The 66,552-nt window shown below is 41.0% G+C and overlaps 1 long non-coding RNA gene and 1 pseudogene across 4 annotated transcripts; one reads left to right on the forward strand and one right to left on the reverse strand.

The window, feature by feature from the left end:
• The first annotated feature begins 7,827 nt into the window (after nucleotides 1–7,827).
• LOC146494872 (uncharacterized) lies at nucleotides 7,828–24,158 on the forward strand (annotated as a pseudogene). Its single transcript, XR_014871559.1, has 8 exons — nucleotides 7,828–8,625; nucleotides 19,689–19,906; nucleotides 21,020–21,689; nucleotides 21,892–21,946; nucleotides 22,012–22,103; nucleotides 22,891–23,001; nucleotides 23,593–23,869; nucleotides 23,946–24,158. The product of XR_014871559.1 is annotated as an uncharacterized LOC146494872 (transcript).
• A 3,563-nt stretch (nucleotides 24,159–27,721) lies between these two features.
• LOC146494873 (uncharacterized) lies at nucleotides 27,722–31,457 on the reverse strand. 3 transcript variants are annotated; one of them, XR_014871696.1, is made up of 8 exons: nucleotides 31,323–31,457; nucleotides 30,732–30,948; nucleotides 30,344–30,419; nucleotides 29,626–30,144; nucleotides 29,449–29,546; nucleotides 28,980–29,177; nucleotides 28,813–28,899; nucleotides 27,722–28,664 (listed from the first exon to the last, which is right to left on the reverse strand). It is a non-coding gene; the product is annotated as an uncharacterized LOC146494873 (long non-coding RNA). The 3 variants fall into 3 exon arrangements; XR_014871697.1 differs by having other exon boundaries at nucleotides 29,449–29,543; nucleotides 30,732–31,457; XR_014871695.1 differs by having other exon boundaries at nucleotides 30,732–31,457.
• Nucleotides 31,458–66,552: the final 35,095 nt, after the last annotated feature.

The following is a 66,552-nucleotide window of genomic DNA, read 5'->3' on the forward strand; positions in this document are numbered from 1 at the left end:
GTGGTAGTTGGGGGCTTGTAATACAAAGATTGTGGCATCAGAAAAATTATGCTTAAATTTAAATGAAACTTATAGCTTTATTTCAACTTTGTTAAAAAGAATGACACAAAGGCAGAGATATAACACATCCAAATTTGCAAGAAGTTTTATGTGAAATAGTCTGGAAATACTGCTCATCTCAAAAGCTAGTATTTAATCGGCTTAACCAAAAAACCAACACCTGATAAAGCTCCCCATTCAGAGGGAGTGACAATAATGTAAGCCATCACCTGCATTATGTGCAAAAACATGCTTCCATAAAACAAAGGCTTTTGTTAAATGCTCAAAAAGCTGGAATGCATGACTGTGACACAGTCGTTACAATTTTTGGTTTTGGTTTTCACAGACACAACTAAGCCACAGTCTGAGGCACACAGAGGTGCCCAGATTCTAAAGAGGCCAATAGTCAGGTGCAGCTCTCAGGCGCTGCTGCCTGATTAACTACTTAGTCATAATAATAAATTATTATAATAGTATAACGTGGTTATATTAGCAACATGTTTATGTGCAAATTTTATTACAACTATTATGCCATACGGTTATTAATTAAAAGCATATTAACAGACTAAGTAAAGCTACTTATACTACTGTGTATGTTAAAAGTTGAAATGTATTTTTTACAAGAAGATTATTGTCAGAAAATCAGGTCAAAGCTGTCAAATTAAGGTAATGCAAGATAATAAATACTTATTTATCACATATTTGGAAAATTATTTTCAGCTGAAGTAATAATAGCACTAGCAGGGCAATGCAGTGGTACAGTGGTTATCACTTTTGCAGCAAGAAGTTCCAAGGTTCAAACCCCAGCTGTGGTCTCTCTGCATAGGGCTTGCATATTGTCTCCATGTCTATCTGAGCCCACTTTGGATACCCTTCCTTTTTCTTTGCAGTCCAAACCATTTGTTAGTTTATTCCATTATCTAATATGAATAACAGTTTATTCAGCGCTGAGATCCAAAATTGGCCGTTGGTATCAAGATTTGCCGATGCTGCAACTGTCAGCCGCCTGGTAAAAGTGGCCAGTGCCGACCCTGGAAGAGTCACCTGATCAGCAAGCCAATCTGCCACAGCCTTACACTATTGCTCCAGAGCAATCTGCTGCTATTGTCAGGCGGCAAGCTTGTAATTTTGGTGGGTCAGCCTCTCTGTAAACATTTTGTTTGTACACAGGATACAAGGTGTGATGACCGTTTTTGTCATGCAAATCTGCAAGTGTCAGTCGGAGCCAGTTAAAGTTTACCTTCTTGTGCGTTAAAGTCTAAAATAATGTATTTGAAGTTTCTTTTGAAATATTTTGTTTCAGTCAGTGTGATTTAAGCACAGACAATGCGGCCAGTTTTACTTCCAGTTCCTGAAGATGCCAAGACTTTCAATGGGAGTGTCCACAATGGACAGAATGGGTAGTGCCTGAAAGAATGAGATTGCAGATACTAAGCAGTAGTGATGAGTTCGCGAACGAAATGGCTCTTAGAGCCGGGTCTTTGACGTGAACGACGCAAGCCGGCTCCTTATTGCGAGCCGTCACGTGGGTTTTTTTTTTTCTTTCTCTCACCCTCTCTCTCGCACTTTTTTCCGCTTCACTTCACACGCGAGCCTTGTGCTTTACGCTGGGCAGAGGGGGGAGGGGCGGTAGTTACACTCAGTAGCACAGGAACAGAGCCAGAGGGAGAGAGAGAGAAAGAGAGCCAGAGACAACAACGTCACATTAGAAAGGTATAGTAATCATCCACAACTATTTTCGGTTGCAGATGATAAAGGATTCAGAAAGTTTATTCATGCGGGCCCATATGACAGAGAATATGCATCTTCTTTTTGTTTTCATATTTTAATTTATATTTAATTGTGTTGTGGTTTGCAGTGTTTTGTGTTGTTTCACTTTAAATTTGTAAAAGGAAAAACCTGAAAATTTAAATAGTTAAAATTTGAAATGTGAATAGTTGATTTTTGTATTATATGATTTATTTATTACATTTTATGTGGAGTGAATAAATAAAAGTATATTTACGGTGGCCCCTAGAGACAAAGCACATACAAACTTCAAATCACGTACAAACACGTACAAACTCCGAAGCACGTAAAAACTCCGAAGCACGTAAAAACTCAAAACACGTACAAAAGACAACAGAACTGCTCCAGGATGCTGGGCGCAGTGTTGAGCTTTTGTTACCTAGTGGCTACACAAGCCAGCAAGTACCAACGACCGGATTTGGTGTGTGGTAGTAACAGGTAAATGAACTTTTTTTTTTTAATTATTTGAATATATATGAGTGCCTGTGTATAAATACACAAACAATACACACATGCTTTCAATTGTGTAATTTAAGTGATCTAGTAGCTCTGCTTTGGAAGTTCAGTTCATGCTAGAAATGTGTTTTGGAGTTTGTACGTGTTTTGTCTCTAGGGGCCACCGCATATATTTATATATAAACATATATAAATAAAACACCTTTTTTTACGTTAGTAATTCCTTTTGTGCATAATTTTATATTATTGTTAATAATAAATTAATTAAAGCAACAAAACAACCTGAAGAGCCGGTTTGGAGCCGAAGGAGCCGGCTCTTTTTAGTGAGCCGAACCGAAAGAGCCGGATCTCTAAAAAGAGCCGGAAATCCCATCACTACTAAGCAGGGAAAAAGAGTTTCCGTAAAAGGGTGGCTGGGCTCTCTCTTAGAGATAGGATGAGGAGCTATGCCATTTAAGAAGATCTTGGAATAGAGCTTCTGTTCCTCCACATCACAAGGAGCCAATTGAGGTGATCCAGGTATGTTCCAGGCACTTTTTGGAGAGATGTCTTGGCTGACTTAGAAACAACTCTGTGTCCCTCCAGATGAGCTGGAAGAGAGCCAGAGGGAAGGAAGTCTGGGCTTCTCTGCTTAGACAGCGTCACCTGCTACCTAAACAAGGATGAGTGATCGAAAATTGGATGTTTGGTTGTCACATTGTTATTTTAAAATTCCTACTATATTTTTCACTTTATGGCTGTGTGTGGTATAAAGCGGTATAAACCAACATCTGAAAACAAACTATTTTAAGTATCTCCTCAGTCTGATTGTGTATGTTTACCGTGTACCAGAGGTAGCAAGACAGACATCTTTACTTAAGATGAGATACGTTGTAAAAAGAAATTCAAGTAAAAGTTGAAAAAAGTATTCTGTTCATTTACTCTGTAAGTCAAGAAAGTTTTCTATACTGAGAAAAATCTTATTCAAAATAAGAAAGCTTTGAAGGGCATTTCTACCAGCTATTATTGTGCCAAGCTAACTTGACCTCATGCTATATTAGTATATTGCACACTGCTAGTATTAGTTATTAATTAAATTATTGCTCACAATAATATCAGCTTGATTTTAGTTGTCTAGTTGGTCAGCTAACCTGTGCTGCTGTTGTTACTGTAATGAACTATTCCCTACCTCTTTAGACCAGCTACTCCCACCTGTCATCTTCTCCCATCTGCTGCATCACCTTCTCCTCTGCTCACCTGCATCTACTCTCGTAATCAACCCCCTGAGTGTATTTCCCCTCAGCTCATTATATACTTACCAGATGTCACTGCTTGCTTGTATGGAACGCCAGGACTGCCATAATGAATTAATTAAATACACCATTAAATAATTAATTAAATGTGGCAATAATTAATTAAAATGGGAAATAATTAATTAAATAAATAGTTATGACACATGTAATTAATTAATTATTGACACATTTAATTAATTATTTATGTATTTCACATTTTAATTAATTATTGACACATTTAATTAATTATTGACACATTTAATTAATTATTTATTGACACATTTAATTAATTATTTATGTATTTCACATTTTAATTAATTATTGACACATTTAATTAATTATTTAATGATATATTTATTTATTTCATTTTGGCAGTCCTGGCGCCTGGCTCTCATCATGAAATAATTTTATCTGTCAACCTCACCCATCAAACTCAGGGGGCGGGGTTAACGCTGATCGACTCAAAACCATTGCTTTGGCCTGGTGGCCATTGTTTTTAGCACACAACAACCAGCATGTGGAAACTAACAGAACTGAACTTTGAAAAACCCTGTTTGTGTGTGTCACCAAATACAGTTTTAATATTTTTTTAGCCGAGAATGTAGTGGTTTAATCTTCATGTGTCTGGTCGGTTTCTCAAGATACAGCCTCTTTGCAAAAGTGCTTCGATGATTTCGGAGATGTCTGCCCAGTCTCACGGCAAAGCGTGGATAGACCCGCTCGCCTCGCAAGCAATCGAGCTGTTATTACCACCGACAAAGTGCAGGCCCCGGTACACAGCTAATAATCCCCGCTGACACGGACTTCTTTTACTGAGGTTATATTTATCAGGGTTTTATTTCCTGATGTTCTTATGTGTCCTACGTGTTTCAGTCGCCAATTCTGAATTATAACTAACATTAAAAACATGTTTAAGGAGGAGAGAGAGCAAATAAACTTGATTAACAGCTGATCTTTGGGTTTTTGTTCAGTCATCAGCGTGACCTGTGTATAAACGCATAAAAGAGATAACGTTGGTGTTTCCGTCATGTAGTAACTGCTGGCTTTAACTGTACAAAGGTTGTTCGAAACTATGACACACATACAGACGTCATGATGTTCGGCTAATATTTTTATTGTGAATATTAATCATGAGGGTAAACGGACCTGCACACCACGGAGCAAGATCAGCATGTCCACGATATCTTCAGCTCTCTGAGGTAACACAGCGTTTCCCAGCTGACTAATCTAACTGTCATCTACGAATAATTCACGGGTCATATCAATATGATTTTACAGAAAAGCATCCTTAATACTGACTATTCCAGAGACGTGAAAATCTACAGCATAAAGAACACAAAAATATAGCAGTCTAACGCAACACTGTAACAGAGATGAACCATCAGTTTGTCAAAGCGGAATGAAAGCGATTGGTTGAACAGGTGAACCTGTGCTTAGAAAACCTATTAAAAAACAGATGATATAATATTTCTGTCCAGGTTGCAGTCTGCATTATGAACATGTAGTTGGAAACTCTGCTCCTCTCGGTGGAAATGCGCCTTCTCCTTCCTCTTTGTATAAAAACATTTTAAAAGTCAGTTTAATCTCAAAATTTACTGTTAAATCCAAAACACACCAGATAAAGAATTTATTTTTTAGATTTGCTCAGTTGTAAATAAAACAGCGAAGTAAACGTGACCCGACAGACAAAACCTGAGTGAATTAAGTCCAGCGTTTAACCACTGAGAGCTAAAACTCAGGTGAGGTTTCAAAGCTGTGTGCCGGTGATTGGACATCAGCCGCTGATAAAGTGCTCTGTTGGGAAACAAGCTCCAGCAGCTCTGCGCTCGGGAAAAACTATATTTACTTATCTTGTGCAGAAAAATGTGCTGACGTTGCGTAATATCGAGCACCGGCTGCCCAGTTAAACTGTGACTATCACCAAGTAACGCGGGCGTGTTTCTTGAATTAGCAGCAGGTGTTAAACAGCTGACAGGTGAGGAGGAGGATGCATGCAGGTAAACTGAGGGCCTGTTGAGCTGATCGCTGGTTTCGTGAGAAAATTGTCAGCTCGTTCTTTATGTTACAGAAGCACAGAGACACAAGACCAGGTGGAAAGAGACGATCGTTCGGTGAAAATGAGAATTTGCGAATGCAACACGTGGAACACGGAGAGTGGAATATGTAAACAAACCGGTTAACGTAACCCCCTCGGTGCACTCTGCATGCTGACTGTTAGCAGAGCTACTGAAATCTCTGAAAACATCTGAGCACCTTTGCAAACATGTTCTATGTTGACAACCTGACCCGACATGTGAAGATTACAGCGCGACATTCGCGGCTAAAACACTGTTAAAAGTGTAGTTGATGACAGAAAAACGGGGTATTTTAAAACTACACCACCAACATTGCTGCCTGTGATTTGAAATGTATTCTGGGATACCTGGCTGCCCCAAGTCTACACAAGCAATCGATTATCTAGGATCGACCTGTTTTGACTTACTTTGCACGGCAACCAATCAAATGTTAGAGAAGCAGCATGGGCAGCGTTAACCCCGCCCCCTGAGTTTGATGGGTGAGGTTGACAGATAAAATTATTTCATGATGAGAGCCAGGCGCCAGGACTGCCAAAATGAAATAAATAAATATATCATTAAATAATTAATTAAATGTGTCAATAATTAATTAAAATGTGAAATACATAAATAATTAATTAAATGTGTCAATAAATAATTAATTAAATGTGTCAATAATTAATTAAATGTGTCAATAATTAATTAAAATGTGAAATACATAAATAATTAATTAAATGTGCCAATAATTAATTAATTACATGTGTCATAACTATTTAATTAATTAATTATTTCCCATTTTAATTAATTATTGCCACATTTAATTAATTATTTAATGGTGTATTTAATTAATTCATTATGGCAGTCCTGGCGTTCCATATGCTTGGTTTCTGCTTCTTTGGTCTTGAATTTACTCTGCCTTTTGCCTCAGCCTGTTCCTTATCTACATAATTTTCATGAACTTGAAAGCTCACTTTTTCTAGCCAACCTCTTGAGTTATGCTGTAGCGTCCCCTGAGCAGAACCCTGGATTTTTGAAAAATAGACAATAGAGAATACACTGATGATTTGTTATTACAGAGCTAACTGAGGAAGCTAAAGTCTTAATAATCACCCTGACTACTACCTGAAAAAGCAGTAACTTCTTCAGTCTCAGCTGACTGCAGGTTTCCACAATCTATCTAATCTGCAGGGGAAACCTGCAGTCAGCTGAGACTTATGAAGTCACTTGGATGAGTGACGAAACATTTCTCTCACAAAACGCTACGTCCAGATGAACAGAATCAACTTTTGGAGGTTAGAGAAGGAAGCAAGCTGTGGATGGCACAGACCAATAAACGACCAATGAGGAGCAATTCTGTGATAAGGATGATAGCAAGACTGTTGTTACAATTAAATTAAAGAATTGGAATTTATCCCCACCTGAGAATAAAGTTAGGCTTTAAGCTGAAAATGTCATCAGGACCTAGAAAATATGCCGTATCCTGACAAAGTTCACCAAACCATAGTGGTTGGTGACCACCTTAGAGGGTAAACAGGTTTACAAAGAAAACTGGAAGGAGGTATCCCAGAAAGACTGATTTTGAGTGGTGTGTACAGATACAGAAATGATTCTACCAGCAATTCATGGGATGCAGAGTCTAGAGAGTCAATAAATTTTACATGTTGTTAGGGGTGATTCACTTTAACAACTGTGATACAAGACAAGGCCATCAACAACAAGAGAAATTGGCAATGTTCAGAGTGATTTGGAACAGGTCTCTCTTGGAAATGAGATTTTTAATCTCGATAAATAAAGGACTAAAAACAAGCCACTCATCTATATCCCAAGTCCAAAAGTCACAGCGGATGAGCATCTGGTTGCTTTTCAAACAGAATAAACCAAGCAAGCAGTCTAAATATGGCATATGGCAAGTGCCAGGACAAGTTAAAGCTGGAAAATGCAGGTTTGGAAAACATGCAGATAGTGTTCCTGATAAGAACAAAGGAAGGTTTGTGGTTCTGGAGATGAAGCAAGTGTAATTTGGGAATAATTTCACTTGTACACAACATAATACCAGAAAAATATTCTGTTACTTTTAGAGTCCCTTAGGGAGAACAAAGGTGTTACTTTAAGTGATAGAAATTTTTTTAATTGTTTCAAAACAAATGCTCGTGGTAATTTTGACCCATAGTAGTCTGTAATAAACAGTATTTTATATTTAATCTGTTTATTTTTTATAATCAAAAAAATTCATTAATTATTTTCTAGAGCTCGACATCAAGACAAATAAGCTCAGATTAATGAGATTTACAGGCCATAAATGACAAATAATAATCTTCACAAGAATTTATTATGGCTATATCATAAAAAAAATCCTTATTACTACCTTTTAAAATTATCAATAATAATTCACTGTTAATAAACACTTAGAACAAAAAACTGCTTATTGTAAACTAGTCTGTGCATTCACAGCAGTGGTAGGAAACCTTGCCTGTGTGAGACTTTCCCCGTTTCCCATGCTCACTGGAAGTTCAGTCTTACGAAACTCCAACGACTCTGTTTTAACTCTCAGTTAGCTTAGAATAAATTGATTCTACTGCGCGAATGTATGTCACAGCATTCAGATGCTCCGCAGACAGAGCTCTGTCACCGTGCTTTGCTCGATGGAGCAGCAAACCATTTGTGTGCAGTGTTGCCAACTTAGCGACTTTGTCGCTATATTTAGCGAGTTTTCAGACCCCCTAGCGACTTTTTTTTCTAAAAAAAGTCGCTAAAAAAAGATGTGAAAGACATTACAAAAAACAATAATTGCTAAAAGAAATTTAATTTGTAGTTCTAAATAAATTCTAAATGCATTTAAGACGTTTTTTGCTCACTTTATGTCTCGTCCACAATGTTATTTCTCTCTCCAGCAGCATAGGTTACAATTACATTAGCATGACCAATTATGCAAATTAGGTGATGACGTCATTTAGCGACTTCTAGCGACTTTTAGGACAACCAATAGCGATTTTCCTTACTGAGGAGTTGGCAACACTGTTTGTGTGTAGGGATGGGTACCGGTATCTCTGTCATAAACGGTAGTAACCAGACCGAAAAGCAGCGCACATTTCGGTGCTTTATTTCGGTGGGTTTTTTTTCTTGAGCCGTGATACACTTTAGATTCTAGCCAATCATTTTACGTTTCCGAGGATAGTAGGCAGGCCCAGGTACGTACGTTCTTTTAGAGCAGAGCTACAGATTAAAAATGCCCAAGGCAAAGCGGTCAAAAGTCTGGCTGTACTTCACAGCAAAATATGCAAACTCAGCAGCCTGCAACAAGTGCTTTAAGCTGATACTGTGATACTGTGCAAAGGAGGTAACACCTCAAATCCGATGAAACACTTGGCGACGCATAGCGTTTTTTTAAAAGCCGAGAAATGCGCCGTATTTGTTAGCTTGCTGCGAGACCTCACACATCTACTGCGGGTGTGGTGCCTGTTATCGGACCCGGAGTTTGCAACATCCCCCAAGAACCCAAAGAGTAGAGTCCTGGCCCCTAGCCCTGCCAGTGTAGCAGAAATTATGACGGATGATGATGGCAGCAGCAGCCGTTCTTCTCTGTGTGAGTAGCTTAATGTTGTTTGTGTGTAATTTACGTTGAGTAGGCTAACCACGTTATTACATTAATGCATGTAAGGTGAACTAGCAAACATCATCATAGCTACATGCGGCTGTCTTCTTGTTTGATGGCAGATGCTCCCTTCTCCCTGGCCAATAAGGCTAAAATGACCAAAGAAAAAGTGGAAAACAGTTAAACATGAGAGGTTTTTGGATAAAGTATATGTTTTTTCCTTTGTTTAAGCACTGCTTCCAGCCAAAAATGATACCATATATGCCCCATAGCTGCAGAAAAGGCTAACATTGTTATCTTTTTACAAAAAAAACAGCTGAACATGAGAGGTTTTTGGACCAATTTTGTGTTCTCCATTCTTTAAGCACCGGTTTGAGCACCGTTTAAGCACCAGCACCGTTTCAAAAGTACCGGTTTGGCACCGGTATCGGATAAAACCTAAACGATACCCATCCCTATTCGTGTGTGATGCAAGCAACAGGAAATATTGGCTTTCAGAATGCTATGTTGCCATTGAGGCCGTGTAAGTGAAGGGCTCTTTATGCTGTTTTATTATTTCCCTGTTTTGAGATTGCCCCGTGATGTTTCAAAGACCAACAATGTTCTGTCTGTGTAGGAACTTAGGCAAATGTGGTTGGGCAGTTCTCAAGACTGTGTCAAGATCTCCCTTGAACTCTCACAGTCCCATAAAGCAAACATAAACCATCATTTCACTTGATTTTAACCACACTTGTGGATCTAAATGTATTTCAATAGATGGGGGTCAAATCTGATCCGCACAGCCTCAGGGTAAAAGCATTTGTAGCTCCTGTACAGTGGTTTAAATTTTAAAATGAATTTAAAAATATTTAGATATTTTGACATACTTTTGAAAAAGTTTTCATGCTAAAAGAATGATATTTACTGCTGTCAAAAAATATCAACAGATCAAATGTCACCTGAACAGCATGCAAGGGTTAAAACGTTATATTTTCTAAGAAAAACAATGTATGACTGTAAGAATACAAGAATACAACTGCATAGAATAGATTTTTGTGTTGTCCTGATTTACTGTCAAGTCTGTCTTCACAATGCTGCCAATAAAGCAGAAAACATGTAATATAAAATCTACATTTATTTCACTTATATTTGGTCAAACCTTTTTCATGATTTCTTTAGAGGACGCTGTCAAACTTGGATGCACATGTATGATGTCCATATTTAAGAGTATTATTACAGAACACTGTCTGTATTATTACAGGGTCTGCCTTACAATATAAAGGCGACTGTTGTTGTGATTTGGCACTGTATAAATAAACTGAATTGAACTGAACTGAGTTTTAATGTCCCGCTATCCCATGAAACATAAACAGCACTAGAGAGTGCCATAAAATATATTTGCAAACTCGGTCAATCAGTTTTTTTGTGGTTTGCATTTTGGGGGAGGTGTTTGAGGGTTTTTGTTTGTTTTTTTGTCAGCACTCTTGTCTTGTCTTGTTAGCAGCATCAGCATCCTGACTGGTTTAGGCGAACAATCAAATTATATGTCAGAGAATTAAAGAAGAAGGTTAATAACCAAAATCATGATTTCTTCGACTGGGATTTTAAGTCTTCTCAAACTGGCTTATGTAAAGAAAGCCTAGCACTAATTAACATTGGCATTTTACCACATAGTTCTGAAACTGTGTATGGGATAGCGGGAACTGTTAACTGTGTGATTGGCGAGGTGGTACACAAAACTTGCAGAAAATGGAGTGAAGGATAGAAGTAAAATAAAGAGTAACGTGGAAGCGTAAGAAACAAGCAAATGAAATAAACCAAGCACAGCAATCAGAACAATTTAAACCCATTGGGATGTCAGGTGTTTAGTGCTTTCTTGTTTGTGAAATGCAAAGGGGCTGAAATTTAGGATTCTTTTTTTATTTTTGGGGTAAAAGTATTGATATGACTGGAAAAAGGAAAGGAAAGAAAAGTACATAGATAGTGACAGCTACAAAGAGATGAAGAAGTGCTACAGAGACAGAGCAACTGCACAAAAGCACAAAAGACTAGAATAAAAGGAGGCAATGACTACAATGATTCAAGATAACTACAAAGGGATATGAAGAACACCATATCAAACATTAAAATCACAAGTGGGAAAGAAATCCACAACAAAAGACAAGCATAAAGGTCATGAAGTCATTTTTCTCTTCTGAGATCCTGAGTGTTTTCTTCAGCTGTGAAATAACTAAGAACACTTTCTCTTTCGATTCCTGTCTTCCTCCCTTGTTGAAGGGTTGGAATGCCAATAAGCAATAGTCCATTGTTTCATAACCTGACTGCAGCTTATGTACAAATGTTGTGCAGAAACTCAGACGAAATAAGTACTGCAGAAACTTCAGTGTGTTCTGAATCTGTTGCCAGACTTTCAAAATATCTGCTGAAAGACTTTGCTAGATGGGTCTAAAGCTCACCAAGAATGACAATGTCCTGAAATTAACCAATTAGCCATCAGCTGATTTTCTTTATTCAGCTCCTGTTCCTTCAATTCTTCTGCTGATCTGATTCTACAATGGAGAGCTCCCTGTTGCCATAGAAACCTTCTGTCTTCCATAATCATGTGGTTGTGTTCATGTTACTTTCCTCATACAAGCTGTATTTGCAGTGGAAACAGTTTCTCAGTGTGCTTTGTATGCTTACAGCAATACTGTGACAAAATGTTTTACTGTCAGCATTAAAGTCAGATCAAAGTCTCTGTGCTATCCTGTAGACTGACCTTTTCAAGTTTTCTGTCTTAAGTAAGTCTGTCTTCCTCTCTATCAAATATATGTATTAGGGTATGTATCTTCATGAAGAACCTAGATATCATATTCATCTTTACTGCTTTCCTGTGTGTAGAGAAGTGTGTACTTCCAAACCAACAATAAAATGAATGAAGCCCGCAATCCAGCTGGAACTGTTATGAAGTGAAAATAATAATAGTAGTTGGAGAGATCCTTGTCTTGTCTTTGATCCCAGACTGAAAGAATCAGCATTTCTTTTTTCTGACAGATTCTCTCTTCAGAAAAAGAAAAAACAGCAGGCTTAGCAATCTGTCTTCTCTTTTTTAATCCCATTCTGTCTTTTTCAAAAGCTACCAAGTGTTTGTCTATGACAATTTGTGAGACAAGTATATGAATATCTACATATGAAAAAAATTATTATAATTATATATGTTTATGTTGAGTATACTTTATAATGTTAAAGGACTTGATTTTTTTTGCTTGGTAGGTAATTGCAAATGTAGTGTTTGAGACAGAGCTCATGGGACTGTCAACTCTCAACCTGCTGTCAAAAACAAAAGAATAAAAGTTCACAAACAAGCAGACAACTTAAGAAGGTATTACTGAAAGTTAGCAGTGAAAGAAATAGCTCAAGTTGTTTATTTCACGAGATGCCAGCAGCCTCAGGATACATATATGACAATTACAATACAATGACAGTAAATAGTTATAACATCAAGAGTGATGTGTAATAATCATATTCAGTATATGTTATCTGTTTATAACTAAGAGAGGTAACGAGATCACAATGAATGAATATATATTATTGTCGCTATTATTGACCAGAACTATTTAGGAAGTCATCAAAATAAATAGGTAGAGAATAATGATAATAAATAAGTAAAAACTAGAACTTTGTGAGCTGATAAAAATGAATGCATTGTTTGTTGGTTTCTAAATCTAATAACTGGTTGTGCCACCCTTAGCAGCAAGAACTTCAATCTGCAAGTAATAACTGTGAATGAGTCTTTCACATCTCTCTGATTGGATTTTGGCCCACGTGTCTTTGCAGAATTGTTTTATTTTTACAGTCATGCCAAAACATGTCAATCGAATCAGTCTGAACTTTGACTAGGCCACTCCAAAAACTTTTTTATGTCAAACACATAAACACACAGATTTATACTGTACTGTATTCTATAAATGCTTTTTACTTCTCTCTCTCTCTCTCTCTCTCTCTCACTCACACACACACACACACACACACACACAGTAAATGTTAAAAAAAAATCTAAGTAAGAAAATAAAGAATGAAAATATATCTCAAACTTTTAATTAGTTCGTTAAAATCCATCAAAATGTCACATTCCCTGTTAGCTGATATCATATTTATGAATATACAAAGTAACTTGTAACTTCAGAATCCACAAGCCGAGTGTAGATACATGCCCCATATCATCAGTTTATTGACACCTGATACAAATGTATGAGTCAGCAAGCCTATGAAACATCCATCCATTCGCTTCCGCTTATCCTTTTCAGGGTCGCGGGGGGCGCTGGAGCCTATCCCAGCTGTCATAAAACATGAAAACTATGAAACATCATCAGCCAATTTGATGGTCAGGCTTTTTTTCTTAAAGTTACACTGTGTACAAACTCTTGATGTCTTTTATCGCAGCCTGCAGTCAACTCAGATTTGTTTACTTACCCTTCCCGATTCAAATACATAATCCTAATTACAGGGGCCGCTGTATTACAAACAATCCTAGCAGCCATTGTTGTTTATCCAGCTATGGTCACCTACCCGGACACGGGAGGGTTCCATGTGTAATAAATAATTGCAACAATATTGGGAATAAATAAGCATGTTTTTGCTCAAGAGGACTTCTTCTCAGATGATAAGTCATAGGTATGATCCTCCGTGTCTTCAGTCTGAAGGTGCAGACACAAATTAAAATTTGCCTCCACAGCATGTGAACTCCTACAAGTTCTTTTTTCTTTCGCCTTTAGTCTACAACATACGTGGGTGGTCGCCAGCCACATACATAAAACATGATTAAGCAGAACAGCCATGTCCATTTTGGCCACTTTATTCAAGATGGCGGGGCAACATAGCAGCTTCCAATAACCAGTGCCCGCTCCTGTGAGTTTTTAATACACAGGAGTGGAAGGTGAAGACATCAGTTTGTTGTAAGATATAATTAACTGACTGTACCTTTAAGTAGTTACTTGGTTAAAAAACTATCTTCATGTTAAAGTAGTGTGAAAGTGTTTGTCCCCTTCATAATTTCCTAGTGTTTTTTTTTAATTTGTCACACTTAAATTGTTCATATCGTCAAACTAATTTTAACATTAGACAAAGACAACCCAAGAAAATACAAAATTCAGTTTTTAATTGATGATTTCATTGATTAAGGGAGACAGGTTATCCAAACCTACCTACCTGGTCCTGTGTGAAAAAAATTGCCCCTCTTGTTAAATCGTGAATTACCTATGATTGGCCAATTTTTTGGAAGGCTGAGTTCAGTTTTACTAAACACACTCAGGCCTGATTACTGGCAGACCTGTTGAATCAAACAGTTAAATAGAACCTGTCTCACAAAGTGAAGCAGGCTAAAAAAAAAAAAAGAGCTTAAAAAGCAACACATCATGCCACGATCTAAAGAAAAACCTGAGAAACAAAATCGCTAATGTCTATCAGTCTGGACAGGGTTACAAAGTCATTTCTAAGGCTTTGGGACTGCAGTGAGCCACAGTCAGAGCCATTATATACAAATGGCAAACACCTGGAACAGTCGTGAAGCTTCCCAGGAGTGATTGGCCCACCAAAATTACTCAAAGAGCGCATCAATGACTCATCCAAGAGGTCACAGAAGACCCCAGAGCCACTAGTGATGGGATTTCCGGCTCTTTTTAGAGATCCGGCTCTTTCGGTTCGGCTCACTAAAAAGAGCCGGCTCTTTCGGCTCCGAACCGGCTCTTCAGGTTGTTTTGTTGCTTTAATTAATTTATTATTAACAATAATATAAAATTATGCACAAAAGGAATTACTAACGTAAAAAAAGTGGTTTTGTTTATATATGTTTATATATAAATATATGCGGTGGCCCCTAGAGACAAAACACATACAAACTCCAAAACACATTTCTAGCATGAACTGAACTTCCAAAGCAGAGCTACTAGATCACTTAAATTACACAATTGAAAGCATGTGTGTATTGTTTGTGTATTTATACACAGGCAATCATATATATTCAAATAATTTTAAAAAAAAGTTCATTTACCTGTTACTACCACACACCAAATCCGGTCGGTGGTACTTGCTGGCTTGTGTAGCCACTAGGTAACAAAAGCTCAACACTGCGCCCAGTATCCTGGAGCACTTCTGTTGTCTTTTGTACGTGTTTTGAGTTTTTACGTGCTTCTGAGTTTTTACGTGCTTCGGAGTTTGTACGTGTTTGTACGTGATTTGAAGTTTGTATGTGCTTTGTCTCTAGGGGCCACCGTAAATATACTTTTATTTATTCACTCCACATAAGATGTAATAAATAAATCATATAATACAAAAATCAACTATTCACATTTCATATTTTAACTATTTAAATTTTCAGCTTTTTCCTTTTACAAATTTAAAGTGAAACAACACAAAACACTGCAAACCACAACACAATTAAATATAAATTAAAATATGAAAACAAAAAGAAGATGCATATTCTCTGTCATATGGGCCCGCATGAATAAACTTTCTGAATCCTTTATCATCTGCAACCGAAAATAGTTGTGGATGATTACTATACCTTTCTAATGTGACGTTGTTGTCCCTGGCTCTCTTTCTCTCTCTCTCTCCCTCTGGCTCTGTTCCTGTGCTACTGAGTGTAACTACCGCCCCTCCCCCCTCTGCCCAGCGTAAAGCACAAGGGCGTGCGGATATGTGTCGCATATTAATTACATCGCAGGACACTAAGATGCATTGCTATGATGACAACCACGCACGTTAGATAGTACTGGATTGTAACGGAATACCTGTCAATCCGAGTTGAATCATGTCAATATGTGGCGACTCGATCCGAGTGGGTACTAATGGAAAAGGGGCTAAAGACTCGTCTCCCAAAACACCTGTGAATATACTCTGTGGACTCGTGAGACAGAAGTTGAACTTTGTGGAAAGTTTGAATCTCGTTACATGTGCCATAAAACTAACGCATGTTTTATGCATTCCAGAAAAGGCAGATCACACCAACAGTGAAATATGGTGGTAGTAGAGTGATGGTCTGGGGCTGCTTTGCTGTCTCAGGACCTAGCTGCTGTGGTAAGTGGAACCATGAATTCTGCTGCCTTCCAAAACATTCTGAAGGAGAATGTTCGACCATTTAAGAAAGACCAGAGAGTTTAATTTGTTCGAATTAATTTTTTTCTTTCCTCTTTTTGTGTCACTTGTGTGAGTTTGTATTAAAAAATTAAATCAGGGTAATCTGTAATAAAACATGCTGGGCCATCTGTTTGTGACCTCAAGCTGAAGCACACTTGGGTCTATCCCTGCACTCAAAAAAATGAAATTGGGTGGTTGTTAAATTTACAAAATTCAAACTTGTAATGTGAACAAAATAATTTCATGTTTCTGTGGTGAACATAATTAAATCATGTAGGATCTGCATGAAATCCAGCAACTTAATTTATTCTTGTTGAGATGACATGATACAATCTAGTAAGAGTGGTTAGTTGCCTGGATTCACAAAATTCACAAGATCACACAAGAGTTCAAACCACAGGAAAATCACTGGGGTTAGAAGAGACAGACAACCATACATACACTACGTATATGCCTCAGCTATTTATTGTGGTTTTTAAAATTCTATATAAAACCTTGTAATCATAGTTTCCCCATTTTTTTGAAGTCTAGACTGACAGCTCGGTGGCACAGTGGTTAGCACTGTTGCCTCGCAGCAAGAAGGTCTTGGGTTCAAATCTGCAATCTGGCCAAGTTTGCAGTGGGTTCTCTCTGGGTACTCTGGTTTCCTGCCACAGTTAAAGTCATGCAGTAATTAGGGTTAAGTTAATTGGTGTTTCTAAAATATCTGTGAACATGAGGGCAAATGGTTGTCTGGCTCTCTGTGATAGACTGGTGACCTGTCAGTATTGACTATGTGCACGTTAGCATATGCTACTTCCGGTGCGGAAACTCCTGTGGGGAGCTTTGTTTCCGGTGTCCTAGTCGCGCCTTGTTTACGGTCCAAAACAAGTTAAGCAAATGAATGAATCAAGCTGCGATTTACATTTCTATAGATGTCTCGGGCATTTACCCAATATATCTGTAAACGATGTTCATCAACTTGTCGATATTTTACCCCCGCGCCTCAGAGCAAAATAGAAAAGGGATTCAAATGTTATATTTCTCAGCTGTCCCTCGTTTATGCGGGTGTTATGTTCTAAAAATAACCAGCAATAGGTGAAATCAAGTTGCCAATTTTATTTTTTGACGGTGCAAAACGTTTCGTGGACACCGTGGACATACAGTACTGCTCTTCAGAGTCACACTGCTAGCGATCGATGCAGTGATTCTGTACTGTACAGGAGAGATGTCACGGAGGAGATCGTCTGCAGCGATCAGGACACAATGTGATGTAAAAAAAAGCATGCAAACTTGCACTGAAAAATCTGCGAAACAGCGAGGTGAAAGGTGAACCGCGTTATTAGCGAGGGACCACTGTAATTTTGAAGGTAAGTCACAACATACCCTTCGTAAATACTAATGTATAGAAACCCTTACCAGCAATCATTCATTTTTTGTGTGGCTTTTTTCACGGTTTGTTAACATGCTGTGTAGGTGTGTACTTGACTAACTGATATCGACATAACGGGGGAAACATCTGGTTTGACTATTCTTCACCTGTAGTTTGAATGCTGAACATTTGCCTGTTTAAATCATAAGACCAGTCACTATACAGAGATGTGCTTCTGAATGTGGACGATGTGTCTTCTGCTGCAGTGATGCAGTTCTGCTTGTGTTGAGTGATGTAAACAACAGATCGATCTAAACTCTTTAAACGTCAAAATTGATCATTAGATTTTTTATGACACAAGAGTGGTGAGTGTTCCCACCTTCTGCTCTTTGTAACTTAACGCGATCTTTCCGTTTTCGAGTTTTGGACATGATTTTGGAGTATATCTTCGCAGTAGCGATTGACCGCAAAGTAAAGCTACCGGAAATGTACAACCCCACATCCGGTCTCAAACCAGGAAGTTAGCATTTTCTCGTGCACAGGGTCAATTGAAACGGACAGAATCAACCCATCACTAAAACAGCAACCCCAAAAATCTTAATCACAGAAATGTTTTGCTTATTAATCTATCAGTATGTTGTGGGGATTAGAACTTCAGGGCCACAAAAGTTTTGTCCTACTCTTGGCTTAATTAATACTTACATACTCTGAAATCAGACTTAAAATCACTCCCTCTGTTCATTTTCCCCACATCATATCTCAGTGGCCTCAGGTTCTTCAGCGTCCTGAGACTCTGAGGTCAACTGACATAATTTCACCTGCTAAATACACAGAAAATCTTGTTAAAAGCCACACAGTTTGCACAACATTAATATTCCCATTAAGCCCTTTCTACACAGTTTATAACAATCTATCATCACTAAATTCTAAATTTTCATTCACAGCCAGACAGGAAGCTTCAGTTCTTATTTTTTGTTGCCACACATTCAACTAATTTGCATACTCTCTCCCCTCAGAATAAGTTGCCTTGACAAGAGAAATGCATATTTAAAACATTACCACATTATTAAAAAATGTGGTCCTTTTTCCTTTTCACAAAAATCACTCTATTGTCATGGAACTCCCTGAGTTATTCCTCAACTTCAAGCTTTAAGTATGTCATTCCTTCTCTCTTGATTGTTTCAGTCTTTTCTTCGAGGATTACACCCAGCATGGCAAATATGAAACTCAGTGTCCAGTGCTGTCCAGTGCTTTCACATCGTCATCTCCCTGTTCAACTTCCCAGCTTGTAATTCAGGGTGCATGTTCCATCAAGTGTTTTCTTACATGCTGCTGCTGGAGTCTTCAGTGTTATAGTTCGGTTGCACTGTCTTTTGCCTGCTGTTAATTCTTCAAGTCCACGGTGTTCTGTCTGTCTTCTGTCTTCATCAGGAGATTGACTGTCCTTTAAGCTTCTTCTCGGGATAAGGACAGAATGAGAGGTGAAGCTGTCAAATTTTAAGCCAAAGCCTGGCCTGTTTTCCATCCCAATTCTGTTAATCTATCATTTTGCCGTTGTACTCATGTTTTCAAGTTGAGAAGAGTCCACCTGTGTTAACACACTAAAACATTTAATTAATATCATTTTCATTACAATTTCTTAACAAATTCATCCTCTTCCTCTACCTAGATTTTTTAACACGTCTCTCTCTCTCTCTCTAGTTGCACACTCCACACATCAGCCAGTTTCCTTTTATGGGCATGCAAGCTTGTTCACTTCCTGCCAGACACACACACACAAATATACTAAGCTCTTTGTATGGAAGAAATATAGTATCATCAGAATTCAAGTATTTTTAGACATTGAATCTATAACACTGAATTTTTATCCTCCAAATTTCCCTGCAAAAATTCAACTGCAAAAGTGATGAACTTTTGACCCAAGCCAGAGCAATCAGCACCAGAGCGAGTCGAGCGGCTCTCAGCCAATTAAATTACGCTGCTTGATCACATGACACCGTTAGCCAGCCGTTAGCCAGTGTCTCCTAAAAGAGAGCTGTTTAAAGGTGAGTGATTAAGTTTTTCTCCTAAATAGAGATCATTACAGAATGCCTAGGCCTACTTAAAATCCCATTTATTTTCATTTTATTTTATCATCTACTCGAACTAAGGAAAACGTTTGACTAACTCAAAGACAATTTCCACGCCTCCCCTGCCTGTCTGCAGAGGCAGTTTTGAATTTAGGAGAGCTAAGATGGCAGCGGCAAACCCTGGCGGTTCTCCGGTAAGTATATTGTTTTTTATCTTCAAGTTTGTCTTTTGAAACGTTGATTTTATTTAAATCTGTTGCTCACGTAGGAAGTACACAGACGGGGTCTTTGCTCAACTCGTCTGAGGCATGTCTCACTAAGCGCTACATGCTAGCATCTTGCTAACCGAGCTACCCTTTACATGCTGTGCTTTAGAAAATAGGATACTCGTTAAAAAAAAAAAATACTCCGCAGATATTGATAGATAGACGAAGACTGCAAATATAATGTTGGAAACGAGAACGGCAGTTGGTGAAGGGGTAAAATACACCATGAATAAAGCCATAGAGTGAATGGCTGTCATGGTTGCAGAATGGCCTGATTTAATGACAAGAAAGGGGAAGAGTGAGGTGAAGTGAACCAAAGCCACAAAACACGGTCAGACAAGGCGGCAAAAGGGCAGTGACCTGTCCGTCAGTATGAAGTTGGTGTGTGCTTTGGTGAACAAAAACTCGAGACCGGTAGCAGGAAGATGGGAGACTCGTGTTTCACTGGAATAGTCGTGAATTAAAACATCCTTTGTTGGGGAAATTTAGGTGTAAATGCATCCATACAGGTGAGACAGAGGCAGACCAGACAGTGAAGAAAACAATGCAAACATTAGAAATATTAAAACTTGACAATATCAAATTTAATTTTCTGACCTTTTCATAAATGAAACACACTGCCAGGCAATCTGTTTTCATTTTTTTTTCATCCATTCAGAGCATTCCTTGGGAACACTGAACTCAAGAATCAGTTCCAGCTTTCTTCAGTAAGTTTTGGTTTGGCTTTGTTCTCAAAAACATTTAAATAAAAAAGATAAAATAAAAAATAAAGCTTTTTCTCTTGCGAGCTCAATTTTTAAATATACTGTGCTATTAAAACAAAAGATGTAAGAAAACCAGAAAATCAAAATACTGCAACAAATGGTATAAATTACAAAATAAACTTTTTTGAAAGAACCATAAGGAAATATGATAAAATAAACATTGGAATCTTATAGCCTAAGAATATTCATTTAACGTAACTAACATTGTGTTTTTAACTCACTTTTTGTTGTTGATTTAAAAATTACAAAAATAATTCTACTTTTTCCTCTCTGTTAGGATCTTCTCCTACATCATATTCTTCGGAGACTGCGTTCACGTTTAGAACATTGTCTTGAACATCTTCCCCTGGATCTGGACTTTTTAGATTTCATTTGCACCCAGGAACTAGTTTTTCTACAAGCTTTGTCCAGTCAAGTTGAGGTTTGCCCTGTCCTCTTAGATGCATTATGTAGTTTACATACTCTGATAAACAGAGAAAAGGATAAAATGAATCTACATAGTGCTGTCATTCAGTTTGAGTGGGGACCTACTGGCTAAGAATGGCTCTTTCCCCCTATCATCTTAACAGCCTTCTGGAACTGAACTTGTCCATCCCAGCCATTGCTAAAATTTTGGGAATGTCTAGAAGCACAATATTCCGACGCATGAATGAGTTTAATCTTTCAGTCAAAGCACTCTATAGCAGCCTGTCAGATGAAGAGTTGGACCAATGCATTACAGACATAAAATCCAGGCAGCCTCACGCTGGATACCGGATGGTGAAAGCACTTCTTCAGGCCAGAGGACACAGAGTCCAGTACCAAAGGGTTCGAAGTTCTATGCACCGTGTTGACACAGCTGGTGTTGTGTCAAGGATGGTTTCCTTGGGATGCATTGCTCGACGTGCTTATTCCGTCCCAGGACCACAGTCTCTAATGCATATTGACACAAATCACAAACTGATACGGTAAATTATTTGATCTTTTGAAGTGAAAGATATTCCTGAGAATTTTTTCAGCTGCAAATGTTCAGAACTGTATTTTGTTATCTTACTCGTTACTATACTTGCATCTGGACAGACATAAATTACATCTTGCATTGCTTACATTTAAACACTTCAAAGTGATAATTCAAAAATAGATAAAAAATATTTTGTTTTCCCCATTCAGCTATAACATTGTGATCTTTGGAGGTATTGATGGCTTTTCTCGTTAGGTAAGTTTAGTTTAGTAAGTAAATCAAATGCAATATTTACATGGAAGTTGCTCATTGTTCTTTTTCCTCTAAAGATTATGCATCTCGGTGCTGCTTCCAACAATCTGGCATCAACAACACTGGCATTCTTCCAAAAATCAGTCGAGAAGTTTGGTTTTCCTCTCAGGTAATAAGTGATGCATTTTATTCAGGGTTAGGTATTTTCTTACATACCTTTTGTAAGACTACCTTTGGATATTTCATTAAAAGTTGTTTAAGATGATTCTAACTTTCCTCAATATATATATATCTCTAATTTCAAATGTTTGTTATGGTGACTTGGGGATATTTAAGAATAAAAAAATTAATTCAACACCTTTACCAAGCAGTGCACTTATGTAATTGGATACAAGGGGTGAGATAGTAATATTTTCCCTCCTTGGTTGTAACTCCCTGACATTACAAGGGTAATCATTTTATGATGTCGGGTTCAGTGTTACACCATGATTTCAAATTCAATATCATCATCATCAATAAGAATTAGTATTATCATTTTAGAATTGTAGGTAACCACTTTTAAATGCCATAAACTACTTATTTGTTTAATTTGATGTAAATATTTTTGCAAAAATATTCTTAAAATTGTCTCTTTACACAGATCATAATGATACAAGATGGCACTTGCGTAATTTCCAACAAATTCAATAAATCTAAGTAATTATTGCTACCCTGTTAAATCCTGAAAAATGTTTTAACAGCTGTGTTAAATTAAACTTCATACTGACACATGCTGGAAAGTGCATTCATGAGACAATTTTTTTGATGCATTCCAGAGCAGTAGCAATGAAAGATTTTAAGGATTCTTTTACATTTTTTTTTTTTAAACTTTGCTTAAGGCATATGCTGTTCTTTATTATCAGATCTAAGTTTGTTTAAAGCTTTGAATGTTTTGGGGTACTTTTCTTTGTTTTCAGGGTTCGTGGAGACCACGGAGGGGAAAATGTGGAGGTTGCACAGCTGATGTTTACTGTTCGTGGCACAGGAAGAGGCAGTTTCATTTCAGGAAAGAGTGTGCACAATCAAAGGTTTGTTCTCATAAAATACTGTGAACCTCAAATGTTTCTGACATAAGATGGAAGGTGTTGCAGCTTTATTTCCATTATTTAAAAATACATTTAAAGGGTATAGTTTTATAAAAAAGTTTTATAGTAAAATGTCTTTAGAGAACAGTGCCCTATCCAGCAGGATATACTGTCTGATATGTGTCAGGTGTTGCTTCTTTTTTTTTGGCGATTTTTGTTGTTGTTTTTTCTTTCAATTTCCATTATTTACCCATCAAGGAAGAAAATGTTGGACAGGTCCTACAAACCCCAAAGAGCCTTCAGGAATGTGCCCTATTTTTTAGTTATTCACGCACCTTTTCCAGTCTGTTCCTTCCTTCCATGAATGTTCATTCTGTGTTAATGGTCTGGTTGTCATCTCATGTTGCCACTGATCATCAGAACCCTTTTGGCACCTTTTAAGTGATATGCCTGGGTCCTTCCTACATGCCCTGATAATGTATTATTACTGTTGTCATGCACACATTTCATGTAGGGTTAGAAACAAGCAGGGAATTTCTCATACACACCAAGAAAAGCCATACCTAATTAAATATTTTTTATATATTATTTCAGAATAGAGCGACTGTGGAGAGACCTCTGGGTGGCCGTTACATGCATTTACTACGATGTTCTTCACAACCTTGAGGAAGAGGGCCTTCTTGACATTTCAAATGCTGCACACCTCTTTTGCTGCCATTACGTCTTTCTTCCTCGACTGGAGGATGATTTGAATACATTTTGCAGTGGATGGGACAACCATCCACTGCGAACAGAAAACAACATGAGTCCCAACCAGCTGTGGCAGTTGGGTCACAGATATCACCCTGTTCCTGTTCCAGAAAACACACCGGTAAAGGTGCACATTTTTAGTACTCATTGATTCCTATATACAATTATTCTTTCCTAATTTTGCTTGTTCGTTGCAGGGCTTCCAGATTCCAGACATTGACTGGGAGGACAGTGGCCTATCTTGCCATAACCATTCAAGCATTGTTGTTCCGAACACTGACTGTCCATTGACAGAAGAACAAATGACAACTTTACAGGGCGTTGTTAATCCAAGAGCGGCATCCCAGTACTTTGGTGCGGACATCTACATTATGGCTGTTCAGTTTTGTCAAGTTTGTGAATCTTGTTGAATTTCATGGATTTCTGCACAATTTGGTCATGAAATGTAATCTGATCTTCATCACGGACATCTGTACAATCAGTCTGCTTAAACTAAACCAACTCAAAGAATTTTCATGGTGTTTTCATTAACATAATTGTGTATAAGCAGTTCTGATTATTGTTGTGACTTTGGTCATGAAATGGGATCTGATCTTCAAATTGTGCTGAAATCTATGAGATTCCACAGGGTTCACCAACTGTTTCAAACTATAAACTTCGCTATAAGTAACAATTTTTAGTAAAGCTTCGTAATGTAAATACTGAAGAATTAGGAGAGAGGGAACTATTAGAGGGAAAAATATTGATTCACTCAGAAAACTAAATGGAAACTGCTTGTCAGTTTGAATGTTATGTTGTAAAGCAATATTTGACTGAAGGCTGATGATAGGAATGTTTCAAAATTAAAACAGCACAGTAAGTCAATCTTGTCCTTTTATTTTGATCAAGATGCATGTAAGATGTCAGTGACAAGGTAAACTTTCAAGACAGTTTTAAAAACTACTTAAAGGGATTTTCAACTGAGAACTGAAGAAGAACCAATGTTGCCTGCACAGAGTAAATGGCATCAGAGAGGCCCAGTAGATGTGAACATTTATATTCCAAATCTTAAACAGAGACTTGTACACCACTACCTTGCATTATGGCAATGATTCACTTAAATGAGTCCAAACCCTGAGTGGCAGGTTTCAGAGCAGGCAATCAGGTCTTCCTTAAAAGTTAAATAGTCCTTGTAGTGGTATGGAATGTGCAAGGTCTCATAGCAGGTGGCAGCAGTTGGATGTCTGCCATCTACTAGCTCCACCGTGAGACTTTTTGGCACAATCTCCCATCCAGTCCAGAATTTTAGGAGATTTGTCAGCTCACTTGGTGTTGCTGTGAAGAAAAAGAAAGTGTATAGTTAAGCATTGAGCTTTGAAATAAATATGAGGTTTAACAACCTAGAAGAAATCCAAACAAAATATATTTTTAACATTGCAATAATATTGGTATTCCCCTCCTGCAAAATGGCAAACCTACCATTTAGAATAAAATGCCTCATGTAGCCTGTGATTCTGCATTTAGTTGGAAGAGGACAGTCATCTTCATCTTCAGGCCACACAATCCGCTGAAGAAGGACCTGTAACAGAACATAAAGTATACCCTTCAAAAATACTGCTGCACATTGTGAAACAAAATAATGTCTTGCTCAACATAACGTAACTGAAATAAAGTAGTAACAGTTGTCTCTCAGTTTAATTATTTGTAATTCATTTTTACTTGGCGACTCTTAGTTCTTAGCCCACTGTGCCCCTAATACCCGATTTTATTTTAGCATGTTTTTGGTTTTAATTCCAGGTACTATTGGGTTCAGGTCATGTTTATAGTTCTGAATTCTTCAGATTTCCATGGATTTTGTCTCTTCTTGTTTTGGGTAGTTCCCTTCCCTATAGCTGTATTTTATCTAATTAGTCACACCTGTTCTTAGCTCACTATCACCCACTTAGCCTTATGGTCCATGACTTGATTCCTTGAATAAATTTCTATAATAATCCATGTTTTGTGCTTTTTGTGTTCACTTGGATCCCCAAACCTCTACATAGTTTTGACTGTATTTTAAAAGAAGAAACTGTCTCAAACAAAAAATGAAAATAGAACAACATTAATGGCTAAATCTATAATTAGAAAATGTGTATTACCAAAGAATTACTAATGTATTTTAGTCATTATGTCTGTTTATTATATCTACATCTCTCTTCAGATCTACAAAATCGTTTCCTATATGTAAATCAGGCTTTTCGAGCGGTTTTATTTTTACAAGACTATAAAGAAAAACTGCAGTAAAGATGTATGGTCCACAAGTTGTGTCCACAAGAATATGCTCATTTTTAGTATTTGTGCATTTTATTTGTAAAAATGAATACAGGTTTTTTTTATGGTAAGTTTATTATTTGATACATAATTCTTGGTAAGTGCCAAATTAAAATTTCAATTTTTTCACTTTGTAGAATGACTCAAGTCTTCATAGTTTGCTTTGGACTACATTTTCTACAACACAGTAAAATGTTATTAATGAATACAGTATTTTAGGAGCACAAAAGGAGCACCTCAGGATTCACAGCAGCCAACTCTTGTGGAAAGAGTAAGGGCACCGTGTCAGGTCGCTGGGTCAGCAGGGTCCACATAGGGGTTTCTTTAAGTCCCCTTCTCAGCTGTTTTATTGACCTCGTCACTTTTCCAATGACCTAAGGAAAAAAGTTAACTAAACAGTAACACGGAAATATTTTACTTACTTTTCAATTCACTCACAGAATGGAGTAATAATTTCTCAAACAGCCATCTCCTGTTGTTCTCTGTCAAGGGGGGGAGGTCCCATGCATATGCCAGATCCTGAACACGTTTTCTCTCTTCATCCGACAGCTTGGATTGCCCTTCAAGCTGTAACCCATAAGACAGTAATTCAGACAGAAACAAGAACTATAAATTCCTAATTCCTCATACATAAATTTTTTTTAACAAAAGACAAGTTTAAAGTCTCAGACCATGTCTCAATGGCAGAGTTTTTGATCTAGAACAATTTTAAAGGATTAGTCTAGGTTAGACATGTCACTCACAAGGGGCAATGTATAAACGTTCCCTCATTTAAACATAAAAACCTACAAGCTGAATTGTCCCTCTCAGGTCTAGATCTGGACAGTCCTCGGGTGTAACTGTGGCAGTTTCAGGACTACCACCAAGTAGGACATGCACAACGGCTGGGCTACAGTGGGGCAAAAAAGTATTTAGTCAGCCACCGATTGTGCAAGTTCCCCCACTTAAAATGATGACAGAGGTCAGTAATTTGCACCAGAGGTACACTTCAACTGTGAGAGACAGAATGTGAAAAAAAAATCCATGAATTCACATGGTAGGATTTGTAAAGAATTTATTCGTAAATCAGGGTGGAAAATAAGTATTTGGTCAATAACAAAAATACACCTCAATACTTTGTAACATAACCTTTGTTGGCAATAACAGAGGTCAAACGTTTACTATAGGTCTTTACCAGGTTTGCACACACAGTAGCTGGTATTTTGGCCCATTCCTCCATGCAGATCTTCTCAAGAGCAGTGATGTTTTGGGGCTGTCGCCGAGCAACACGGACTTTCAACTCCCGCCACAGATTTTCTATGGGGTTGAGGTCTGGAGACTGGCTAGGCCACTCCAGGACTTTCAAATGCTTCTTACGGAGCAACTCCTTTGTTGCCCGGGCGGTGTGTTTTGGATCATTGTCATGTTGGAAGACCCAGCCTCGTTTCATCTTCAAAGTTCTCACTGATGGAAGGAGGTTTTGGCTCAAAATCTCACGATACTTGGCCCCATTCATTCTGTCCTTAACACGGATCAGTCGTCCTGTCCCCTTGGCAGAAAAAACAGCCCCATAGCATGATGTTTCCACCCTCATGCTTCACAGTAGGTATGGTGTTCTTGGGATGCAACTCAGTATTCTTCTTCCTCCAAACACGACGAGTTGAGTTTATACCAAAAAGTTCTACTTTGGTTTCATCTGACCACATGACATTCTCCCAATCCTCTGCTGTATCATCCATGTGCTCTCTGGCAAACTTCAGATGGGCCTGGACATGCACTGGCTTCAGCAGCGGAACACGTCTGGCACTGCGGGATTTGATTCCCTGCCGTTGTAGTGTGTTACTGATGGTGACCTTTGTTACTTTGGTCCCAGCTCTCTGCAGGTCATTCACCAGGTCCCCCCGTGTGGTTCTGGGATCTTTGCTCACCGTTCTCATGATCATTTTGACCCCACGGGATGAGATCTTGCGTGGAGTCCCAGATCGAGGGAGATTATCAGTGGTCTTGTATGTCTTCCATTTTCTGATGATTGCTCCCACAGTTGATTTTTTCACACCAAGCTGCTTGCCTATTGTAGATTCACTCTTCCCAGTCTGGTGCAGGTCTACAATTCTTTTCCTGGTGTCCTTCGAAAGCTCTTTGGTCTTGGCCATGGCGGAGTTTGGAGTCTGACTGGTTGAGGCTGTGGACAGGTGTCTTTTATACAGATGATGAGGTCAAACAGGTGCCATTCATACAGGTAACGAGTGGGGGACAGAAAAGCTTCTTACAGAAGACGTTACAGGTCTGTGAGAGCCAGGGATTTTCCTTGTTGAGGTGACCAAATACTTATTTTCCACCCTGATTTACGAATAAATTCTTTACAAATCCTACCATGTGAATTCATGGATTTTTTTTTCACATTCTGTCTCTCACAGTTGAAGTGTACCTCTGGTGCAAATTACTGACCTCTGTCATCATTTTAAGTGGGGGAACTTGCACAATCGGTGGCTGACTAAATACTTTTTTGCCCCACTGTAAGTCCAGATAGGCATGGGCCTCCATGAAGAAAGGAGTGTCCTACCATCCTCCCTGCCATAAGGAACATATCACTCTCCACAAGAAAGTGAGATGCTGATGGTATGTAAGTGGAGTAACATTAGCGTTTGCTATGAGATAAATGAAAAGAAAGGGAAAAAAAATTAAATTCCACACAATACAGAGGTTTTCACAAAATAAACAGACAATTAAGTTATGAAAAGTTATACAATATAATGATCATCAAACATAGGTATGGTCAACCAAAAACAAACTAACCAAAATTGATGCAAAAACCAGACATCAGCTTCTCCATGCATGTTGATAAGAAAAAACGTATTACTCCTTGTCCGATAGCTGTATCCCCTGTTAGATCACCAAAATAAAATAATGAATACAAATATTTATTTCAAGATATATTTATGTATCATTTTCAGCAAATTTACCCTCAAGCCTGCACTCCAAAGAACGTGCCCATTCAATTTTGGGTCTCTTGTAGAATGAGATGAGGGCCATGTCCTGATCAGCTACAGTTTGTCTGATGTCCATTGTGAGACGTAATGGGCTCTCCATTTCATGCATGTCCAAAGCATTCTTTGCACATTCATATATGGCCTTTGAAGAGTCCAAAACAGTTAACCAGCCTAAAAGAAAATAGAAGTGGTTAGAATTGGATTAGAATTCGATATAGTCTGTATATCAACTTCTATCTAGATACTATTATAAAAAGATTATGTTTTATCCTTTGAAGGATTGTCTAAAGTAGTTTGAATATGAGGCTATCAAAAATAAGAATGGATCCATTTGAATGGATACAAACTAATGGTTTGATTTCTGGGATTTGTTCACATTAGCTGTTGATTGTTACTAATCAACACCTTCCTTAAATAACCTGTGACTAAATGATTGACCTACCATCCCTGATTTCACAAGTAGTTCCAGATGGTCCTGGCATATCTGCTAGCCCTTCCTCAATTACTGTATCTTCATGCCCCTTTTCATTTCGTGAGCTACTATCAAAATATGTTGTTAAATTTCAGTCAAGGCTTAAATCCAATGACAATAAAAATTGAAATTTTTCTTGCTAAATACCTTTCTCCACATGAAGAAGCATGCAGCTCAATGAAGTCAGAGGGAAACATATCTGTGCAGACAGGACACTGCTGCAGTGGTGCTGTTGTGCAATAAATTTGAAAGGACAAAGTTTATTTTTATAACATTTAATTTTTCCTTCTAGCTAGCTCTTAACACTTTATGCTTTTGGGTAATATGTTAGTATGAAATTGTCAAAAAACCTACATTTCTTTTCTGTAGGTTCATCACCATCTAAATTCACCACAGTACTTTCACTGGGGGTTTCCAAAGGAGGACAGGATTTTAGGTGTTCTTACAGAAGTTGCAGTGGAACACCTATGCCACACTTCTGGCATTTTGCTTTTGGCATGCATCTGAAGGACTCATCGCTTAGTGGTACAGGGTCATTGCTAAGTTCCTCTTGAATAGGAGCAATATATACGTTTTTACCCCCACGACTGGCAACCTTTAGGATTGTCCCTGTATAGCCAATATCAGCTGGAGGAACCAGAGAGAGTTTTCGGCTTCCCCAACCACCTGTATAAAAGCAAATTGCAGCAGATTATTCTGATCATGAAATATATCCAATGCCTCAAGAAAAGTAAAAAAAAAAAAGTATCTTCAAAACTACTCAGAATTAGGAATTCACAACATGCGGTGAAACAGTCCTAAAAGTACTGATTAAACAGCAGCATCAGTTTCTAGTTTAATTACATAGTGCAGAATTCATACACACCCCCAGGTTTGAACAGCAGCCAGCCACCTGTTACCTCCTTCAGTTTGGGAAACAAATCATTCAGGGCATCCCTTAACTGAAAGCAATAATACAAATACAATCTCTGAGTCTAAAGAAATTACATATTTAACATTAATTATACCCCTGTATAAACTAAGAAACGGTAAAAGAACCATGCATTTACAGTGCAAACTGGATATAATAAAAAAAATCTTTTTCAATCCAAACTTTACAGTTCCATTTTCATGATTAATGATGAATATCCAATATTCATATTATTTTTTGTAAATGCCACCTGTGACTTGCAGTGATGGTCACCTTCAATAACACTTTTATTAAGCAAAAACTTCTCAGTTTTGATCAGTGAATAAAAAGAATAAGTTTATACCTCTTCATGTGTTGTGCTCTCATCAAGATGTGCTGTTCTTTGACCCATCCCTGCCTGTGTGTGGATATATTTTTCATGTTCTGTTGGGGTCTTCTCCATTTGTTTTGGGAGCAAATAAAATACCACTTCAAGAGGTTTAGGCTTCTTAGCAGGCACCAGAGATGTAGCAGGGAATCGCCTTTTTCCCTTTCCTCTTGAGAAAATACCAGGAAAAGACCTGTCACAAAGATTTTAACAAAATTATTTAAAAGCGACTATTATGAATTGCTTTTTTAGTTTGTTTATACAAAGTCAACACAGCACTAACACTGCAGTAAACACAGAAACATGGAAATATAATAATAATAATAATAATAACAATAATAATAGCACCCGAAAAACACAAACATTCAAAAATAAACCAAAACATCAGAACTCAAAATACTGGGTCGAACCGAGCCAGATCCTTGACAGACTCAGAACTACCAAAAGTATTTTTTTATGTGATTGACTGTTGTTGTAATTCAAGCCCTGAGTGTAGAGCAGGTAAGATATAAAGTTGCATCCTAAATTCCATGCTCATGCAGAGTGTTTAGTTTATGACTTTTTCACCTGGTCATTTCTTACTGAAGGGATGGTCTTTCAGGGTTGACCAAGCTGGTACCCTGGCCACCTTGACTCTGTTCTCTGCAAGAAGTTGCAAGAAACAAAATCATATTCTTTCATATACATATACACACACACACACATACATATATATATACATATACCTATATATACACATACGTGTGAAAATTCACGGTTCGGTTCAGTTCGATACTTTGGTGTCACGGTTCGATATTTTTTCGATACAAAAAAAAAAGTTCATGCCTTTTTAATTTGTCATTTATTAAATTTTCACGGCACATTCTGCACCATATCTCTGTGCGGTCATCATTTGTTTGAAGCCAGCTCACCTCCTGCAACCACTTTTCTGAGAATACGCGCCTCTTTTGTGGTTCGGACTCCTTCTGACATTTCTTTGGAGGCGGAGGTACATCACAGTAATTGCTTAAAGGAGCTTCTTCGATATCTTTAAGACTTCTAAACAAATGTCTGTCCTCCTCCAGAAAATCTTATGTACGCAAACACGCATTGCAACTTCTTATCTTGTGCACGTTTTTTATTTTGACAGCGAATGCGCACCTGCGGACCACTTATGTGCACCCCTGGTTATTTAGCTCGTCATATTGAGCCACAGAAATTCTTTTGTCCATGAAACCATAAAGCTGCTCTTTCTTTTTGCCTTATAGTCTGATTTGTCATAACTTTTCCGTTTTGTGGTAAGCTTTTCTTTGGCGGTCACTTCTTCACCCTGACCTGTCTTATTTGGCTCAGCAGAACTAAAATATATATCCTGCTGCTTTTACACAGGCACTCACATAACGCTCAGCGATTCTCTGCGCGATCAACCTCTCACATGTTTAAGCTTGCTGTGGGAGATTTCACTTGTCATGTTTGCATAGTAAGCTAATGATTGATAAGACGATGTCAGAGGAATTGGTGCACAAATTATCATCACTCACCGATCAGTACTGTCGCTCTCTATACACAGTTCACGCGATTGCAAAGTGAAAGCAAAGAACAAGCGCAAATTCAAACGCGATTTCAATATGTCACATTGACAGTGGCTCACCGATGCCAATGACATAATTACCCAGCTACATTTCTGAAAGAATGCAAAAGCATTGACATAGATTTTTCCTTCCTACGATAGGCCGACGGGCAGGGCAGAGAGATTTTGGTAGCCCGACTGGAAAAATCACTAGCGATTTTGCGAGCCCTGTATCTGGTTGAGGAATCACTCATCTTTGGAAAAGAGAGTTTATTACAGAGAAATGGCTCTTTCCAAAATAAAAGCTATACTATACGCTTCTTCTGGGCTATATTCTCAGCAGCATATTAAACATATCAGGTCCCCATAAGGAGAATCATGTGCTAACGGCTGTCTAAATGACTCGGGTAAAGTTTGTAGCATGCCTGCTTGTTGTTTTTCTCTGCTTCCACTTGTCTTTGCACTAGGATGATGTCAGCATAAATGTGCAGTCATATTTGTTGTGTTCCCACTAGTGCTGACAGCGTAAATCTCATTGAAATGACGTTAACGCCACAACACGGCAAATCTCCGTTAACGAGCTACCGCGGATCGCCCCGTGCGTGGGGCTGGACGGCCAACACGTTAACGAGCTAACTGCGCTAACACACTAGTTCCCACCCATGTAATTGAGCATTGCTGGCACATCCAACATACTGTTTTACTTTAGTCCATGACACGCTTACCTTCAGGGTCATACTTCACATGAAAACCAAAATAGTTCCAAACGCCAGATCTGAATGAGGGTGGGGGAGGTTCAATTTGCCATGTTGCAAGGAGAGCTTAACTTCTGTCTGCTAGCTTGCGCTGTGCTCAGTGAATCTGCGTTCGACTACTCCGCCTAGGCTGCACTGTCGAGCGCAGATCCACTGAGCGCTCAACACAGACAGCACCGTCAGAAGGAAAGTTGATAAAATAAATTAAAAATTTTGTATTGTTCGATACATATGCGTACCGAACCGAAAGCACTGTATCGAACGGTTCAATATCGATACGAGTATCGTTGCACCCCTAATATATATATATATATATATATATATATATATATATATATATATATATATATATATATATATATAACAATTTAGTTAAATGTAGCATCAACTTAAAAGTCTTGCTAAAGTACCTTGTATTCTGATTCATCACAGCAGCAACAGCAGCAGTTTGGTTGGATGATGCCAGTAACTGCAGCAAGTGTCTTGCTGACTGTATAATTTCATCTTGCATATTCTGAAACAAACACATAAAGACAGAAACAATTTATAAATTAACGTTCAATAAAATCTAAGAATTAATCATTTATTAGATAACAATATGAATATGTCTACCATAAAACTTGTGTGGAGCGAAGTTGCATTCAATCAAGATGGTCTGGCATGCTACAACTTTATAGGTGTTAAATTCTGGGTACAAGTGTCTGTGAAGGTTCTCAGTCATCCAGGTCATCGTAGTCTTGCAAAGAAAGGAGCTTGCAAAGAAAAGCGTCTGGACTTCTTTAAGTTACTTGAAGACGTTTCACCTCTCATCCGAGAAGCTTCTTCAGTTCTAAGGTCAAATGGTGGAAAGTCCCAGATATAAACCTAGTGGGAGAGTCCCCCCACAGAGGGACAAAAGGACCCCCTGATGATCCTCTAATCGCCTGAGCCAAGGTGTGGAACTGGGTGTGGGTCCCAATCAGCCAGAGATTCGGGTGAGTTCATTGTGAAACCTGGCCCCACCTTATCATGCGAATTCCTGAGGTCAGATGGCCCAGGGTGTGAGTGGGCGTTAAGGCGTCTGGGAAGGGATCTCAAAACTGGATTATAGATGGCAGAGAGTTCCTCATCACAGCCACAGAATCTGCCATACGGATTAATAAATTATCACAGACAGAAGCAGAGCAAATCAGGATGAAAGTCTCAGCCACCCTCTCCAGTGCCAAAGTCCCTCCGTCCAACCTCACAATACAGGAAAAGAAGGCCGTCGCTTCCCTGAGCAAAGACCACAACATCACTGTTTTACCAGCGGATAAGGGAAGATGCACCGTGGTCCTAAACACTACAGATTACCATACAAAGATCACTACTCTCCTCAGTGACAACAATACCTACGAAGCCTTAAAGCGAGACCCCACAAGCAGCTACAAAAAGAAAGTTATAGCTTGCCTTCAAGACTTGGAAAAGGACAAAATCATTGACCGCCTTACTTATCACCGCCTTTATCCAGGGGATGCCATACCCTGCATTTACGGACTTCCAAAATCCACAAGGAAGCTGTCCCACTCAGACCCATAGTCAGTAGCATAAACTCAGCCACTTATAACATTGCAAAACACCTTGCTACCATCCTTGCTCCTCTCGTGGGGAACACCCCACACCACATCAAGAACTCCACCGACTTCACTGACAAGGTCCAGAAACTTACCCTGGATCCAGATGAAACCATGGTGTCCTTTGATGTAGTCTCTCTCTTCACGTGCATACCCACCACGGAGGCAGTGGAGACTGTCAGAAAACAACTACAAGAAGACAACTCCTTGGAGGACAGGACCAACTTCACACCCGATCAGATTTGCACACTGTTAGACCTCTGCCTCACCACTACATATTTCAAATACAACGAAGGCTATTACAGACAAAAACATGGCTGTGCCATGGGCTCCCCCGTGTCACCTATTGTAGCCAACCTTTACATGGAGGAAGTGGAAAGGAAGGCTCTTGGCTCTTTCAAAGGAAGAGTACCCAGCCACTGGTACAGATATGTAGACGACACCTGGGTCAAAATCAAGACACAAGAAGTGGAATCCTTCACTGCGCACATCAACGCTGTGGATAAAAACATCAAGTTCACCAGGGAAGACACAAAGGACGACTGTTTGCCTTTCCTGGACTGCGCTGTGCACATTGAAGAGAATGGCAACCTCAACATCGAAGTTTACCGGAAGCCCACACACACGGACCAGTACCTCCTGTTTGACTCCCATCACCCTCTGGAACACAAACTTGGAGTAATTAGGACCCTACACCACCGGGCAGAACATCTTCCCTCTAAGCCTGAAGGGAAAAAGAAGGAACACACACATGTAAAGGAAGCACTCAAAACGTGCGGCTATCCTAAATGGGCGTTCTTAAAGTCAGCAAAGAGGCACAGAAAAGAAGATCAGACACCAGCGAGGGAGGATAAGAAGGACAGACGCAACAACATTGTCATCCCCTATGTAGCCGGTGTATCAGAGAAACTCAGGAGGGTTTTCTCCAAGCATGACATCCCGGTGTACTTCAGACCCAGCAACACACTCAGACAGAAGACAAAACGGGAAAACACAGACTTAACAATGTGGTGTATGCTGTACAGTGCAGCGAGGAATGCCCAGACCTCTACATTGGAGAGACCAAACAGCCACTTCACAAGCGCATGGCACAACACAGAAGAGCCACCTCCACAGGACAAGACTCAGCTGTCCATCTGCATCTTAAGGATAAAGGACACTCTTTCGAGGATGCCAATGTTCACATTTTGGACAGAGAGGACAGATGGTTTGAAAGAGGAGTGAAAGAAGCCATCTATGTTCACTGAGAGCGACCATCTTTGAACAGAGGCGGTGGTTTACGACACCAACTCTCTGCCATCTATAATCCAGTTTTGAGATCCCTTCCCAGACGCCTTAACGCCCACTCACACCCTGGGCCATCTGACCTCAGGAATTCGCATGATAAGGTGGGGCCAGGTTTCACAATGAACTCACCCGAATCTCTGGCTGATTGGGACCCACACCCAGTTCCACACCTTGGCTCAGGCGATTAGAGGATCATCAGGGGGTCCTTTTGTCCCTCTGTGGGGGGACACTCCCACCAGGTTTATATCTGGGACTCTCCACCATTTGACCTTAGAACTGAAGAAGCTTCTCGGATGAGAGGTGAAACGTCTTCAAGTAACTTAAAGAAGTCCAGACGCTTTTCTTTGCAAGCTCCTTTGACTCTGGGTACAAGTATACATACCCATCTTGTACATGTTTTTTTAAATATTATTATTATTATTATTATTATCATCCTACCCAATTACATGTTTCTTTTAATCAGAGTATGCTGTTTTAATGACTTTACAATATAATTTACATTGTGTTCCTTACATTTTCCCTAATTGTATGTTATATTAATCCTATATTTCCGTTTTAATATTTCTAATGTTTGCATTGTTTTCTTCACTGTCTGGTCTGCCTCTGTCTCACCTGTATGGATGCATTTACACCTAAATTTCCCCAACAAAGGATGTTTTAATTCACGACTATTCCAGTGAAACACGAGTCTCCCATCTTCCTGCTACCGGTCTCGAGTTTTTGTTCACCAAAGCACACACCAACTTCATACTGACGGACAGGTCACTGCCCTTTTGCCGCCTTGTCTGACCGTGTTTTGTGGCTTTGGTTCACTTCACCTCACTCTTCCCCTTTCTTGTCATTAAATCAGGCCATTCTGCAACCATGACAGCCATTCACTCTATGGCTTTATTCATGGTGTATTTTACCCCTTCACCAACTGCCGTTCTCGTTTCCAACATTATATTTGCAGTCTTCGTCTATCTATCAATATCTGCGGAGTATTTTTTTTTTTTAACGAGTATCCTATTTTCTAAAGCACAGCATGTAAAGGGTAGCTCGGTTAGCAAGATGCTAGCATGTAGCGCTTAGTGAGACACGCCTAGGGTTGCCAACCGTCCCTTAAAAAACGGAATCGTCCCGTATTTAGAAACAAAAGTACACGTCCCGTATTGAGCTGAAAAGGGACGCACTTTGTCCTGTAATACAGTGAGAATCAAAAGTAGTCTATAAGTTTTAATGTAATTAACGCTTTGTTTGAAAACATAATTCCCAGCCCCGCTCCTGCTTTGTGACCAATGAGCTGACAGCACACTTATGACAATTCGAGTATGACAATTCAGATTACCGCTCATCTCATTGGTTGAGGAAAGGTCGCTTGCGGAGAAAATACCGGTAGACAACAGATGACCACAACAAAAAGCATGGCCAACGGGGAAACAAACGCCGACACTGCGGTGCAAGTCTCAGACGACAGTACACCTGAAGCTGGGCAAACACTGTGCGATTGGCTCGCAGGGGTTATAAGTTCGTAGGTCACGATGCAGGGTCTCACACTATACCGCCCGATGCTCTGATGCGACCTGAGTGCTCACACCGTGCCTCCATAAAATGAAGGTTATAACAGAAAATCTGTCGCTCGCTCTCCCTCTCTGTCTTTCGCTCACACAGACACACACCACCATCAACTTTGCTAAATTGCTAATGAAAAACACTGATCAGGCAGCTGTGATTGAGCAGCAATGTAAATCCAACTATTTTCACGGTTGTTGTGGTCGTGATAATTTGGTGATGCCACATCGAAAAGGCTTGGATGAGCTTTCCAAAGTTCTACAAGTTGTGCCTCCATCGCTTGTGTCCAGATCACACGCTGCACAGCCGTGCTGCTCCGTCTTTTTCACCGACATTTACGTGTTTGCGCGTGAGCAGTGTGAGCAGCTGCGGTGACACCCTCACGAGCGATTGATGATCGGGAGCTGGTCGTGAGGTGTTAATCGCTTCTTGTTACCCCACGTATACTACACGATGCACGATGAAGGCCAAAATCGGGCCGATCACCAAATTGGTCGCACGACTCAAAAATCGTCTCAAAATGGGCCAAAAATCGCACAGTGTAAGCCCAGCATTAGACCAGCAATGTTTGTTCCTCTCAGAGAAAGAAAAAAGGCTGCAAAAGAACAGGGAAGAATGGGAAAAGGAAGAACATGAGGGGCGTGAAAGCTCGGGGAACCCTTAACCAATTTTTTGTCCACCAGGCCACGGCAGAAGCAGATATGGTATGTAAACACTGGTTTGTTTGTTTTTAAACCCTCTGGTTAAGGTTAAAATGGGCATGTGCAGTGAATATCAGCGCTATGTGTCCAGAAGTGTGATAATATAATTTATTTTGTGTAATAAACAACTGCAAGGATAGATGATTACAACAAATAGATGAGTAATACATAAAAGTAATACATAGATGAATAATGATGATGAGTTATGATGCGTAATCATGGGAACAAGTGGGTTTACAAACGGGAGCAAAAGCTGAAATAATGCCTCTACTGAAGCCAATTGCACTAAATGCACTAAATGTGCACTGTTACACGAATATTTTTCTTTCTATTGTTTTCTATTAATTTATATAATTTTAAGTTAAGCAGGACAGAGTTCTTTTAAAGAAAGATTTACTTTTATTCTCAAAAGTTAAGCATGACAATCTTCCGTTTAAGAAAGAGACGTGTTTTATTGTGTTAATGTTGTCATTTTGAGCTAAAAATAAATGGCTAAATGATTTTTGTTTCCCATGTGTTGATATCACAAAGAATACGCATCTACTTAAATCAAATTCAAGTCAAATGGTTAAAAAAATAATTTCACACACAAAAAAAGAGCTAAAAAATTCACCACACTGGGAAGGGTGAAGACAACTGGGTCGCCCGGCCCTGGCCACGAGGTGTCCCTTATTTATTTCTCAGGGAGTTGGCAATCCTAGACACGCCTCAGACCAGTTGAGCAAAGACCCCGTCTGTGTACTTTATACGTGAGCAACGGATTTAAATAAAATTAACGTTTCAAAAGACAAACTTGAAGATAAAAAACAATATACTTACCGGAGAACCGCCAGGGTTTGCCGCTGCCATCTTAGCGCTCCTAAATTCAAAACTGCCTCTGCAGACAGGCAGGGGAGGCGTGGAAATTGTCTTTGAGTTAGTCAAACGTTTTCCTTAGTTCGAGTAGATGATAAAATAAAATGAAAATAAATGGGATTTTAAGTAGGACTAGGCGTTCTGTAATGATCTCTATTTAGGAGAAAATCTTAATCACTCACCTTTAAACAGCTCTCTTTTAGGAGACACTGGCTAACGGCTGGCTAACGGTGTCATGTGATCAAGCAGCGTAATTTAATTGGCTGAGAGCCGCTCGACTCGCTCTGGTGCTGATTGCTCTGGCTTGGGTCAAAAGTTCATCACTTTTGCAGTTGAATTTTTGCAGGTGAATTTTTTGCAGGTGAATTTTTTGCAGGTGAATTTTTGCAGGGAAATTTGGAGGATAAAAATTCAGTGTTATAAATTCAATGTCTAAAAATACTTGAATTCTGATGATACTATATTTCTTCCATATCTTTGCATCTGCAAGCATTCACATCAAAATCTTCAGCATGCTTATCAAAACTCTTTTGGCACCAATCTTCAGCACAATTAACAGTTTTTCCCACACACATCACCATTCTTTCAGCTCAGTTTTGTAGCATCATTCACACAATACTTTCATCAGCATTTTGCACACTTCCCTGAACTTTGTCGTCTCACACACACACACACACACCCTTTCCTCTCAAAACACCTTTAATCATTCATCCAAATAACAATTTTACACTTCATTTATACATTCATACATTTATATACAGTGGGGCAAAAAAGTATTTAGTCAGCCACCGATTGTGCAAGTTCCCCCACTTAAAATGATGACAGAGGTCAGTAATTTGCACCAGAGGTACACTTCAACTGTGAGAGACAGAATGTGAAAAAAAAATCCATGAATTCACATGGTAGGATTTGTAAAGAATTTATTCGTAAATCAGGGTGGAAAATAAGTATTTGGTCAATAACAAAAATACAACTCAATACTTTGTAACATAACCTTTGTTGGCAATAACAGAGGTCAAACGTTTACTATAGGTCTTTACCAGGTTTGCACACACAGTAGCTGGTATTTTGGCCCATTCCTCCATGCAGATCTTCTCAAGAGCAGTGATGTTTTGGGGCTGTCGCCGAGCAACACGGACTTTCAACTCCCGCCACAGATTTTCTATGGGGTTGAGGTCTGGAGACTGGCTAGGCCACTCCAGGACTTTCAAATGCTTCTTACGGAGCAACTCCTTTGTTGCCCGGGCGGTGTGTTTTGGATCATTGTCATGTTGGAAGACCCAGCCTCGTTTCATCTTCAAAGTTCTCACTGATGGAAGGAGGTTTTGGCTCAAAATCTCACGATACTTGGCCCCATTCATTCTGTCCTTAACACGGATCAGTCGTCCTGTCCCCTTGGCAGAAAAACAGCCCCATAGCATGATGTTTCCACCCCCATGCTTCACAGTAGGTATGGTGTTCTTGGGATGCAACTCAGTATTCTTCTTCCTCCAAACACGACGAGTTGAGTTTATACCAAAAAGTTCTACTTTGGTTTCATCTGACCACATGACATTCTCCCAATCCTCTGCTGTATCATCCATGTGCTCTCTGGCAAACTTCAGACGGGCCTGGACATGCACTGGCTTCAGCAGCGGAACACGTCTGGCACTGCGGGATTTGATTCCCTGCCGTTGTAGTGTGTTACTGATGGTGACCTTTGTTACTTTGGTCCCAGCTCTCTGCAGGTCATTCACCAGGTCCCCCCGTGTGGTTCTGGGATCTTTGCTCACCGTTCTCATGATCATTTTGACCCCACGGGATGAGATCTTGCGTGGAGCCCCAGATCGAGGGAGATTATCAGTGGTCTTGTATGTCTTCCATTTTCTGATGATTGCTCCCACAGTTGATTTTTTCACACCAAGCTGCTTGCCTATTGTAGATTCACTCTTCCCAGTCTGGTGCAGGTCTACAATTCTTTTCCTGGTGTCCTTCGAAAGCTCTTTGGTCTTGGCCATGGCGGAGTTTGGAGTCTGACTGGTTGAGGCTGTGGACAGGTGTCTTTTATACAGATGATGAGGTCAAACAGGTGCCATTCATACAGGTAACAAGTGGGGGACAGAAAAGCTTCTTACAGAAGACGTTACAGGTCTGTGAGAGCCAGGGATTTTCCTTGTTTGAGGTGACCAAATACTTATTTTCCACCCTGATTTACGAATAAATTCTTTACAAATCCTACCATGTGAATTCATGGATTTTTTTTTCACATTCTGTCTCTCACAGTTGAAGTGTACCTCTGGTGCAAATTACTGACCTCTGTCATCATTTTAAGTGGGGGAACTTGCACAATCGGTGGCTGACTAAATACTTTTTTGCCCCACTGTATATAACAAAAGACTGCCACTGACTGCCAAGACAAATTATTTCCATTACCATATCACATCTTCTCTTCATCTTCAAAACCTTAGTACCGGTACACCTAACTTTTCGACTAATTTAAAAGCCTCTAAGCCGAGGTCTAACCTTGCTGGTCAGTCAACCCGCTTCGGGAACGCCCTCACCGATAGCGGTCAAATTTCTAGGCCCTAATTAATTTATAAGTGGTCCCCATGGGTTGACCGGAAACCCAACTCCTAGGCGCTTCCGAATCCCGTCTGCGCCTGAAGCTTTACTTAAGGTTTACCTGTCAATCACGTTCAAACAGGACCACCCGAGTCCAACTCTGTCGGTCAAATGGTGCAAGAAAAGTGGTACTTGACCACTGATTATTAACAACTGTCCCTACCTGTCGCGGGTATCACCCAAATTAAGCCTCTCGCCAGAGGAAATTGCTGCGCGTCCGCCGCAAGATGGAGTCATAACACTCAGAACATTTTGCACCCCTAAAAGTCCAACTTTCATCCTAAAATATTAAATACATTTAAAAGCACCACTGTGGGGATTCCACAGTTAAATTACCTGGTGCCCGAGTCCAACTCCGCTACTCAATACAGGTATAAATCCCTTAACCAAATATCCTAACCTAATATCTCTTTTTTTAGCTGACGTCACACTCAATAAACATAACACATCAACTTAAACACGTATCACATCAACTTAAAATGCACCCTAGCAAATTTTATCAATCAAATGTTTCCCAAAATCTTGCTTTTTATTTATCACAAATTACCCAAAATTACCATGGACATGTCACCTAAAATCTACTTAACCCTGATGCACCCGCCAGGGGGAGAGCGGCGGGGTCGGGGGATGCGGCTTCCCCGCGGAGGGAGGGAGGGAATGAGGAGGTTGGGGTCGCGAGATCCCCCGAGTGGATGGGGGGGGGGGGGGGGATTTGGAGAGAGAGAGAGAGATTGGTGGTCGAGAAACACCCCGGCGAAAGCACAGCGTGTCGTGTGGTGAGATGATAAGAGCGTGGATGGCGGGTACTAAGTGTGTCGGGGTTTGGTTACGGAGGCGGCATCCGGGCGCGTGCTGTACAACAACAACAACAACAACAACAACTCTGGCACCAAGGTGCCAACGTGAAAGAAGAAGAAGAAGAAGACAATGTCACGCACTAGACCGTGGGAGCCAAAGAGCACAAAGGTCGGTAGAGGTGGACCGCTTTCGCTGGTGGTGTCATCGGCGTCGTCCTCCTCCTCCTCCTCCTCCCACTCACCATCACCGTCGCCATCACCATCACCAGCGCGTTTGGTGTACGCGGGGTGGGCTACGGTCGCTCCGTTGTTGCTCCACGTTTCATTATCGAGGGCTAGGGGTCAAGGAAGACCAAGAGCAGCAGCAGCAGCAGCAGCAAGAGGAGAACTCGGAGGAGGAGCAGGAGGAAGAGGAGCAAGAGGCCGAGGGGGACGACGACTCGACAGCCCGAACGCTCGCAGACGAGGAGCGCTACTCGGAGGATCGGGAGGAAGAGACCGAGGAAGAGGAGCAAGAGGCCGAGGGGGACGACGACTCAACAGCCCAAACGCTCGCAGACGAGGAGCGCTACTCGGTGGATCGGGAGGACGAAAACGATGAGGTGGCGGACCAAGGGTACGTGGCCACAGAGGATCACGGTTACGAAATGCCGTTGCAACTTTGCCAGGACGGCAAAGGCCGAGAGGAGGACAAAGAAGCAGGCACTGAACCGGGGCAGGGTGTTTCGGAGCGTTGGCAAGACGACGCCAGCCGTGCTGCAGGTGGCGTTCATGATCTTGGGCGCAATCGCAGCCACGGCGCTGTCGGCGAAACTCGCGATGCAGATGTAGCCGATGATTATGACGAAGAAGAAGAAGAAGACTATGAAGAAGACGACGAAGACGACGAAGAAGACGACGAAGACCATGAAGAAGACGATGAACACTATGAAGACAAAGACTATGGAGAAGAAGAAGAAGAAGAAGACGACGACGACGAAGGCCCCACCGAAGAGGCCGTGGCGGCGGCGCGAGACGAGGCCTCCTCGTTCATGGCCTACTTCCCACCGGAGATAGAGGACTCGGTGATCGCCATGACCAACCTGGAAGCGGACAGGCGCAGGCCCGCCATCGACGGATGGAAGCCCATGGGCCGCGTCGAGTTCCGAGCCTACGTGGGGCTGCTCGTGCTCGCCGGCGTGTACAGGTCCCGGGGAGAGGCCTGCGAGAGCCTGTGGGACACCGAGAGCGGCAGGTCCGTGTTCAGAGCGGCGATGCCGCTCAAGACCTTTCGAGCGTACTCGAGGCGAGGGCGGTCACGACAAACTGGCCCCCATCAGAGCCGTGTGGGACGAGTGGTGCACGAGGTTGCCCGCCATGTACCGCCCGGGACCGGAGGTCACCGTCGACGACAGACTGGTGCCGTTCAGAGGTACGTGGTGCGTGCGTGTGCGTGCGTGTGTGTGCGCGTGTGTGTTCTCTCTGTCAAACCCACGTCTGTTTCTCTCCCTCTCCCTCTCTCACCATCAGGAAGGTGTCCGTTCAGGCAGTACATGCCCAGCAAACCGGCCAGGTACGGGATCAAGATATGGGTGGCGTGCGACGCGCGTTCCAGCTACGCGTGGAAGATGCAAGTCTACACCGGCAAGCCCGACAAGCGCGGCCCTCCCGAAAAGCACCTGGCCACTCGAGTGGTCGTGGACCTCACCGAGGGATTGACGCCGGGACGCAACGTCACGTGCGACAACTTTTTCACCTCGCGCGAGCTCGCCGACAGGCTCTATCGCGAAAGAGGCCACACCGTGCTGGGCACTCTGCGATCAAACAGGCCCGAGATCCCCAGAGAGCTGCGCTGCGTCAAGGGCAGGGCCGTGGGCTCCGTCGAATCCGTAGTACTCGGCGGCTCTGCGGGACGAGGACGAGGAGGAGGAAGAGGGCTCGACACGATCATCCTCTCCTACGTGGCCAAGAAGAACAAGAACGTGCTGCTCCTCACCACCGCTCCTCGTTACCACCACCGCTCCGACCCCGAACCCCGGCCTAGCCGCCGCAGTAGCGACGGTGGCGGCGGCAGCAGAAAACCTCCCTTGGTGCTGCATTACAACCGCACCAAGGGAGGCGTCGACAACCTGGACAAGGTCGTGAGCGTACAGCTGCAGGAGAAAGACCTGCAGGTGGCCCGTGGCCCTTTTCCACAACATGGTGGACGTGGCGGCCTACAACGCGTTCGTGCTGTGGAGGGAAATTCACCCCGACTGGATGGCGGGCAAGCTCAACAAGCGAAGGCTCTTCCTCGAGCAACTGGGCAAAGCGCTCGCGCGCCCCATGCTCGAAGCCAGGGCGTTAGCGCGAGGAGGAGGAGGAGGAAGAGGAGGAGGAAGAGGCAGAGCCGCGGCCCGAGGTACTGCCACCGAGGCCGACGAGGCTGACGCGGATGCTCGTACTATTCAATTCAATTCAATTTTATTTATATAGCGCCAGATCACAACAAAAGTCGCCTCAAGGCGCTTCATAGATACAGAGAAAAGCCCAACAATCATATGACCCCCTATGAGCAAGCACTTTGGCGACAGTGGGAAGGAAAAACTCCCTTTTAACAGGAAGAAACCTCCGGCAGAACCAGGCTCAGGGAGGGGCGGCCATCTGCTGCAACCGGTTGGGGTGAGAGAAGGAAGACAGGATAAAAGACATGCTGTGGAAGAGAGACAGAGGTTAATAACAGATATGATTCAATACAGAGAGGTATGTTAATACATAGTGAGCGAGAAAGGTGACTGGAAAGGAAAAACTCAATGCATCATGGGAATCCCCTGGCAGCCTACATCTATTGCAACATAACTAAGGGAGGATTCAGGGTCACCTGGTCCAGCCATAACTATATGCTTTAGCAAAAAGGAAAGTTTTAAGCCTAATCTTAAAAGTAGAGATAGTGTCTGTCTCCCGAATCCAAACTGGAAGCTGGTTCCACAGAAGAGGGGCCTGAAAACTGAAGGCTCTCCCTCCCATTCTACTTTTAAATACTCTAGGAACAACAAGTAGGCCTGCAGAGCGGGAGTGAAGTGCTCTAATAGGGTGATATTGTACTACAAGGTCATTAAGATAAGATGGGGCCTGATTATTTAAGACCTTGTATGTGAGGAGCAGGATTTTGAATTCAATTCTGGATTTAACAGGAAGCCAATGAAGGGAAGCCAAAACAGGAGAAATATGCTCTCTCTTTCTAGTCCCTGTCAGTACTCTTGCTGCAGCATTTTGGATTAGCTGAAGGGTTTTCAGTGAGTTTTTTGGACATCCTGATAATAATGAATTACAGTAGTCCAGCCTGGAAGTAATAAATGCATGAACTAGTTTTTCAGTGTCACTCTGAGACAGGATATTTCTAATTTTAGAGATGTTGCGCAAATGGAAGAACGCAGTCTTACATATTTGTTTAATATGTGCGTTGAAGGACATATCCTGGTCAAAAATGACTCCAAGGTTCCTCACAGTGTTACTGGAGGCCAAGGTAATGCCATCCAGAGTAAGAATCTGGTTAGATACCATATTTCTAAGCTTTTCAGCGCCGAGTACAATAACCTCAGTTTTATCTGAATTAAGAAGCAGAAAGTTAGTGGCCATCCAGGTCTTTATGTCTTTAAGACATTCCTGCAGTTTAACTAATTGGTGTGTGTTATCTGGCTTCATGGACAGATAGAGCTGGGTGTCATCTGCATAGCAGTGAAAATGTATGCTATGTCTTCTAATGATGCTGCCTAGGGGAAGCATGTATAATGTAAACAGAATTGGTCCTAGCACTGAACCCTGTGGAACTCCATAATTAACCTCAGTGTGTGAAGAGGACTCTCCATTTACATGCACAAATTGGAGTCTATTAGATAGATATGATACAAACCACTGCAGTGCAATACCTGTAATACCTACAGCATGTTCTAATCGCTCTAATAGGATATTATGGTCAACAGTATCGAATGCTGCACTAAGGTCAAGAAGGACAAGCACAGAGATGAGTCCACTGTCAGAGGCCATAAGAAGATCATTTGTAACTTTCACTAAAGCTGTTTCTGTGCTGTGATGAACTCTGAAACCTGACTGAAACTCTTCAAATAAACCATTCCTCTGCAGATGATCTGTTAGCTGTTTGACAACTATGTCAAGGATTTTTGATATGAAAGGAAGGTTGGAGATTGGCCTATAATTAGCTAAGACTGCTGGGTCTAGAGATGGCTTTTTGAGTAAAGGTTTAACTGCAGCCACCTTGAAGGCCTGTGGTACAAGGCACACTACACGTGCCGCCGCCTCTAATAATAACAATGCTACGCCACGCGACTCCTCTCCGGTCAAGAGGCGAAGGTGCCGCATGTGTCCCAGGAGCAAAGACGTCAAGACCAAGATCCTGTGCCACGAGTGCCGAGTGCACGTGTGCACCAACTGCGCCGTCACGTACTGTCCCAACTGCACCGCTTCTTCCCACACCGCCGCTCCCCAGACGCCACCGACGTCGTAATAACACAAGCGCCCCACGGGGGCCCTAGCGACCCCAACCCTATCATCATCATCATCATCATCACCATCATCCTCATCATCATCATAACACACATATGCCCGGAGGGGGTCCTAGCGACCCCCACCCTAATCACCATAACACACATATGCCCCGAGGGGGTCCTAGCAACCCCCACCCTATCATCATCATCATCATCATGATCATAACACACATATGCCCCGAGGGGGGTCCTAGCAACCCCCACCCTATCATCATCATCATCATCATCATAACACACATATGCCCCGAGGGGGTCCTAGCGACCCCCACCCTAATCATCATAACACACATATGCCCCGAGGGGGATCACCAAGACCCCCCCATCACCACTATCACCACCATCATCATCATCATCATCAATACCATCCTAATAACAACACACACGCCCCTCGGGGGGGTCACCACGACCCACGCCCCGAGAACAGGCGGGCGCACAAGGGTTAACAGATTTTATAATTTAGTTTAATTTCACCACCACTGAGCCAATTTAACGGTTACGATCATCAACTCGGCGGACAAATAATTTAGAATTCATCCAATATGCACAAATTTGCTTTGAACGGGCTTGTGCCTACCTTTAAATTTTTTAGGCCGGTCTGTTGTCCGCCTCATATCAGATCGTACCCTAAGGTCCGAATAAGTCCTCTCAGCCGCAAAAGAATCCGGGTCACTGGCACCAAGTATTAAACTGCCTGCCATCTATAATCCAGTTTTGAGATCCCATCCCAGACGCCTTAAAGCCCACTCACATCCTGGGCCATTTGACCTCAGGGAATCACGTGATAGGGTTGTGCTAGGTTTCACAATGGGTTCACCTGAAACCGTGGCTGATTGTGACCCACACCCGTTTTCACACCTTGGCTCGTGTGATTAGGTAAAGGATCAATAGGGGGTCCATGACCGTCTTGGGGACACATAGGGTTTAAAATCTGGGACTCTCCACCGATTGCTCTTAGAACTGAAGAAGTTTCTTGAATGAAAAGTCTTCAAGGAAATTTAAAGAAGTCCAGATGCTTCTCTTTCCAAGCTCCTTAGACCACGATGACCTGGATGACTGAGAACCTTCACAGACATACTGTAGTTGCATTGTTTTAAAACGTGAGCTTTAAAACGTGCTTCCGATGATTAGTGGTAATAAAACCTGAGAGTGGCCAACAGTGATCACTGACTTTCTTTAGGGGCTTGTTCAGATTAAATAGAACAAGATACAAAGCATTAAAACATGTTAAAAACACAACAGCCTTAATAAATGCAGAGTAGTTTGGACCTGGAAGCAGGGTTAATACTTCATCCCTTAACAACCGGAAGTGCTAACGGTACATGCATTAAGGCCTCTAAACAATTTTTTGGGCTGTCAAAACATGGTGATATGTTGGGCGTTTGAGAGAAAACTACAAGAAAAACAGCAATATTTGGAAAAGTATTGTATAAAATAGAACCTAATAATGAGAAAAGTCTGGGCTTTGGCTCTGCAGTGAGAAATGCCACTCCAAGCAATGCAGCAAAACACAAAAATGTCATGTGTGTTCATAAACAATCTCGAGAACCAGCATACACACATACACAGGCAATCTTTATTTCCTACAATGTTGTTTGCCTGAGATAGTCATGAGCCTCTTTTGTTTGCGAAACAGCAATCTCTCTTTGCTTGTCTGCCGATGTTATCTATCCAGATAAACACTTGAAATCTTCACTTCAGGTGGGTAAACAGAGAATTTGACCACGATGTGAAGACAGATGGAACTGATGATATGTTAGCAGTGATAATATTACACTCTCTAGATATTTATGATAAATTCATTTTTGCACTTTGCACTTGCCTTCTTTCTCTGCTGTAATTACATCATGGTCCTTTCTGTTATATGCTGTTCAGTAAAAAATTATCAAACTCAGGGACAGACTGGCTACTGGGAATGCCAGGAGCTTTCCAGGTAGGTTAAAGACTCATTTAGAAGGAGAAAGACAAAGCTGTGAGCAGCCCAAGCAAGTCAGCTACGGCGTGGTTCTGGTTATCCCTCTCTCATTTGTTTCCATTATCCTTCCCCAGCAGTGCCCTCAGCTTCAGTCACCTGTCTGGGTCCGTCAGTTACACCAGTCCCCTTACCATATCTTAGGTTTTCGGTGATTGTTTTATGTTCCTTAATAATCCAATTCAGTTTTATTTATATACACTCACACATACTGGGGATAATTTATCTGAATTAAATAATGTTTGCACCATCTGCCATTGTCTACTAGAAAGATGAACAAGTCTATGAGAAAGACGTCCAAGCTAGTGAAATAGTAATTTAAAATCATTAATTAAAATTAATGAGACAGAAGCTAAGCTCGTGGCAACATGGCAATTGCCTCAACGCTACCCGAAATTCAACCTCCCCCACCCTCATTCAGATCTGGTGTTTGGAACTATTTTTGTTTTCATGTGATGCATGACCCTGAAGGTAAGCACGTCATGGACAAAAGTAAAACAGTATGTCGAATGTGCCACGCAATGCTCAATTACATTGGTGGGAACTAGTGCATTAGCGCAGTTAGCTCGTTAACGTGTTGACGCCATCCAGCCCCACGCACGGGGTGATCCGCGGTAACTCATTAAGGGAGATTTGCCACGTTATGGCGTTAACGTCATTTCAGATTCAGATACAGCACTAGTGGGAACACAACGAATATGACTGCACATTTATGCCGACATCATCCTAGTGCAAAGACAAGTGTAAGCAGACAAAAACAACAAGCACGCATGCTACAAACTTTACCCGAGTAATTTAGATAGCCGTTAGCACATGATTCTCATTATGGGGACCTGACATGTTTAATATGCTGCTGAGAATATACCCCAGAAGAAGCGTATAGTATAGCTTTTATTTTGGAAAGAGCCATTTCTCTGTAATAAACTCTCTTTTCCAAAGATGAGTGATTTCTCGATCAGATATATTTTTTTATTACTTTCTTGTTTCAGCAACATTACATTTAAAAACTGTACTTTTGAGTTAAAATATATATTTATAATTTTAATAAATGACAAATTAAAAAGGCATGAACATTTTTTGTATCGAAAAAATATTGAACCGTGACACCAAAGTATCGAACCGAACCGTGAAATTTGTGTATCGTTGCACCCCTAATAAATATATAAAATAGCTGTATTCTATTATTACAGATGTGACAGTGTTCAATATATATTATATATTTGTTATATATTATATATATATTATTATATATATCATTGCAACATTTGCTCATTTAGAAGTAGCCACCCCTCCTACTCACCTTTTCACTGCTGTATGTCCCTCAATTTTATCTTCATATTAGACGTTGATGGTTTTGCAGGGAAGCTGTGGATGAGCACTGTTGACAGTCAGTTGGGTCTTCATGCCAGAACTGCCCCCTCAATTTCAAAAGCATTCTAGATTTCACACAGTCATACTCATCTTTTACACCCCATATACTCACATAAGCCAACAGATACTCCCAGTGTATTACTTAAGTGTAGAAGCCATTATACACCAAGCATGTGCGAAAAAACCACACAAAATTCCACATTTTCCAGATCTGAATCTCTCATGTAACATAACACTGAATGTGTCACGTTTTGTGGAAATTTTTCCCTCACAAAACAAGATTCAGTCAACATTAAGCAATTCTGAGGTGGTCCTGATGTTTCTAAACAGGAAGAAAAGGAGATTGTGGGTTTATCCACTCTCACAAGAAGGCAGCTGCAGGGAGAATTCCTTTGTTTGATCCAGGAGTTGAAGCTGTATCTCAACCACTTCCGCACATGTTTCAGGATGTCAGTGGGGCAGTTTGAACTCTTGTTGGCAGAGTTGGGACCTTGTTTGAGGAGATAGAGAAATAATTTCAGAGAGCTGATTGACCCAGTGCAGTGTCTAGCAGTGTAGTGTCTAGCAGTGTATCCGAGGTATTAATTTACTATTTCCATATCATTGTATATTCCATACCAGTGCAACTTTTGAGCTATGAGCTCATGTGTTGGTAAATGCAGTGATCTGATTGTCGCATCTGTTTATTCACATCTGAGAAATCTGAAAAATCAAGCTTGGTTCAAAAAAATAATGCTGTCCAGCTAAATTACGTGGCCGGTGTGAATGTCTGCATTAAGAACAAGTGAATCTGACCTGGTTGGCATTGTGGCTTCAGTGTGGTGAATTTCATGACAAAGTTACATACACAGACACACACACTCTCTCTCTCTCTCTCTCTCACACACACACACACACAGACACAAACAACACAGGGAAATTGCAGATTTATGTATTTGTGCATTTTCATATTTTGCTGTTCCAGGTGTTATATCTTTTCTTACAGGTGCACCTGTTCCTTTTTTTCCTGCCAGTCAGCTGACAACAATGCAATACCCTGGATACAAAGCAGTTACTTTTTGTGCATCCCTGTGTACTGACTGATTTCTTATTGAATAATATGTTGTTTTGGGAAAGGGTTAAGACCATTTCACACCATTAGCATTCTTTACAGTGTTTTTGTTTGCTGTGTCAAACCACCACATTTTCATTTTGTTAACTATAGCAGTAAAAAGTAATGCTTTTTGGAATCTGTATCATTTCTACGTTCTGTTTTACAGAATCTCATCGGCACAAAGAAATAACGACAACAGCAAGAACAAATATTAATCCTTCTCAAATTTCTGTCAGGACGTCATTCAGTCATTCTGCCACTTCTTTCTCTGATACTGTAATTTTAGAGCCAAACACTTCCACTTGCTGATTCAAGTCATCTGAGTGTGTGTTCCGTCAGCGTTCCAGCCTTCTTTTGAATCCAGCCTAATTTACCTTTACTTATTTTCGGACAAGAGTATCTGTGTAATCTTTAGTTTTCAACCTGTAATCATTATAAATTTAAACAGGGGTTCTATTAAGTGGGTTAAAGCTCATTTAGTGCTCCAGGAGAGTAGAAAAGTGTAGTATAAGAATCAGTCCATTTACCATTTCATTTATGTACCACACAATTTTTCACACCTGTGACACCCTGGGACACCTTGTGCCCAAATAACTATAAAATAACAGCCAAAATAACTACCAGGACAGTGTTACATAATTTTAATAAGAAAACAGGAGAGACTTTTTCTTCCCACCACCTCTGGTATTCATCCTAGCTCAGACACAGGAAAAACTAATGAATAATTTTAACCTCCTCTGCAATCCACTTTACATTCTAGTGCACCTTTTAAGATAAGAACTTATTGTGTACTTGTTCATTACTCTTAACCCCCCTATTGTGTTCACCCCTACCCCCCTTACTTCAGTGTTCTGGTCACAATTGACCGGTCTGTTTTAACTTTCTATGGTGGTCACTTTTGACCTGGAACACCACAGATGTAACAAAGTTGATTAAAACACACAAAATTCAACGAAAGAGGTGGTCATCACTTTTATACGTTCAAGTACATAGTGCCTGTTTGGATGTCATAAGGCCACGAGGCAATTGGATGTAATAATAACTACTAAGGATCGGGCGGTCCCTGTTACCTGCTTGGATAAAATGGGCCCCAGACCTCTGTTTGAGGCATTTGTCTGCAGGGTGGGAAAAGTTCTGTGGGGAGCAAGTTTTTTTTTCACCTGCACAAACGACACCTGGCACCCCTCCATCCACTGGACCAGATCCTTATGGGTCAAGTCAGTTAAGGGTCTGGTCAGGTCCGCGAAACCACTGGTAGTAGCCAGCCAGTCCCAGGAACCACCTCATTTCCTTTTTGGCCTTGTGACATGGGCAGGATGCAATGGTGGCCGTTTTCTCTACCTGTGCATGCACCTGCCCGCCTCCAGCTGCACACTTCTTCAGGTTGGCTGTGAGCTCCGCCTTCCTCAGGGACTCCAGGACCACGGCCACCCGCTGCACATGCTTCACCCAGGTGTCACTGTAGATGATAACATCATCCAGGTAGGCGGCAGCATATGCAGCATGAGGACGCAGCACCCGGTCCATGAGGCGTTGAAATATGGCCGGGGCTCCAAACAAGCCAAACGGAAGTGTGACGAATTGGTGCACACCATATGGAGTGGAGCAGGCCATTTTTTCCTTGGTAAATGGTAAATGGACTGGTTCTTATATAGCGCTTTTCTACTCATCTGAGCACTCAAAGCGCTTTCCTTGGACTCTGCAGTCAAGGGAATCTGGGAGTAGCCCTTGGTTAAACCCAGTGTCGTAAAAAAGCGAGCAGTGCCAAGCGATAAACATCAAACTGTCACACCTCATTCACCTTGTGGCAGTCAACACAAAATGGTGCTCTATAAGAATCATGGACTTTAATGTCTGACTCAGCTGCTCCACCAGCCCATGAGCCTGAGGGTGGTAGACGTCCGAAAAGATTTAATGCCCAATAACTGATACAGTTCCTTTAGTATGCCAGACATGAACAATGTACTCTGTGCCACACTCTTTGCATAGATGGTGCACAGCAGCACTGCTTCTGAGTATCACATTGCATAATCCACCAGAACTAATAGAAAGCGATAGCCTTGTGTACTCCGATGAAATGGCCCGATGAGGTCCATGCCTAAGTGCTTAAACGGGACCTCCATTAATGGTAATGGGCGCAATAGTGCTTTTGGAATGGCCAGCTGATATTCCGGGCAGGACACGCACCATTGGCACACGTCCACCCGGATCCCTGGCCAAGGAAATTGGGCCATTATTCTTTCCAGAGTTTTGTCATATCCCATATGCTCAGCTATGGGGTTATAGTAAGTAAAATAATGTCTAGGTGGCTTTCAAGCACCAACAACTGGCTGTGTACCTCTGTGCGAGTTTCACGACTCACTCGATAAAGCCTATCATTTAACAATACAAAGTGCAGGTAGGTCTGTGCGGCTTCAGAGCGCAGCAAGCGACCATCATTCTCTATCACTTGGTCAAAGGCTGAGTATAGGGTGTTGTCACAAGAAAATTCCAGTGGAAAATCCTCCGTGGGACAAATCAACGGACACCTGACAACTGAAAACACTGGGTCAATGACCGAGGAAGCTTGACAGTCGTTAGCAGTGTTGTGTCACAGCAAGAATGTCCTGTTTTCAACTCCAACATCTGGCTATGGCCTTTCTGTGTTTGCATGTTCTCTCCAGGTACACCAGGTCCCATGGTCCAAAGATATGAAGTAGGCGGATTGGTAAATGGACTGATTCTTATATAGCGCTTTTCTACTCTCCCGGAGTACTCAAAGCGTACAACATGCCACATTCACCCAATCACACCCATTCACACAAGCACTGTCTTCTAAGTTTCTTAGTGCTTCCTAACTACCATTAATACACATTCATACTCCGATGAACACAAGAGAGCAATTTGGGCTTCGTATCTTGCCCAAGGATATTGGAGACTGGCAGTGCAGACTGGAGGAGCCAGGGATCAAACCACCAACCTTCTGATCAGTAGATGCCCTGCTCTACCTCCTGAGCTACAGCCTAATCCCATTCTAAATTGCCCATAGTGCATGCAAATGGTTGTCTGACTTTTTGTGTTAGCCATTGCAACAGACTGGAGACTTGTCCAGGGTGTAACCAGCATTTCGCCCCATGGCAGCTGGGATAGGCTCCAGCCCCTCACCCCCCAACCCTGAATTAGATAAGCGGAAGAAAATGGATGGATGGATGAACTGATGGATGATTCTGAAAGTAGAATGAGAGGGGGAGCATTCAGCTATCAAATCTTTCATGTGGATCCTGCTCTGTTTGGATTCAAGAGACAGATATCCTCTCTACTTTTAAGATTAGGGTTGTAGTAAGGGTTGGATCATGGATTAATCCCCTAATTATGCTGTTACAGACACAAGCTGCCCGGGAGTTTCTACGATGCGCTGAGCACTTAACTCTTTTTTTTCACTGTGTGGCTTTATTCCCTTATTGCATGTCATTAACTTGGCTACTTACTTCTGTACTTTGTGTTTTCTCCTGCTTCACTTCTGTCTCTTTTCTTTCACCCCTCAACTGATTGCAGCTGAGGCTTGTCCTTCCCTGTGCCCAGTTCAGCTAGAGGTCTTTTCCTATTAAAAGGGAGTTCTTCCTCCAAAGATAAATCAACATTCAAGGTGGCAAAAAGAGTAGGGGTCACAAACTGACAAAAACCATGTTAAATATGGGGATAGGATGAGGCGGGGGAAGCAAATGAAGGGAATCTAATGATTTCAAGTTTTAAGATGATTAAGTTTTAATATTTAAAATGCTTCAAACAAAGAGAGGACAGATTCTGAAATCTGATAAAAGGACAGTAGTTGCAGCTGTCAGCACATTGATCATTGTAACGGCCCAGAGCTGCATTCCTGACTGATCCACCGTTCAATACAAAAACAATGTCCCTATCTCTGATGTTCCCCAGCTGTTGAATAGAAACTGGAGGGGGGAAAAACCCTCCAATTTACTCCCCTCGTGAGAGTAGGTGTTCTTTCTCTTGATATCTGTGTCTAGCCTGTGTGTCCATATTTTTCTTTATGCATATGTCAGTTGAAGGTGATTCACATCTTGACATCATTGCCTTTTTGTCATCACACAGTCTTCACACATCTACGGGCATTGCGGCGCGTTGTGTTTGATTGCACTTCAAAACAAAAGACTAAACGTGTCACTGTACAGCTGAAAAAGCTGCAAACAAGAATGGGAAAGGACACGAGAAAGTGAGAAGCTGGGAAAGTAGAGCAAACTTGAATTGTAGTTTTTGGCACACAGATGAAGTTATTCTTGTATAAGATGATAAAGTAGCACAAGGTATGTTACCTTGGGAAAGCATTATTTGGCTTAATGACCATGTTGCAATGTAGCTCTAGTATTATTTTTTTATACCGTGTCATGTATTTATTTATTTGTTTTGTTTTTGTACAAATCTGGTTATAGCATCACCACCATCACCAATTCAACACCCAGTGACATTTGAAGTCACAAACTCTATGGACAGCACTGCCTTGCTTTCATTGCTCTCCCATTGCTTTCTCTGGCATCAGATGCACCCACATGGAGGCTGTGCATTCAGAACAAAGGGTAAGAAAGATTATAACCCAGCATACATTTCTACATGGAGTACCCCTTCAAATGTTAGTCTTTTCTCAGTGTGGTCGAAAAGAACACTTGAAACCTACCGGATGTCCTTTTTAGATCCTAGATTTTATATCTAGCATAGAGAAGGTTGTATAAAAGAAATGTTTTATATTATCCTTGAAGCAAATTTTTACAACATATAGTACAATATACAGTATAGACAAAATCACAGTAAAATCATTGTCTTATGAGTATGCTTATTTTTTCACACAGCATCCATCCATCCATTTTCTTAGCCATTTCTCCATTCATAGCGTGAAAGATGGGGTACAATCTCGTCACCCTGGTGGCCAGTCTATCTCAGCGCTAACCCAGAGACCAAGTTCGCAAATTACAATTACCAATTAACATGACAATTATGCCTTTCAGAGAGATAGCCCATCCAGGCAAAAGGAGAACCTGCAAACTCCACACATTAGGGCCCCTTCTTCCAAGCCCTTAAGGCCTGGAATTCGACACCCCTGGTGTAGGCGCAACTAAAAAATGCATAATCTGAAAGTGTTTGGACCATTCACAATGACGACTTATTGCTTAAAAAGGAGGATATGGGTGATGCTTTACTTATGTCTTCTAACGCTATGTCTTCTATAGAGCCAGCTGGAAAATGAAAGCATAGTGCATTTTAAAACAGCTTTTGGAGCTAATGTTTGTTTAATTAGCTGTCTAGCTACAAAACTACAGCTGTAAAACTGATGAGAGCCAGCAATCAAAGAAAAACAAACTCAAAGCAGAAGAAATACAAGGAATTTAGATAATGAATCTGCCACTACTGCATGCATATTGGGACCGGATTTTTATGGATATGTTTACTAGTTACTTACTTCAGTTTCTTACATATTAGACATAGGTTTGCCTTTTCCTTGCTGTATGTGAAAAGATGTCACCAGATAAAAGGGATTCCTGTTTTAGCTTCTCTCAACTTTCTCTTTCTCTAAACCTTTGATCAGTCTGTTTTATCTCCTACTCCCAAAGTTCACAGTTAATTTTTCCATTGCTTAATCACAATGTTCCAAACATGTGCAAATATGATTTCTGTTGTCAAAGCAAACATTAGACTTGAATTTCAAATTCATCTGCAAAGTTTTCACTTCGTGTGTGTGCACCTGTTTTTTGATTGAAGTTACAAAGGTGGTGAATGAAAAATGTGAGAAAATCCACTTCTCAGTATAGCCGGGTGACAAAAACAGCAAACAACATGCCATTTCAAATGTGCCTGCGCACACACACACACACATGCGCACATTGACACACGCAAAGGTAAAATATCATGTACTGACTATTTAACATCCCCCACTTCATAAAAAAAGAGTGTGTTATGCTCAGAGGTGATTTACACAGCTGTTATATCTCAAAACACTCACACACATCCCAGAAACCTGAGACACATGTGCCTAAGCATTTGAGAGTTGGTCTGTTCTACTTATTCTTATTTAAATTCTCACAAACATAGTTTTTAGAGCTAATTTCACTCTCCTGCATTCATATCCTAGAGACCCACCCTAAACTAAAGCAAACCTTAATAATTTAGTTCAATTCAGTTTTATTTATATAGGGCCAAATGACGACAGCAGTCACCTCAGTATGACACGCTAAAATAATAGAGAGAAAACCACAAATAATGTGATGACCCCCTGTGAGCAATTGTCCTTTGACTGTGGGAGTATGCCGAGAGAGAACCCAGGTATGCAAATTCTACACACGAAGACTCCAGTATGCCAACAAATTTCACCCCAGACTCTTCTCTACTTTCATGATTAGGCTTTCCTTTTAGATAGATGGGGTGATTGTGGCTCAAGAGTTGGGAGTTCGGCTTGTAATCGGAAGGTTGCCGGTTTGAGCCCCGGCTCGGACAGTCTCGGTCGTTGTGTCTTTGGACAAGACACTTCACCTACTGCCTACTGGTGTTGGCCTGAAGGGCCGATGGCGCGATATGGCAGCCTCGCTTCTGTCAGTCTGCCCCAGGGCAGCTGTGGCTACAACTGTAGCTTGCCTTCACCAGTGTGTGAATGTGTGTGTGAATGGGTGGATGACTGGGTGTGTAAAGCGCTTTGGGGTCCCTAGGGGGGACTAGTAAAAGTGCTATACAAATACAAATACAGGCCATTTACCATTTACCATAACACCTATAGTCATGCTTTCATGTCATTTACACCAAATTCTGACTGAATTACTATTTAAGCCAAATTCTCAGAAACTGAGACTCATCAAACCAGACAATGTTTTTCCAGTCTCCCTTTTTTTTCCAATTTCGGTATGTTTGTGTAAATTGTAGCCTCAATTTTTGGAGCAGGGGTGCCTCCAGAATTTTATCATATGGGGGCCACCAAAAATATTGGGTTGGTACACCAAAACAGAACAGTACAGGGGTCCAGCGTAGGGGAGGGGGTGATGATGGCTAATCAAGGGGGACATATAAAGTGACAGAATACCAATGACAAAAACTGTATATGCAGGAATAAGTAACAAGTTAATGTTTCGAGTTATTGTAGGATGTCTTTCTCTCTTTTGTGCTCATTTTTATTAAAATTATTACCAACATATGAGTCTTGCCGGGGAGGGCACTGGGGGACAGCTATTATTGGGGGGTAGCCAGTCCAAACCTGGACAGGACTGGCTTCCAGTGTGACCTTCTGCTGGTTCGACATGTTGTCCATTCAGAGACGCTCTTCTGCATAGTTTAGTTATAATATATAGTTATTTGAGTTATTGTTGCCTTCCTATCAGCTTGAAGCACCATATCTTAAGAAACAGTGTGAATTTTAGTGGTCTGTCTTTAATATACTTTTAAGTATAAAGTGCCTTGAGATGACTGTTGTAAACTGGAGCTTTGGAAATAACCTTTGGGGATATGCATGCACTGATAAAGGCTTGTCTGTTCTTAGATTATTTATTTTTTCGAGAGGGGTTGTTTTATCATTTAACTGTTTTTTTTATACCATGTGAGCTAAATAAACTGTAATCCAGACCTATGATACCTCTAGTCTGTGCTTTTTCATGACTGTTTTTGTCCTCTACCTCTTAGTTTAGTTTATTGCCAATTGCTTTCTTGTATTAACTCAGTGTTTAAAGTTTAGTTTGTTGTGCTTTTAAAAGCTTTTTTTGACCTGCGATTAAGTCTTCTCCACTTTGGACTGAAACCTTTCAACCGCCTTTAATTTGGAAAAAGGTGAGTTAGAGGACCTCCAGCAATTTTAGCAAAATACTATAATAATGATATTATATCACTAAGATTTATCCTTACCCAACACGAAACCTGAATGTAGCATAAGCCTAAGGCCAAAAAGCCCCCAGTCTGCCAAGGTGTAAGACAAACTGGTTCATACACAGATACACTGATTAATCAGCACACCTGTTCACCATTAAGCTCTATTTTCACTTCACATTTGCAATTCGCTTAGATGGTTCGGAGTTTTCAAGGACACAAATAACACTTTTTTAGGCATTACCATGGAAACTGATAAAGTCTTCAGACTTTAGAATGAACATATTTTTCTGTGACAAGTCATCAGAGTCAGAGAGGCAGACAGAAGGCCACACACAGATCTCAATCAGTTTCAAGGTTTGTCCAGTTACAACATTACATAAGCTTCTATATTTTTGATTCAATTGCATTTCCATTATCTACTTTTATGTTGCATGACTGGAATCTTTCCCTTTGGTGTGGTTTAGTCTTGCATAAGTCAACTGTGGTAATAATCTAGCAAAGAAAGCCAGTCACACAAAGTACGCCCCACACAGACACGGGAGGTAAAAAGCAAAACTAACTAAGACAAACACAAAGCCTCAGAACCATCTCGGGCCAGAAAGGTCAGAACTCTCTGCCTGGGAGGGATGTGAGGTGGGAACTGAATCATTTCTTTAACAGATTTGATTCAGCCATGAGGCAGTCTTCAACATCGGCTGAAGACTCACCCACCCCCACTACTGCTGTCTCACCTCTGACACCTCAGACACTTCACACCTCCTCTACCCACCCTGCTCGCTCCTCCCCACCACCAACAACAGCAGGCTGGGAAGAGTCCCACAGCTCTGGAAAACCTCCTGTGTTGTACCAGTGCCAAAGACTTCACGCCCCAAGGACCTCAACTGCTACAGGCCGGTGGCTCTGACATCCTACCTGATGAAGACCCTGGAGCGGCTGGTCCTAGCTCAGCTTCGGCGCCTGGTGAGCTCATTACTGGACCCACTTCAGTTTGCCTACCAACCTGGCATTGGAGCGAATGATGCCGTCATGCACCTCCTACATCGTTCCCTCTCTCATCTGGAGACATCTGGGAGCACTGTGAGAATCATGTTCTTTGATTTCTCCAGTGCCTTCAACACCATTCTTCCCACGGTCCTGAAGGACAAGCTTGAGAACTCAGAAGTGGACCATCACCTCACTACATGGATTCTGGACTACCTCACCGACCGACCACAGTGTGAGAACTCAGGGCTGTGTGTCGGACAGGGTCGTCTGCAGTACGGGGGCCCCACAGGGAACGGTTCTGGCTCCGTTCCTCTTCACCATCTACACTGCAGACTAGAGCAGGGCAATATGACCAAAAACATTTATCATGATACACATTTGAAAATTTGCGATAATTGATATAACCTGACAATATAATTGACACTAGACAAAATACTTTACAACTCCACAACTTTATTATTGCAAAAAACCCCATCAATGTATTTTCACTTAACAAGCAGCTGTTTTTTTATGTGCATTAAAGTTATATAAAACGTAACAGTGCAAATTCCTTGCTGACAGTTTTAACCAAAAGGCATTTCCAGTGGAAATTGGCCGACATATCCTCAGCATAACCATGTATAATATCCACAAAACTTAAAAAGAGGTTATGTTGAAGCACAGTACGTATCACTCCGCAAGGCGCCTGACATAGCCGTAATGCTCCGACAATCCATCAAGCGGTGCGGGTTTGTAGCTTAGCAAAGTCATACTAAAACATTTGACAGATTTTCGAGCACCGTGTACGACATAAAATCGTTTTGAGGTCAGTAAACACAACCAGAAATCATACATAAGGCACACGGGATTATAAGGGGCACTGTCGATTTTCAGAAAAATCAAAGGATTGATTTTAAGTGTGCAGTATTTTCCAAACAACACGGTAATATACGACGGCCTGCTAGCATGCTCTACCAAAATAGTGCTTGTTGTGTATCTGACGGACGAAAGCTAAACCAGTTCCACACCACTGAAGTTGCAGCATTTTTACAAACCAATTCTGGTTCATCCGTTTCATTTAACGATCCACTTTCACTCTTCTCATTCTGCGTCGCCGCCATGTGCGTATGTAAACATAGGCACTTGCGCATGCGCGTTTTACCCATATTCTATCACGATATTTCATTTTCCTATCGTTGCCCAAAATTACACCGGTATTACCGTGAACGGTATGATATAGCCCAGCCCTACTGCAGACTTCTCCCACAACTCCACCCAGTGCTTCCTGCAGAAGTTCTCTGATGACTCTGCAATAGTCAGCCTCATCACTGATGGGGACGACAAGGAGTACAGAGAAGTGACCCAAGACTTTGTGGACTGGTGCCAGCTGAACTACCTCCAGATCAACACTAGTAAAACCAAGGAGCTGGTGGTAGACTTCCGCAGGCACAAACATCCTCCACTACAACCACTGAACATCCAAGGTATGGACATTGAGGCTGTAGACTGTAGAAATGATGTGGGCTTTACAAGACCAGGAAACCTGAGAGCAGCTCTCATTTCTAGAAATATCGACAAATTTATTAAACCCCTCAAAACATGACTATCCAGAGTTGGGACCAGGAAGCAGAGTTGCAGTCTTACACGCCTCTCTGCAGCTTCTCTCCTCCTGCTACCCCCCACAAAACCCATCTCCATAGAGTTTGTGTCTGCTTCCAAAAGACAAAAACAAACTAAAACCAGCAACAAACAACTTAAACATTTACAAAGAAAGAACAATACAGTATCCACACCTGAACCAAAGAGTAAAACAGTGAAATGTGGATTATTAAATATTAGGTCTCTCTCCTCCAAGTCTCTGTTAGTACATGACTTAATAATTGATCAACAAATTGATTTACTCTGCCTTACAGAAACCTGGTTGCAGCAGGATGATTATGTTAGTTTAAATGAATCAACACCCCCGAGTCATTCTAACTACCAGAAATCTCGACGCACAGGTCGAGGGGGCGGTGTGGCAGCAATTTTTCACACCAGTCAATTAATTAATGAAAGACTAAGACAGACTTTTAATTCATTTGAAAGCCTGATGCTTAGCATTGTCCACCCCAGCTGTGAAACTCAGAAACCAGTCTTACTTGTTATCATCTATCGTCCACCTGGGCCTTACACAGAGTTTCTGTCTGATTTCTCAGACTTTATATCTAATTTAGTTCTGAGCTCAGATAAAATAATTATTGTGGGTGATTTTAACATCCATGTGATGCTAAAAATGACAGCCTCAACATGGCATTTAATCTGTTGTTAGACTCAATTGGTTTCTCTCAAAATGTAAAAGAACCCACCCACCACTTTAATCACACTCTAGATCTTGTTTTAACATATGACATAGAAACTGAACATTTAACAGTGTTTCCTGAAAACCCTCTCCTGTCTGATCATTTCTTGATAACGTTTACATTTACAATAATTGATTACGCAGCAGTGGAGAGTGGACTTTATCAAAGTAGATGTCTTTCTGAAAGCGCTGTAACTAAGTTTAAGAATATAATCCAGCCACTGTTATCATCGTCAATGCCCTGTACCAACACAGAGCAGAGCAGCTATCTGAACGCTACCCCAACAGAGGTCGATTATCTTGTTAATAATTTCACCTCCTCACTACGTACGACTCTGGATACTGTAGCTCCAGTGAAAACTAAGGTCTCTAATCAGAAGTACCTGACCCCGTGGTATAATTCTCAAACACGTACCCTAAAGCAGATGACTCGTAATCTGGAGAGGAAATGGCGTGTCACAAATTTAGAGGATCATCATTTAGCCTGGAGAAATAGTTTGTTGCTTTATAAGAAAGCCCTCCGCAAAGCCAGAACAGCTTACTACTCATCACTGATTGAAGAAAATAAGAACAACCCCAGGTTTCTCTTCAGCACTGTAGCCAGGCTGACAAAAGTCAGAGCTCTTTTGAGCCAACCATCCCTTTAACGTTAACTAGTGATGACTTCATGAACTTCTTCACAAATAAAATTTTTATCATTAGAGAAAAAATTACCAATAATCATCCCACAGATGTAATATTATCTACAGCTACTCTTAGTTCCATTGATGTTAAGTTAGACTCTTTTTCTCCAATCGATCTTTCTGAGTTAACTTCAATAATTACTTCCTCCAAACCATCAACGTGTCTTTTAGACCCCATTCCTACAAAACTGCTCAAAGAAGTCCTGCCATTGATTAATTCTTCGATCTTATATATGATCAACCTATCTCTAATAATCGGCTATGTACCACAGGCCTTCAAGGTGGCTGCAGTTAAACCTTTACTCAAAAAGCCATCTCTAAACCCAGCAGTCTTAGCTAATTATAGGCCAATCTCCAACCTTCCTTTCATATCAAAAATCCTTGAAAGAGTAGTTGTCAAACAGCTAACAGATCATCTGCAGAGGAATGGTTTATTTGAAGAGTTTCAGTCAGGTTTCAGAGTTCATCACAGCACAGAAACAGCTTTAGTGAAGTTTACAAATGATCTTCTTATGGCCTCTGACAGTGGACTCATCTCTGTGCTTGTCCTGCTAGACCTCAGTGCAGCGTTCGATACTGTTGACCATAATATCCTATTAGAGCGATTAGAACATGCTGTAGGTATTACAGGTATTGCACTGCAGTGGTTTGTATCATATCTATCTAATAGACTCCAATTTGTGCATGTAAATGGAGAGTCCTCTTCACACACTGAGGTTAATTATGGAGTTCCACAGGGTTCAGTGCTTGGACCAATTCTGTTTACATTATACATGCTTCCCCTAGGCAGCATCATTAGAAGACATAGCATACATTTTCACTGCTATGCAGATGACACCCAGCTCTATCTGTCCATGAAGCCAGATAACACACACCAATTAGGTAAACTGCAGGAATGTCTTAAAGACATAAAGACTTGGATGGCCACTAACTTTCTGCTTCTTAACTCAGATAAAACTGAGGTCATTGTACTCAGCGCTGAAAAGCTTAGAAATATGGTATCTAACCAGATTCTTACTCTGGATGGCATTACCTTGGCCTCCAGTAACACTGTGAGGAACCTTGGAGTCATTTTTGACCAGGATATGTCCTTCAACGCACATATTAAACAAATATGTAAGACTGCGTTCTTCCATTTGCGCAACATCTCTAAAATTAGAAATATCCTGTCTCAGAGTCACGCTGAAAAACTAGTTCATGCATTTATTACTTCCAGGCTGGACTACTGCAATTCATTATTATCAGGATGTCCAAAAAAACTCACTGAAAAGCCTTCAGCTAATCCAAAATGCTGCAGCAAGAGTACTGACAGGGACTAGAAAGAGAGAGCATATTTCTCCTGTTTTGGCTTCCCTTCATTGGCTTCCTGTTAAATCCAGAATTGAATTCAAAATCCTGCTCCTCACATACAAGGTCTTAAATAATCAGGCCCCATCTTAATGACCTTGTAGTACCATATCACCCTATTAGAGCACTTCGCTCCCGCTCTGCAGGCCTACTTGTTGTTCCTAGAGTATTTAAAAGTAGAATGGGAGGGAGAGCCTTCAGTTTTCAGGCCCCTCTTCTGTGGAACCAGCTTCCAGTTTGGATTCGGGAGACAGACACTATCTCTACTTTTAAGATTAGGCTTAAAACTTTCCTTTTTGCTAAAGCATATAGTTAGGGCTGGACCAGGTGACCCTGAATCCTCCCTTAGTTATGCTGCAATAGATGTAGGCTGCCGGGGGGATTCCCATGATGCATTGAGTTTTTCCTTTCCAGTCACCTTTCTCACTCACTATGTGTTAATAGACCTCTCTGTATTGAATCATATCTGTTATTAATCTCTGTCTCTCTTCCACAGCATGTCTTTTATCCTGTCTTCCTTCTCTCACCCCAACCGGTCGCAGCAGATGGCCGCCCCTCCCTGAGCCTGGTTCTGCCGGAGGTTCTTCCTGTTAAAAGGGAGTTTTTCCTTCCCACTGTCGCCAAAGTGCTTGCTCATAGGGGGTCATATGATTGTTGGGCTTTTCTCTGTATCTATGAAGCGCCTTGAGGCGACATTTGTTGTGATTTGGCGCTATATAAATAAAATTGAATTGAATTGAATTAGACAGCTACAGGTACCTTGGTGTTCATCTGAACAATAAACTAGACTGCACTCATAATTCAGAAGCCCTCTACAGGAAAGGGCAGAGCAGGCTGTACCTGCTGCGGAGACTCAGGTCTTTTGGAGTGAAGGGCCCACTCCTGAAGACCTTCTATGACTCTGTGGTAGCCTCGGCCATCTTTTATGGTGTGGCCTGCTGGGGTGGCAACATCTCTGCCGGGGACAAGAAGAGACTGAACAGTCTGATCAGAAGGGTCAGCTCTGTTCTTGGATGCCCTCTGGACCCAGTGGAGGTGGTGAGTGACAGGAGAATGGTGGCTACGCTGTCATCCCTGTTGGACGACATCTCCCACCCCATGCAGGAGACTCTGACAGCACTGAGCAGCTCCTTCAGTGGCAGGCTGCGACACCCACGATGTGGGACGGAGAGTTTTCGCAGGTCTTTCCTCCCCACTGCTGTCAGACTCTACAACAAAGACTTTTGCAGCTGATCAAACCCACACATGTGCAATAAGGCTGCTATATGTGCAATTCTTTTTCTGACAAAGTTGTACTTTTGTATTTTCTTACTCAGTTGTATATAGCATTGGTATTCTATTTTATTCTATTGTATATAGTATTTTATTTTATTTTATTGCATTCCAGTGTTTTCTAATTTCTGCTACAAAACTTTGCACTTTTGCTGTAACAAAACAAATTTCCCACCTGTGGGACTAATAAAGGTCATCTTATCTTATCTTATCTTATATACATTGTGGTAGCTTATATTCAGCTGCAGTGCATGCTAATGTTTTGTGTTGCCTTCAGGGACATCTTCCCCAAATACATTTACAAAAATTATAAACACAGCATAATGTGTGCAGCTCTGAAATGGGCTGTTCTGCATAATGATTGCTTTCACTAAAGGTACCTTTGGGATATTTTGATGTTAAACCTTGTGTTTGATTTTGAATGCAGTATTCACCTGCAAATATTACTAGCATTGCAAAAAAAATGTTCGATGCAAATTAATTTTCTTTCATTTCATGCATGATGATCTGTTCGCCTGGTTCATGTGTGTGAGATATGTATTATTCAAGTTTGTTGAGGGTGTACTCAGAGTAATATGTATTGAAAAATCTGTATTAATATAGGATTTTCAATTCAATTCATTTCAATTTTATTTATATAGCGCCAAATCACAACAAAAGTTGCCTCAAGGCGCTTCATAGATACAGAGAAAAACCCAACAATCATATGACCCCCTATGA

Source organism: Neolamprologus multifasciatus, chromosome 20 (assembly GCF_963576455.1).
Source record: "Neolamprologus multifasciatus chromosome 20, fNeoMul1.2, whole genome shotgun sequence".
Taxonomy (NCBI): Eukaryota; Metazoa; Chordata; class Actinopteri; order Cichliformes; family Cichlidae; genus Neolamprologus; species Neolamprologus multifasciatus.